Source organism: Budorcas taxicolor, chromosome 5, assembly GCF_023091745.1.
Source record: "Budorcas taxicolor isolate Tak-1 chromosome 5, Takin1.1, whole genome shotgun sequence".
NCBI classification, from domain to species: domain Eukaryota; kingdom Metazoa; phylum Chordata; class Mammalia; order Artiodactyla; family Bovidae; genus Budorcas; species Budorcas taxicolor.
The window spans coordinates 26526218-26598306 of NC_068914.1; the positions used below are offsets into that span (position 1 = coordinate 26526218).

Below are 72089 nucleotides of genomic sequence, written 5' to 3' on the forward strand. Positions count from 1 at the left end.
TGATGAAACCCTGAACATACCATCTTCATTCTCTGGATCATGGTTTCTTTAGCTGAACCAGAATCAGAGATTCATCCAGGAATTAGGAGGTGGTGGGCATATCAAAATCATCTAGAAGGTTTTATTCAAAACAAGGAAATGTCTCTCCCACCTTGTCTTTACAAAAGTACTATATCCTTTCCATGAGCTGGGATTGAGAGAACAACAGAGAAAGGGAAAGGAGGGTGTGGGGAAGAGAGAAAGAAAAGACAGCTGGACTTGAAGTCTGTTAACTGACTTTGGCCAGGACCAGGTATGGTCTAGGAAAGCAAATTGGGTGGAGAATTGTGAATGAAGGGTTTTAAAGGTTAGGTGGAATGATCTGGGGAATGGGGCCATTTGTAGACTGAAAATTAGCCCTATAGACTCATTGCTGGAGAAGTAGCCTCCCAGGGACCACGTGCTTTTGGCTGGATGGTTAATAGAAACAAGCTCTAAATAAACACAGTACTTTTCTTCCAAGGATCTGATCTCCATTGTCTCTTTCGTTCTCTTGGCTTCTCCGTGAGATAGGCGTGGGTGGGTGCTATTTCCCCATCTCATCGTAGAACAGGAACACCAGGAAAGCCACTGCCTTTGATTGGAGCAAGCACCATCAGTAAACAAATATTTATTAAATATCTGACATTGTTTTTTTAAAGGCATGTGTAGGGATGGTCCCTTCATTTAGTCCAAGGAAAACTCAACAAGTTAAAGGAAAATTAAGATTCTACTGCTTGTCTCATATCACTGGGAGGGGTAGTAGGGATATGGGCTCAGTACTTTTTTTTTCTGCTAAACACAATTCTCATCATGACACATTCCTGCCCTTCCAGGCAGTTCTTGCAGCCTGTCTGTGACCAGCTATGAGGACAGGTTGTGGTAATGGGAGACCTCAATTAACCAGGAAAATTGGTTAGATTAAGTTTTGTTATTAAACAAAGTCCAATCAGAAAAAAAAGGTTTTGACTCTGCTGTTTAAATTAAAAAAAAAAAAAAACCCTGAAATAAGAATAATGTAGTGTGTGCGCTCAGTTGTGTCTGACTCTTTGTGACCCCATGAACTGTAGCCCACCAAGCTCCTCTGTCCATGGAATTTCCAGGCAAGAATACTGGAGTGAGTTGCCATTTCCTTCTCCAGGGGATCTTCCCACCCAGGGATGGAACCTGGATCTCTTGTGTCTCCTGCATTGGCAGGTAAATTCTTTACTGCTGAACCACCCAAGAAGCCTGAAACAAGAATAATAAAGGAGTGCAAGCATTTTATTTATTTTTTAATTAGAAGGAAATTGCTTTACAATGTTGTGTTGGTTTCTACCATACAACAACTCAAATCTGCCATAATTATACATATTCCCTCCCCTTGCAAAGAGTTTTAAAACTGTGGATAGGAGATCATTGTTCTAGCCTTGCCTCTGCCATCCAGTGAATGCTATGATGTTTGACAAACAAGTTAGGCTCTTTCTGACTCAACTATCTCCCCTGTAAAATGAAGGGGTAGTTCCAAATAATTTTTATGATTCCTTTGAGTGCTCTTTTATAGTTCTATGCTTTCTTTCTGATGGCCAGGGACATCATCATTCCAATATGAGCTCATATCCAGGACTGCAGCATCAGACAGAGGAAGTGAAAGAGAATGGGTCCAAGTATGCCCCAGGAATAAGAAAGAAGCTTAGTGTTAACTTTTGGGGGAAAACACTTTGGTATCTGCTTGTTTTAATATATTTTCAATGTTTAATATATTCCACTATATTTGGTATAGGTTTATTACGATATATTTGCAAATCCAGTTATCTCAGAGTAGTAAGGTAGCAGATGATTTTAATTGGTTCCCCAGGTGGTGACAGTGGTAAAGAACCTACCCGCCAGTGCAGGAGACTCAAGATATAAAGGTTCGATCCCCAGGTCGGGAAGATCCCCTAGAAGAGGGCATGGCAATCCACTCCAGTATTCTTGCCAGGAGAATCCCATGGACAAAGGAGCCTGGTAGGCTAGTTCATAGGGTTGCAAAGATTTGGGCATGACTGAGTCGGACACGACTGCACAACTGAACTGAACTGAACTGAAGCAACTTAGCATACTTATTTGTTATAACTACACAGTGGACATAGACTGCTTGAGTAATAAGAAAAATAGTTACTAAAAAATGAACATTGGTAAAACAGAATCATTGAGGTTAAAAGCTGAAAAAGTTTATATGTCTAGTTCAATCCACTCACTTTCAGATTGGAAAACTGAGGCCCACAGAGATAAGTGACATGCTCAACTCTGAACTTACAGAAGCGGCCTTGGGACTATTGACCAAGTTTCTAGTCTCTTAGCCCCAAAGTACTTGTTTTACTATAGTACACTTTCATCATGTTTTTCTATTTTCTCCTTGAAAAACAAAAAAGGTGACAAACAGCAATAATCATTGGTCATTTTTGTAATTTAGATTCTGCTTAACCAAGCTCACATAACCCCCTGGCCAATCCAGCAGTGATGTCCTGTTGTCCGGGGGGCAGGGGTAGAGGGGCAATTTTTTAGAATCCAGGCTTCACCAATAGGCTGTGGCCAAAATTCATCTGCAGCAGTAAGGTGGGGTGGCCACCGTTTTGGTGTTTGTGTGTCTCTGCTTGCCAGCGAACATTATGTCATAATAGAGATCATTACTAACTTGTTTAAGAGACTAAACAGGACAGAGGAGCAAGGCAGAAAGGATACATGTGAGCCAAGGAGAAGAAGAGTAACACCCTCGGCTTGTTTATCCAGAGACAGAAGCACACAGGATGCTAGTTAGCAGGGCCTGTGTGTGAAAACTCAACAGTCTCTTTATATCAGTTTCACTAATTATCCCACCCTTAATTCGGGCGATTTCAGAAAAAAGAGAGTCATTTCTGTCAACTTGGAGTTAACTGATTTTTATAAATAATCTAATTGCATTGGTGCTCTGAACAAGAGTTTCTTCTAGATAAAGAATGACAAGCAAATGCCCTACAGAATGGCAAATGTTTGCAGGTGGATCTGATAGGGACCATGTTTACAAGGAGACCAAGTTAGCTGAATACTTTTGGCTTATGCTGTGAACAAGGTTCCTCAGAAACAAGTCCATTTTTCTGATCCTCATATGTAATTTTTATAAATAAATATTTCTTATGCTTTACATCTGCATGGAAAATCTGCCTCCTACACAAGCCCCACCTTCCATCCAGGTCCAAATCTCTCACTACCAATGTTATCATTATCCTTGGGAGTCCAGCTGCTTTGGGTTATGAGGATTTTTCGCAAATATGAACCGAAGGGAGGAAAACATAAAGCCCTTCCATTTTTTTCCTTCCCATTTCCCCAAGTTAAATAACAGTTTATTCTGCAGGCTTTCAAGTCACTCCCACAAAATTGGCAATCCAAGACAATCGACACATTCATGCTAATCCACCCAGAAGTAAATACACTGTGGTAAAACTGTGACATTTGCAAAGACCATAGCTCCCCAATTACTGAAGAATTAACTAGGGATATAATGAGGGAGGGCCAAGTGTGATTCAGCCCAGAGGGAAGTAGTCTTGCCATCCTGTTTCTATCCTCAAGTGAAAACTTTCTATACATTTGAGAATTTAGAAGTGTGGCTCACTTTGACATCTGCTTTAAATAAAATTGTTACACCATATTTTTCTTGGTTTCAACCTAACAGCTGCCATAACACTCCTAAGAGGTTGCTGGCATCAAAATATTTCTCAATTTAGCCACTATTGGAACCTGCTCCAACCCTTGCAGGGACATTTGTGTCATGAAACCATAGTCCATTGGGTCTAATATTTGTTGGATGTTCACTGAAAGAAAAGGAGGTTTAGTCCGTGTAGATTATGCTGGATCCTGGAATAAGACTGAGCAACCTGGGTTTGAGTCTGAGACTTGCCCTGTTGCTAAATAATGGCACTAGGAAGAACCAATTCGTTCAGCACTGTACAAATTACTTTAATTTTTAATTATGTTTTTGCCTTACACTGACTCTGTGAGGTAAGGAAGTCACTAGCTAGTCATTCCTGTCTTATAAATGAAGCAGCCCAGGCTCAGAAAGGCTGTAGTTGCATGTTATCTCATAGCAGCCATTCCCATCATGATTCAAACAAATTCAGATAGAGGTCCAGAGAAGGCAGGTGTTTCACCTGGCACCACACAGCAAGTCTGATGCAGGACGAGGCGTAATTAGTCTGGAATTTCCAGCCCGTTGCTCGGGTCACTGGACCATGCTGTCTCGGTGTGTCCAGCCTTGCCTGGGAGATGACCGACCTCACATTTCATCCCCTAGGCCAGGAAACTGTTTCTGGGCCCTGACTGGGTCAAAGCGAGCATAACAACCATACCCAGGTAGCTGGGAGAGGAAATAAAACACTAATGATGTTCTTTGCAGTTATAGGAGCATCTCCCGTCCCTATAAATGGACGGCTTGGGTAGACTACTCTGTGGTAATAATAAATAAAGACTTGAACCACTTTAATCTCTGATCCCAGTCCACCCACAGGCTTCAGGAAAATGCCTGACCAAGCAGACAAGTTCATAGATATCAGCCTGTGTCCGATCAGGAAGGGAAGAACATTCCGGAGGCGTGGGCCCTCAGGGAGAAGGCCTAGTCCACTCCCAGACTGCTCCTAGATTGCATGCAGGCAGCCTGGAGTTATGGCTCTGCTTTGTCTGGAGCGTTGGACAGTAAAATGCAGTAGTAAGAAGTCAAGAGGAATATTCTTCTCTCTTCCACTGGACACTCGAGAATAATGAAATACATTTTACTGATATACTATGTGCAGGGCCAAATTCAAATATCTAACAGGTGGTGCAAAACTTTACATGACAAACCTTCTACTCCCAAGATATGAACTTAAAATGATAAATAATAGTGAGGGGGGGGAATCTATTTTCTTGAAGATAAGGCAAGAAGAGAAAGAGTTGAGAAGTGTAGAATATAGATACTGATGCTACAGTCGCTAAAAGCACCATTTATAAATCTGAACTTACTTAGTTTAGGAACAAGAGATGCATTTTGTGCAATTTGGTTTTGTTTATAGAGTGGTCATGTTTTGCGTGTTCCTGGAGATTAAATCCAAAGCGAAAAATCTAGAAAGATATGGGACAAAGAAATTCTCCCAGGAAAGTCTTTAGAAAGAAGGATCATTTTCTGACTTATTTTGCAATTTTACTCTAAGAACTTATATTTAATTCCTTTTTATAGTTATTCATTAACTTTAACAGATTGCTCTGGATAAAAAATATGATTGTTGGGGGAAAAAATAACAAAAACATACATACACACAAAAAACAAACCAAAAAATTCCTGAGAATTTCTAAAATCTATCAAATTAAACCTACCTTGTCTTATTCTTTTATTTTCCTTCATTTCATATTTAGTTTTTTTCTACTTATTACTTGTCTAATGACTTAGTAATTTCTGTGGCATTTTTCCCTAATATTTGACCTAAGTACCTATTCCCTTTAGTTGCCTTCAGGGGGACCTCTGTGTCCTTTTTGATTTTAAGCCTCTCATCTCCCCAGCAGAGAGGAAATAGTGGGGAGAGTCTTGTGCTTCCTGGCCTTCAGCAAATTCATAGTTGTCATGTATATAGGAGCTCCCTGGCTCCCTGCTCCCTGGTGTCCCTTTGGAGCTGTGGGAGGAGAAGAAAAGAAAATCTGGAACTCCACTCTAGGATAAAAATTTAAACATTTGGTTTCTGGTGCTCATTAATGAATGGTATCTAATATTTAACTTGTCTATTGAGTAGATATGAGAAATAGGGGATTAAAAGAATAAAGATAAAATGATTTAAATATAAAAGATAAGATGAGGAAAACAAAGCTGTCACATTTTATTAAATTAAAAACTTTGAATCTTGTGTGTATGTATTTTATTCCTCTTTGTGTCTGCTCACTTTTCATTCAACATTGAATAAAACTTACTATAATATGTCAGGATCAAGGCTTTATACTGAGGATTCAGAAATGAATGACATAGTCTTTGCAGTATTTAGGCCAGGCATTTCCGAACACTGTTTCATTTAATTTTTTTTCAATAATACACTAAGATATGTGTCTTTATCCCTATTTCAGAGATGTAAGAATGGTCTTTGAAAATTTAAGCAACTTGCCTGAGGTCAAGTAGTGAGTAAATGGAGAACTTGGAATGGCTCGATGACCCCAAATTCCATACTCTCTCATGCTAGCGGTACCGGCTATAGCCTCCTAAAGAATCTAAGGCAAGACTGTAATATTTTAGAAGTGGTCCAGGGAAGGGTAGGGAAGTGAAGAAGAATGAGAAAGTGGAAAGTGTGAATAGTAGAGGAAAGGGAGAGCACGCCTGTTGAAATGGGGAGGCAAAGGCAGGCCTGAACTTGGTGAGTCAGGTGTGAGTGTGTGCGTGTGTGTGGTGTGACAGGTAAGTATGGAGGTGGTGGGGGAACTTAGCTAAGCAGGCACTGCTGTGAGCTTCGGGAAAGACTTGAAAACCAGACCAGAGTTTGAATCTGAAGTCAGATTTTGAATATGAGATTAACCTCTCCAGCCATTGGAGGATGGTAAGATTGGATTTTGACGGGAAAAATAAATTCTCAATGCAGCCATATTATAAGTAGTGAGAAATGGGGTTGTTCACTGACTATTTCAAAGTCCATCTATAATCATCTATTCCTAGATTCCTCTGCTGTTTAAATGAGACTGGTTTACTAAGGTCTGAATGAAACCTACATGCTTGAGAACTCCCCTTGGAAAGGATTTCAAAGATCTCACATAAAGGGTATCATATTGGTTGAATCTGGAAAAAAGAATCAGAAGATAGTTACTTAACAGAGATTTGCTGAGCGTCTATAACATATGAAGTTTTGTTCTAGACATGGTTGAGAACAAGATATATGCAGAAAAAAGTGTAACTAGACAAACAGGGAAATCTTGATACATGATATCACAGCCACACAACAAGATACTTTCCGTTGCTATGAATTGATATGGAAAGTGGTCCATGAGATAGGACAGAATTGATAAGTGTCAAAGAGTGTCATGTAGGTGGAATAGGGTACTGACCAGGGGTATTTGTTTGTTAGAACCAATGGAAAGATGTAAATGACTCTCTTTTGTGAACTTAAATTCTCTGTATTTTACAGAAAGAAAAATTGATAAAGATGAAGATTATCCTGATGAAATGGATGATGATATTGAGGATAACTGGGAAATAATGAGTCTGGCCAGTAACTGTTCGTTTTTTTTTGAGCACAGAGAGCCTAAAAACTGACAGTATCTGAAGGACATTAAGCTGGTTGCAAACCAATATTTCATTTACTACACATATTTTTCATGTTAATAAACTTTGGCTAGTAGGATTCCTTGGGGCAGGGAGTATATATCCTGAAAAGAATATTGAAAAATTAGAGAAACATTCTTATTGCTAATGATTTGGTCAACTGAGAGTGGGTAATAGACTTCATTTCTGTTTATTGCTAGGCATAACATGTTTTATTCCTTAGAGTAGAAAATATGAGCTTTTGATATCACTGCTTAGTATAACTTAGTATAATTGACTCTTCTGAGCCCTGTTTGAACTTAGTGATTCATCATTTTTCAAATTAGTAGGGACATGGTTAGGGTAATCTGAGTCTGTAATCAGTAAAACCTTCTAAATGCCTTCCACAATAATGGATTAGGCTGTCATTTGTAGTATCTATTATTTCTGTTATCATCTGAGCTTAGGATGTCAATTTAAGCTCATTAGTTTAATTTTTAAGGTGTTCCTCCTTGCTTCCGACAGTCATAGGAAGCATGTCCACTTGATGCCTGCTGCCTTATTTGTTGAATTTGGCAGAAGTGACCCCCTTGTAAAAGACAAGATACTCAAGTGTCAAGCGCTTACAGGGTCATCCATCTTCTTCGGCCCTTCCACCCACTGGGGCTGGACCACATGCACCCACCATTCAGGCCCCGTCTCTGCTTTCTCTTTGTCATTATGCTGTTGTCAATTCCGCCGTTTATTCAGTGATTAATCATCATTTGGAAGGTTCTGCTGGGAGTCAACAGAAAGGGGAGTATTCCTGCAGGTGGTTTCTCTCTGATTAGTCAGAAGTGATAATGACTTGCTGCTGGGGTTTTGTCATAAGGAAGGGAAGCCAGTGAATTCTTTTTCCTTTGCAGAAATGCAATTGAATTTTATAAACCTGGGAAATAAACTTAATTGCACAAAGAACATTTGGGTGGGTCTTTTAAAAGTGTCCCCTTGAGACACTGTTTTCAGCTAAAGCACCTTTAGAATCACAACTTGCTTACAGTCTTACCATTATTATTATTTTACATTTAAGGCATTAAGATGCACGTTCGTGCCAACTTAAATGCCTAAAAATAACTCTGTGGAAGATGAGCTATCTAATGGTGCATCAGCAATCACTTCTCACTGAAGTAATATATTTAATATTTTTGACAGCCACAAGATGGATAATGTTGGTATTTAACTTGGTGCAGTATTACACTTTTATGTTATTTATTTAGGAAAAAATATCTCTGCCAACAAAGATTTCAGTTGTATGGTTCAAAGATGACTGCTTCCATTAAAAAAAAAAGTGTTGAAAAGGATGGACATGCTAGAAAATTTTCCAAAGAGACTTGGGCTCTGTAGAAAGCAGGGGTGTCTTTTTTGCGGTGGCAAAATGCAAGCAGTGAGGAAGTCAGCACACTTTTGACTGGTGGAGGGAAGTAAGAGACCCAGGGAGGTGGGGAGGAAGGTGGAGTGTCCTTCAGCCTGCTTCCAGCCTGACCAACCTCCCCACCAATTATTATGTGATTTCTAATTATTATGCAATCACATAATTATTATTATGTGATTTCTCAGTGAGCAGGCAAGGTTTCCAGAACCAGAGGAATAAGTCCTTCAGTGGAGAGTGAAAGAGTCTGAGTGTGTGTGAACCTTTTTTTTTTCACTTCTCAGCTGATCAGTGTGAGTAGAAGGATAAGTGGACTCAGAGAGAATTACTCATTTCATTCTTACTCCTGTGGGCAAATTATTCAGAGATTCCAGATTCTGCTCTATGGATTTATTCCTTGTTTTCATCTTCTCCTAAAGTGGAGTTTCTCTCAACTGACATGTCTGGATAGAGGAGACCAAACATATTGAGATTCTAGAACCAAATACTTACCTACTTTGGGTAACAAATGATCTTTTTTGCACCCTCCCTCCCCTTTGCCACATTTTGCTGGTGACTGAAATTTCCCTTCAATCTATGCTCTCTTGGTCTGAGGCTGAGCTTGGTTTTTGGAGCCCAGGAGCAATAGCTGAAGGATTTCTGTGTAGGTGGAGTAAACAGTGGCCTGCTGGTGCGCGTGGTGTATGTGTGTGTGTGCGTCTGTGTGTGCGTGTGTGTGTGTGTGTGTGAAGTGGGGAAGGGGTTTCTTTGTATGTGTGTATAAAATGGGGAGGGCACCTCCTCCAGGATACAGCTGCCTCTTGGGCATGGAACTTGGGCCGGTACTGGGATGATTTGCAATTCACAGCCTCAGCCATTCACTTCTTGACAGGCTGGTTCTGAGAACTGGGAGCAGATGTTGCCTGACAGGGAACTCGACAAGAGTGACAGCCATGCTGAGCTGCCAGTCTGGGAGGTGGTAGCTGAGAGTCCTGTGCTGGAGGATGGGTTCTTGAAGAAAATGGGTCAAGAGTAGCCAGGTGTGTGAGGGGCAGGGGTAAGTTCAAGGAGCAGCCCAGATTCCTCTTCTGGGAAAACAGCAAAGTACTGAACACAAGCCTCTGTGTTCCCTCCTGACCTTCTAATCCCTCTTCCCCCAGCTACCCCCTCTTGGAGACTTTCTCCACCCTTGTATGTATGAGGCTGATGACAGCTTGAGTGTGATCTGTCTCAGGTGGAGATTGCTTTTGACTGAACATCATGAACTGGAGTGGTGATTCCCAAAGTGTGGTCCCTTGACCAGCGGTGCTGGCATCACCTGGGAGTCATTAGAAATGCAGTTTTAGAGCCCTAACACAAACCTACTGAAGCAGAAACCGAGAGATGGGAGCTGGCAATCTATCATAACAAGCTCTCCAGGTATTTCTGATGTATGATACAGTTCAAGAATCACTGACCTTAAGAGACCAAGCCATGATCCACTAGTACTTGGGTGCATTTGTCAACGAGTTGAGGCAAAAGGGTACTAAGGAGCCCAGAACTTTAATTAGCCAGAGTATTTCAACTTCAGAAAAGCAAAACTGTTGAAAATTTGAGCGGATGTGGTTTCCCTTTGTTTTTTCTAGTGCTCAGACTAGAATTTCTAATTGTTCTTCTGGAGTTGAACCATTGTCCTTTGTGAGCAATTATCCAAGGTGTGAATTAGGGAGAAAGGGGACTTGTATTGATTAAGACCTGGTAAGCAAATGATGCTAATAGAGTACTAGGATATAGGAAATTTCCCATGGTTACCAAGCTGTTTTCACTCCAGACCCCTGCTTCAGGACTGACACCAAGGATCATCTGATGAAAGAGAGTGGGACCTTCAGAAAATCAGGTGTGTGTCCAAAGTAGTGGATAGTACATAGAAGTAGATCCTTAGTAGATTCTTTGGAACTGAAACCTCTTGCACTTCAAGTTTCTTTGTAACTCTTCATTTATGCATTTATCTCAACCTTCTTGAACCTAATTTTATGGTTTATATAGACTCTTGCAGTAACAAGTTGCAGATGAGGCAACACATTTACTACCCACAGTATAAAGGAATGTGTCCCTTTATTTATCCTACAGTGACCTCTTCCAAGTTTCAAGGGTGCTTATCTGAAATCTTAACTCTTGGGTTTGGGTGTTGATGCTTCCGACTTTGAAATAATCTCTCTGTGATTGTGCAAAGATGAGTCAGTAGCATTGATCAGCGCTGCCACGCCTCACCAGGCAGGAAAACCTCCAAGGAGAGGAATGCCACCTGACTTCACACTGGGGCTGGGCTTACGTCTGCTAGGCTTAGTGGACTTTTCCATCATGTGGTCACAAAGACCCCACTACATTCCCCCTGAATCAGTGCCTCAAAGTTCACTGTGGACGCTCATTATTTTTTGGCTAAAACATGTCCTGTACAAGTATTTTCTCCTGCTGGATCTAACTTTCCTGAAAGCAAGGAGCATACATCCGTCATTTTTTGTTAGCCCCTACTCCCTGTTGTAAAGCCTGAACCAGTAGATTTGCTATGACTCTTTATGCATACTTGTGTACATGTTTTCAGAGAAGGACAGCAGATTATTCATTTGTACCAGAGTATGAATAGGATGTGAGGGGCATGTGGCTCTATATTTGGAGGCAAATGACTAAAGCATGCTCCTTTCCATCATGAACGTTAAATCTAGCAGGAGAACAAACTTGTAAAGGAATTGCTTGACAGAGAGACATCCGCCTTCAGTGGCAGAAGTCTAAGCATTTCTGATCTGCCCAATTGATCTGGCCAAACAGGGGCGACTTTCCTCCTCCACTCCGCTATGTAATGTCTGAGAGGAATCTCATCTTAGAAAAAACTTTTGTTCAGTCACTGAAAACCAGGAAGAGCAGGACAGCATGGGTACTCTGGTGATTGGGAATAAAAGATGAGGATATGTTGAAATTAAGCTAACATTTATTGAGCATTTACTATGTACCAGGAACTCTTTAGTGTGCTTAATATTTACTAGTTCCTTTGATTCTCATTGTAACCTTATGAAGTTTTTCTTTCTATCCCCATTTTATAGGTGAGAAAACCAAAGTGTAGAACCATTAAATAACTTGCCAAAGGAGACCTAGTTAGCGAGTGGAAAGGCTGGAATTCAAGCTCAGACAATTTGGGACTTCCCCGGTGGTCGGGAGTCTGTCTGCTGACGCAGGGGACGTGGGTTTGGTTTGATCCCTGGTCCAGGGAGATCCTGCATGCCAAAGGGCAACTAAGCCTGTGCACTGCGACTGCTGAACGAATGCACGTGCTGCCGCTACTGAAGCGCATGCGCCCTGGAGCCTGTACTCTGCCACAAAAGAAGCCACGGCAATGCCCACACACCACAACTAGGGAGCTGCCCCTGCTCACCCCAGCTAGGGAAAGCCCGAGTGCAGCAACGGAAAGCCTTTACACCAAGGAAGACTCGGCGCAGACAAAAATAAATGAATAGGTTAGAAAAGTCCAAACCAAACAGACAATTCAATTTCGAAGCCTGGCTCTGAAACACTATGCTTTACTGCATCCCTGTAAGGGGAAAAGGGCCACAGAGAGGCAGGATAGGGTTGAAAATGAACTACTTCTGTTTTGTCGTTTTTCCCAGAGATGAGCCCAATACATCAGGTAGCAGTTTTGCAGGGGATCAAGACTGGACATTTCTGGGATTCTGAGAGGGAATGCATGGAACCCATTCTCTATGAGAACTCACTTTGTCAGGTAGGTCACAGAAAAAGGGTTCTTTAGAGGGAGATCAGAAGCTTCTTTTCAACTCTTGCAGTGGTCCTCGCCTCTCCTGTTCACCTCTTCTTAATAATTTGATCAGTCCTCTGTGGAAAGCACTTAGTTGCTATGGCAATGAGTACTCTATAAATATTAATAGAATAAAGCCAAACACAATATCACCCTGTTAATGTAGAGGCTCACAGAATTAGCCTTGAACACTGTGGTCTAACGATGTGCCACTCCATCATTTTGTTTTAAATCCTGAGAACACGTGTGCTAGCCCTGGACCTTGTAGTGATAAGGAACAAAGCTCTGGAGTAAAGGCTGTCACGCTATTCCGGAAGCCCTGACCCCCCTCTTTCCAAGTGTTGTGTACATCGTATACGTTCACTGTCCCAAAGGTTTTAGGGAAACTTGGGAGAAACAATTGTCATTCTGGTTCTTTGATATTATCTTTGGAAACTTAACTCATGGGATTTTATCACTGAAGGCATACAGATTCATCTAATTTAGAGGAAAAAGGTATCTTAGTGATGGGTTTAACTAGGAGTCTTAAATGTCTACAGAGTTGAGGTCAATAAAGTAAATGAGAAAGACAGGCTTGCATAAAACAGTTGTGAGTGGTAGGCACTGTGGCATGTCCAGGGCTTGGAATCTTATTCTAGATGCAGTGTATATAGACATATTCCAGTTCTGGAAATACACACCACATATATGTATGTATATATACGGGGTTTCCCAGGTGCCACAGTGGTAAAGAGTCCACCTGCCAATGAAGGAGATGAGAGAGACACAAGTTCAATCCCAGGGTTGGGAAGGTCCCCGGAGTGGGAAGTGGCAAACCACTCCAGTATTCTTGCCTGGAAAGTTCCATGGACAGAGGAGCCTGGCGGGCTACAGTCCATGTGGTCACAAAGACTAGAACACGGACCAAGTGAATGAGCACTCAGGCTCATATGTACCTATACACACGTACATATAAGCTAAAAACCTGTAATATCTCTACATAAAGATTATATTGTGGGGAACTTGCTAGATAGATTCAAGTTTATATTCTATTATCTGTCAAAAAGAAACAAGAAAATATAGTTATTGAGACTCAACATTCAGGTCTTCTGGTTTATCAAAATCTTGACTCTGAGAAGAAATACTATACCTTGATTTTCTAAGTGCATATGACTCACTTATTTTCTTCATTACCTACCAGGATTTTCCCTAGTCAGTATTAATTTTTAAAATCAATTAGCCTTCTCAAGATGGTACAAGGTCTTTTCAAAGCTGCTATTCTTCCCACAGACAAATCAAAATATTGTGACTAAATCTTTAAATAGTAGCTGTCTAATTCCATGGTTTAAGTTCAGTCTTTAGCACAATTTAAGCATCCAGTGCAGGCTCAGTAGTGAGAGCATATCTCTCGAATTTTCCAAGACTATCTTGGTTTCACTAGTTCCTTGTTTTCATAAAAACCAACTATATTTTCTACTTTGGGGTTCAGAAAACCTGGTGACTATATTGTTATCTTTTTTCCTCCAGCATCTTTTGAGGAAGATTTTTCTGTATGAGTAATCCACCCTGTTCATCTCTTAGCAGCTAAGTACCTAAAAAGGTAGTATTATTAAGTATTTGACATGTTAAGAATTACAGTTGTTACAATATGCAAGTTGTTTTCGGTTTTGCCTGCAGGCTCCAAGTGGAACTGAGTCACCATACATTAGAGTGATTTTATCTATAGGAACTGTTTCATCAAGGAAACAAATAAATTTGTCACCCCTTCTTTAATTTTTATAGTTCAAATAAATGTGGAGTGTGCGTTTCTCCCAGGAGAGAATCAATTATTGTTTTAGTTATCTTTTGCTCTGTATTAAATTATCCCAAAACTTAGTGGCTAAAAATAACAACAAACATTTATTATCTCACTGTTTCTGTGGGTCAGAAATTTTGGAAGTGGCTTGTTGAGGTGGTTCTGGCTCGGGATTTCTCATGAAGTTAGAGTTAGATGTTGTCTAGGGTACCAGTCATGTGAAACCTTGACTGGGGTTGGAGGATTCAATTCCGAGATGGTTCAAAATGGCAAGTAAGTGCTAGCTGTAGGCAAGAGACTTAACTTCTTACCATAGGGGCCTCTCTACAAGGATACTAAAGTGTTCACATGCCGCTGTTACTGGCTTCTCCCAGATACAGTGATCTAAGAGACAATGAGACAGGAACTCAAACATCTTTTATGGATCTAGTCTCAGAAGTTATAAACCTTCAGTTACCCAGAAAACTAAAAATAGAACTACCATATGATCCAGCAACCCCACTCCTGGGCATAGACTCAGACAAAATTATAATTCAAAAGGATACATGCACCCTCACGTTCATAGCAGCACTATTCACAATAGCCAAGGCATGGAAAAAACCTAAATGTCCATTGACTGATGAACAGATAAAGAAGATGTGGTATATATATACAATGGAATACTACTCAGCCATTAAAAAGGATAAAATAATGTATTTGCAGAAAAATGAATGCAACTAGAGATAATCATATTTTTTTTGAGATAATCATATTATGTGAAGTAGTCAGAATGAGGAAGACAAATACCATACGGTATCACTTATATGTAGAATCTAAAATACGGCACAAAAGAACCTGTTTACAAAATAGAGACAGACTCACAGCATAGAGATCAGACAAGTGTTAGCCAAGGGGGAGGGGTGGAGGGAGAGAGATGGACTAGAAATTTAGGGTTGGTGCAAACTATTACATTTAGAAGGAATAAACAAGGTACAGAGAAGTATATCTCATCTTCTGGAATAAACCATAATGGAAAGAATATAAAAAAAGAATATCTATGTGTGTAGCTGAGTCACTTTGCTATACAGCAGACACTGGCACAACATTATAAATAAACTGCACTTCAATTAAAACCAGTCATAATGTTTCATTTACACAATATCCTATTTTACATACAAGTTAGCCCTGTTCAGTGTGGGAGAGGACTATACAAGGACATGAACACCAAGAAGTGAGAATTGGTGGTATCTTAGAGACTGACTTCCAAAGATATTCATTTAACAATTCCTAATTGAATATTGTCAGTGTGACAGATAGGAAGAAATACCAAGTGTGGTTCTGCCTTCATAGGGCCATAGAGACTAGGAAAAGACACTAGCCATCAAAGACAATGCATGTTAAATAAATGTTGGTCATTTCAGGCAACAGTATCTACTGAGAGTGAGCCTGCATGGAAATGGTCAGTGAAGGCTTCAAGGGCAAGTGTGATGCTGCTGAAGTTGGAAGGATGGATGAGTGATTAGAAAAAAGAAGGCTCTCGTTCTTACTTCCCTCTCTGAGCCACTAACCATTCCTAAAACAAAATACCAAATTATATCACCTGGGGTTTGTTGGTTCAAGCAAAGATGACATTTACTCTCTTTCAGGGACCGTTTTAAGAGTTCTACCTATACTGTTTCATTTACTCTCCACAACTTTGAGAGATGGATTATTTTTTTATCCGTGTTTCTCAAGTGAGAAAACTAAGGCACAGAGATGTTAAGTGATTTTGTAAGGTTACTCATGATGTAAGTGATGAAGCCAGGGTTTTGACTCAAGAAGTCTGAAGAAAAAGAAAGTGTGTTATCTGGAGAATGCTGGAGTTCCTCCAAGGAGCCAAAGACAGATGAATAACAAGGGCTGTGGAAAACAAGTGTCACAGTAGCCCTGGGAATCACGTTTGCAGGAATGCATAGACAAGTTCTTCAGGGTGAGACATCAAATGAACTTACTTCATTGTCCTTGCTCCGAGTTCCCAAAAGAATCTGACTGGTCCAGCTTGTGTCATGTGACCACTCCAGTGGAGGAGACAAGAGAGTCCTTAATTGTCAGTCTCCCAGAATGTGAAGAAATGGAGAAGGGCTGACTCCAAGAAAGGTAGCCCAGAAAGATACCTCGTTTTAAACCCAAATAATTCTCTATTTTTAAAAATTTGTATTTTAAAGAACATGAGAATCTGAGTCTTAAACACTATCCTATTTATTTTTAATTTCTTTACGCTGACAGTGTTGTCGGAGATGATGATACCACATTTCAGAGGGAAAATAGCACAACAATTGCCTTAGGCACTGAAATTGTTTTCTCAGAAAGGTACCCAATTTATCTTTGGGTTTCTGATGTGTTTGGGTTTCTAATTAGCTTGCCTGAGATTTTCCAGAATGCTATCCTCTGGAAATGGCCATTATCTCTTCCTGCTCAGAAGCAATAGGTATCTAGAATTTCCCAATAATTTTTTTCATGATATTTCCCAATTTTTTTCCATAGTATATACCCATTTATAATTATTATTATTATCTATAATAAGTCTGTTTTGAAATTGAAACATCTCCAGCACTAAACCAAAATCCTTACTAGCACTTATAAAATAAAATTTCTCAACCTCAGCACTACTGAAATGTTAGAAGGGATGCTGCTGCTGCTGCTAAGTCGCTTCAGTCGTGTCTGACTCTGTGCGACCCCATAGACGGCAGCCCACCAGGCTCCTCCGTCCATGGGATTCTCCAGGCAAGAACACTGGAGTGGGTTGCCATTTCCTTCTCCAATGCATGAAAGTGAAAAGTGAAAATAAAGCTCAGTCATGTCTGACTCTGTGCGACCCCATAGACGGCAGCCCACCAGGCTCCTCCGTCCATGGGATTTTCCAGGCAAAAACACTGGAGTGGGGTGCCATCGCCTTGTCCATTTAGAAGGGATAATTCTGTCTTATTGCGGTTTCTTTTTCAAATGAATTCCTGTGCATTTCCATATGTTTAGCAGTACCCCTGGTCTCATCTCACTAGATGCTAGCTATTGTTGTTCAGTCGCTCAGTTGTTTCTGACTCTTTGCAACCCCATGGACTGCAGCATGCCAGGCTTCCCTGTCCTTCACTATCTCCTGGAATTTGCTCAAACTCATGTCCATTGAGTCAATGACGCCATCCAACCATCTCATCCTCTGTCGTCCCCCTCTCCTGCCTTCAGTCCTTCCCAGCATCAGGGTCTTTCCAAGTCAGTTCTTCGCATCAGGTAGCCAAAGTATTGGAGCTTCAGCTTCAACATCAGTCTTTCCAATAAATATTTAGGGTTGATTGACTGGCTTGATCTCCGTGCAGTCCAAGAGACGCTCAAGAGTCTTCTCCAACACCACAGTTCAAAAGCATCAATTCTTCGGCGCTCAGCCTTCTTCTTGGTCCAACTCTCACATCCATACATGACCACTGGGAAAACCACAGATTTGACTATATGGACCTTTGTCAGCAAAGTGATATCTCTGCTTTTAAATATGCTGTCTAGGTTGGTCATAGCTTTTCTTCGAAGAAGTATGCATCTTTTAGTTTCATGGCTGCAATCACCATCTGCAGTGATTTTGGAGCCCAAGAAAATAAAGTCTGTCACTGAATTCAATTTTTCCCCATCTATTTGCCATGAATCACACTGCCCAGGTGTTTTATAAATCTTATAAATATGTCTGGGCTTCCTAAATAAATGTTTTGAAAAAGTTAATTAAGTGGAAAAGTCCTTAGATGTAAATGTGGTTCTAATCTTACTTTTGCCATCAGTCTAGCTTTGTGACCTTGGGCAGGTTGCCTAATTACTGAGGCTCACTTAATTTATGAAATGGAAATGATTTTACCTGCTCCACAACTACCTTACAAGGATATTGAGGGTGTTAAGTGAAATAATGGATATAACTATATTTGACAATTTTATAAGCACTATACAAATATAATATGCTGGCATTATCAACATTAAGAATAATACAATAATATATAATAAATATATACTTCTTGGGGCTGTATTTTTACATTTCTTTATATCTGTAGAAACTACCACATGGATAAATATCTGTAAGGAGCTTCACAAGTGGTAGTTGGTAATGCTGATATGAAGTATGAATCTCATTCATTATATAAACTTAACTCTGATTATACACCAGTTAATGAATAGTTGTAGAATCAAATTGAATTTCAGATAATCACCCAAGAAGTCTGTATTATGACTTATGCACATGAATGCTGACACCTTGTGAAGCTATGAGATGTAAATATTCTATATGAAACATATTGGGGTTTCATACAGAATATTTATGGTATCATGGATTTTTATTGACAACATTAAAGAATATTTTATTTTATACAGCAACACATTAAATAAGATGGAAATTCTAGTAAGATTTCACTCTGAAGTATATTAATATAAAAAATAATGTGCACTTGGGCAGATTCATTTTCTTTTTTGTTTTTATTACAAAAGAAAGAGACAAATTCTCCAGAATACAGGAAGAGATTAATCTGAAAGACTCGTCTTTCCCAGGTATTCCTTGAGTTTTAAAAACTGTTTTAACCAAGGTATAAACTCAGCTGACTAAAATTTGTTATTGCAAAACTCACAGTTGGTTTTGCCCTCCTGATATTGGCCTGTTTCACCGTAATGCTAAAATTCAACACCATGGTAACAAATTTGTTTTACTAAAAATACTGAGATAACACAAATAAGACATTAAGCAAACTCATGCATTAGGTGAGTTGACCTTTCTTGAAAAATAAATATTAAGGAAATATTTAAGGGAGTCCCTTTCCCTCCCTCACCTTAGGGTTCACTTCCAGTCAAATATTGCTTTTGCTTGAAAAGAATTAGGTTAATACCTGTTAAATGTGGCAGTAAATTTTTACTACATATAATTAAGTTGTAAAACTAAATGGACTTTATGGGTATAATTTCCAATACAAGCTTTTATATTTTTTAATGAAAAATAATTGACTAGCTCATTGTACTAAATACTATACTAGTAACAGAGCTTTGAAACTATTCAGTTTGTTTTTCAAAAATGAGAAATTTAGAATGAGATTCAAGTCCACTTTAAAAAAGTGCACAATATTTAATTAACAGCACTGAAATTTTTCTCTACTTAAATTCAGATTCAGAGTACCTTTACTGACCATCTTCTGTGTTAGCTTCTTCAGGTGTACTCACTTAATCTTCTAACAACTGACTGCTTGTATCTTCATTAGAAATAATAATCTGAGGCTCTTCAAGGTAAAGAAACTTGCCTAGAGTTACTAAGTTTTAACAGTGCTAAAATTAGGTCACCAGATTTCCTTATTGTGAAGTCGATACTCTTGTAAGTACACATAGTCAGGGTGCTGGGAATTTGGGTACCATTATGGTAGTCCAGGTTGGACTTCCCTGGTGGCTTAAATGGTAAAAGCGTCTGCCTGCAATGCGGGAGACCTGGGTTTGATCCCTGGGTGGGAAAGATGCCCCTGGAGAAGGCAATGGCAACCCACTCCAGTACTCGTGCCTGGAAAATCCCATGGATAGAGGAGCCTGGTGGGCTACAGTCCATGGGGTCACTAAGAGTTGGCACGACTGAGCGACTTCACTTTCACTTTCACTTTCATGGTAGTACCAGCTTTCCTGAGTCTAATGTGCTAAGATCTGTGGACCTCATGCTAGACCAGCTAGACATGCCTATAAACTCTACACTTCTATAAAGTTTCCCTGAACTTGACAAAAATAACTTACTCTTGGCATGCCTATTTGAAAATGGCTAAATTTTATTTCAAGATGGTGGGCTGAACTCATAATTTTATTGGTTAAAACTGGTTAGTTTCTACCTGTATTATCTTGCAGAGGACAAGTATGAAACGCTCAGTGGTCGAGTCGAAGCTAAAGCCTCACTTCAGTCATTCATTCATCTGCATGCCTCTAGTTACAAATACAAATCCATCTGGTTCTGTCAAAAGGTCCATTTGCAAAGAGGTACCTGACCTACACTATGATCAGACATGGGTAGAAAATAGTTTTTTAAAGGAACCAAGAGTTCTTGTTTTTTTTTTTGGTTAAAACTGGCTTAACCTACAGCATAAACATACTAAGAGCTCTTAGACAGTGTTAAGGAGGAGGGTAAGGGCAGATAGGATGTAATGATTTGGCAAGCATTACTTTGCCGACTAAGGTCCGTCTAGTCAAGGCTACGGTTTTTCCAGTGGTCATGTGTGGATGTGAGAGTTGGACTGTGAAGAAGGCTGAGTGCCGAAGAATTGATGCTTTTGAACTGAGGTGTTGGAGAAGACTCTTGAGAGTCCCTTGGACTGCAAGGAGATCCAACCAGTCCATTCTGAAGGAGATCAACCCTGGGCTTTCTTTGGAAGGAATGATGCTAAAGCTGAAACTCCAGTACTTTGGCCACCTCATGCGAAGAGTTGACTCATTGGAAAAGACTCTGATGCTGGGAGGGACTGGGGCAGGAGGAGAAGGGGACGGCCGAGGGTGAGATGGCTGGATGGCATCACGGACTCGATGGACGTGAGTCTAAGTGAACTCCGGGAGTTGGTGATGGACAGGGAAGCCTGGCGTGCTGCGATTCATGGGGTCGCAAAGAGTCGGACACGACTGAACGACTGAACTGAACTGAACTGAAGGTGACACCGTCACTTCAAATTCAAGAGAAATCTGGTCTAGGCAAGATCTAGTCCAATACAGCAAGAATTAGACACAGGGTCAGGGCTGTGACAGAGCTTCTCAGCCAGTCCACGTCTCAGCATCTAGAAGGCATCCCAGTGGAGTTAGGGAAGTCATATAGGTATTATTATTTGCTTATCCAATATTCTTTATGTCTTTCTTACTTGTAGATGGTGATATAAATGGATAATTATCTCTAATATGCATTTCCTCATCTTCAAGAATTAGAATTGCACCCAAATTAGCTGGTAATGGCCACCTAGAGTGTATTTCTCAGCCTCCTTTTCAGCAAAGTGTGCCCATGTGACTAAGATCTAGTTAATGGTATGTAAGCAGAGAGATACATGGAACTGTCAGAAAGTGTCTTTAAGGTCTCCAGCTTCTCTTTCTTCTAGCTAGTTGCACTATAGATATGAATGCTGAAAAGGGGGCATCCGTAGTGTGTTATGGACTGGATGTTTGTATCCCCTAAAATTCATATGTTGAAGCCCTAACTCGGATTAGAAGAGCTGACTTTGGGAAGTTTTAGATAAGGTCATGAGGGTGGAGCCCCCATCCTGGGATTAGTGTTCTTATAATAAGAGGAAAAGAGATCAGAGCTCTCTCTTTCTGTATAAACACAGAAGATCATGTGAGTGCATTGCAAGATGGTGACCACCTGCAAGTCAGGAAGAGGGCAGTCACCAAGAACCAAATCTGCTAGCAGCCTCCAGAACTCCTCTTGCTTCCCAGCCTCCAGAACTTTGAGAAATAAATGTCAGTTGGTTAAGCACCAAGTCCATGGTATTCTGTTATAGCAGCCCAAACTGATTAAGACAACATAGAAATCCCATGTTAAAGATGGTAGAACCAAAAGGTAAAAGGAACCTGAGATCCTGGTAATTGTGCAACCATGAAACCAACCTTGGACCGCTTACATTAATGTAAACCTAATACACTAATATATTAACAAACCCCCTTTATTACTGGGTGTGGCAATGCATTCAGTAATAAAGCTGTGTTTTCTAGCCTCCCTTGAAGCTGTATATGGCAATATGTCTAACTTCTGGCCACTGAAATACAGTCAAGATTATGAAAGAATTCTGAAGTTTCACTGAAAGAAACGTAGACAGCTGGAGAAAGGCCCTTGAGTATCCCTTCCTTTTCACTTCCTGCTGTTTGAAATGTAAAAGCGATGGATGGAGCTGCAAGGGCTCTTCCAGATCATGAGAGTCTCTGAGGAGCAGAAAGATGAGTGTTCCTCTGTCTTTTCCAAGGTTCCCTGATGACTTTGTGAGGCCAATTAACCAGTACTGGACCACTTAAGTTTGGACTTCTTTTACCCAAAGAAACAAATTTTCTGGGTTTAAGTCACTTTATTCTGGTTCCCATTTGGCACTAATGGTAAAGCACCTGCCTGTCAACATAGGATACGTAAAAGACTCAAGTCTGATCTCTGGGTTGGTATGATTCCCTGGAGGGGGAGATGGTAACCCAGTCCAGTATTCTTGCCTGGGAAACCCCATGGACAGAGGAGCCTGGTGGCCTACAATGTGTAGAGTTGTAAAGAGTTGGATGCAACTTAGAGATTTAGCATGCACGCATTCTGGGTCTTCTGTTAGGTGCAGCCAAATCTAATCCTATCTGATAGAGCAGTTCATTAGAGTTATTGAGAAGGTACAGGAAAAATGGGTCAAACCCAGAGACCTGGGACATGGGGCTTGTGTCTCATCTGGCTGAGAAACGGTAGCGGAAGTATCAGCTTCCTGGCCACCACCTGGCTGGCCAGTCAGGGTCACTAATGGAGTTAGTTCCAGGTCAGTGTATGAACCCTGATCACGGGTGGGGAGGAGCAGCTAGCACGCTTCCAGAGCAGGTACTCACAGCCTTGGCACACTGGGTCTGCGAGGGTCAGGCTTTCAGTGTCCGACATAGGCTGGACACAGGCAGAAACAGGCAGAGTTGACCTAACCCGCGTCTCTTTAAGACACAATTAAGGCAGAACAATATGCAGGACATCTCTTCTCTAGGGTTGAAAGCAGCTGGATGACTCTCTAACATCCACACTTGTGAGACCCAGCTTTGCTCCTCTCTCTGTCATGTGTGGGCCAGCTGCGTCCTTACTGGTCCTCATTTTCCCTGCATTGAGCTCATTTACTCCCATGGGATCAATCTGATTGTGAATACTCTGGACTCCAAAGTGTGGGAAAACTGAAGACACAAACAAGTGAAGCCTCAGTGCTCAGGGGCAGAGAGGAGTATCTTGCCCTCACTTAGTATCATATAAGACCTGGAATGTGGTCTTGTTGCAGTGACTTCATAGTCAGAGACACTTCCAGACAGTGACTCTGGGAGGGAGCCTGCTGCTGAGTAAGGAGGAGGAAGGTCTATGTGCTGGAGTTCAGAGGATCCTGGGCTCATATGAGAACTATCAGCTTTGAGCTTTTATTATCAATGAGGTAAGGTGGGTGGAAGCATGCTGTGAAATACAAAGTGCCCTACAGATTATTGTATTAATGGGGAGGAAAACAACAAAATCACTGTATTCACCACTGTTACTGAGATGATGAGGTACTGACCCCCTTCAACCTACCCAGAGACTGCAAGTTGCCCTTTTGTTACTTTCTTTCCATCTAGGCTGCTTTTGGGGTTTATTTTAACCAAAGTTCATGTAGGTTAACAAAAATGGGGGGGACTGAAACATTTAGAATGACTTGCCTCAGAACCTATTCCTTTGCAGGGGTGACCTGTTCAGAGTCCTATTGCAAACATAAATGACAGATCAGTGTATCTTCAAAATTAACTATGCTAATGATGTGTGCTCAGTTGCTCTTGAAGTATGCTCAGTCGTGTCCTACTCTTTGTGATCCCAAAGACTGTAACCCATCTGGCTCCTCTGTCCATGGGATTTTCCAGGCAAGAATACTGTTGTGGGTACCATTTCCCACTACAGGGGATCTCTCTGTCCCAGGGATTGAACCCACATCTCTTGTGCCCCCTGCATTGGCAGGCATGTTCTTTACCATTAGCGCCAGCTGGGAAGCCCCTAGGTGAGACTAATGATGAGATACCCTAATTATGTATGATACATATTAATCACATACCCCAAATAACATGCTATTTACTACTATTTACCTCCATTTCCAAAAGTGTGTTCTATTATTAACAGGTGCTATGTGAAGAAATGGTATAGAATAATTTGGGAAAATGCTGGGTTAAGCAAAGTTGAGCTAGACAAGTATTACTAGATATATGTCAGTCTGGAAGAGGGTACTGTCTATATGTAAATCCTGAAGTGAGGGCCTTTATTATGCTCTACAAGGAATCTGACAGGATCGATAATAGTTTTCTCTGCCTCAGGCTTGTCTGTCTAGATGCTTCCTCTTAAAATGGTTCGTCTGGGGAATGACACAAAGTCAAAGGAATAAATGAGATGATTCATGGCAGCCATAGCAGTGCCTGAGACAGATTTTTCCAGTGTTTTTCTACACTTAACATCCTTAGTTTTCCAGCCTTACATATATTCTGGAGGCTTCTTCATATTTTCTCTCTGACTCCCTTTTCTACTTGTGACAGGCAGAGTCCACCCTACTTCCTGCAGCCTAGGTCATTGAGTAATGCAAAACTTATGTGAGTTTCTTTACTGCTGGACTCTCAGAACCTTAAAGTTCTAGTTTGCATTGTGATTCTTCAAAAGGCACTCAAGAGTGTGCCATTTTCCAAAAGTGTTTGATCCAGAAGATCCATCTCCACACCCCTTTCCATCTGCCTGCCAACATCTCTTAGGGTTGGTGTTCCATGGAACACACTGGTGGAAATGCTGATTTAGCTAAATGAGAAGACATCTTGGTGGTCTTGGTACAAAAGAGTTCATTTCACTGAAAAAAGGAAACAGTTTCCTTCCTGCTCCATGATAAATCCAGGTTATCATAACAGATTATGTCTTTTCATGAATTCATAGTGAATTTTCTCTAGAGGACCATCACTGACCTCACATACACAGTCTCCTGTAACTATCCTCCAAGCTGGCAACAAGATCTGGGGACTCTGGTAGATGCTTGTGGAGCACTTTAAAGTGCTTATGAAACCAAATATGCTTACCTTTATGCTATCCATTACATTTGCTAATGATTTAGGTCAACTGGGTAAGCAATGTGGTCATTGATAATTAATTTTGCTTTTCCTTATAGCCAATGACTTTAACCACTGGATCATTTGTATTTTTATACAATATGCAGTCTTCCAGGAACACACAAAAGATTAATGGGTTTTATTATGTGCAATCCCTGATCCATGATTAACATGCGGTTTAATGAGTATAATTTCAAGAAAGCTCGAAACTTGAGGCCCCCTGCTGCTTCTACAAAGCCAGGCACTGGAATGAAAAGTTTGCCACACTAATGGGTTTTGAATGTTTTAAATGGAAGGTTATTCTCACATAAATGAGACTTTCCTTGAAAGCTTGTTAACAAAGCTGATTTCTTTTCCAGTCCTAAATATTCTGATTCAGTAGGTCCATGGTGGGTGAGGCAGGAGCTTTTCCAACAAATGTACCAAGAAAATTTTTTAAATTTATTTATTTTAATTGGAGGATAATTACTTTACAATATTGTGATGGTTTACACTGGGGCACACTTCTCAAAATAGTAGACTAGAATTCTTTTTTCATTTTTAGGTTTATTGAGGGTGCAGGGAACTGGCTGCCCCAGCTGGGGAAGCTGGAAGCCAAGAGATTGTTCAGGGCACTTAAGCATGGTGTTTGTTTCTGGTTTCTTTAACTGTTTTCTCTTTCTGGAGAAACGTGGCCTCGCTGAAGCTGAATTTGAGAGGGAGGGTGGGATGAATTGGGAGATTAGGATTGACATATATAACTACCATGTGTAAAATTGATAGCTAGTGAGAACCTGCTGTATAGCGCAGGGAGCTCAACTTGATGCTCTGTGATGACCTAGTGTGGTGGGGCTGGGGGAAGTCAGAGGGAGGCACAAGAGGGAGGGGATATGTGTACACATATAGCTGATTCACTGCATTATACAGCAGAAACTAACACAACATTGTAAAGCAACTATACTCCAACTAAAAAAAAAAGAACCAGAGGTATTCAATATTTATAAACATTCCCTGAATGCACGTGCACAGCTTGCAGGCACACAGTTTGTCTGGAATTCTAAGTATGGAAGGCTATAGTGTAGCAAAAACTGGGCTTTCCAGGTTATTAGATCTTACTTTCTGTAGATGCTCTTTCACCAACACCTGGCTGGGATCCTGTTGGCTGTTCTAAGAACCATAAGAAGATACACTGGAGCTCTGCTTGACCTGCCCCTGTCTCTGTGGCCTCCATTCTTCCAACAATTGTCTGCATCCTTGCCTAAGTACACCATAGACTTCATTCAATCTGATAGGTGGGTGGACATGTCTGTTCCTGAAATGCTATGGAGTGAAATGATGGGTTGCTTTTATCTTACTCCAGTTTTCAACTGCTCCCATTGAAGTGTCGGGGGAAGGTGATGCTCAGTGATAAGATCATTTACTCAGGCCTCTAACAATTTCTGAGTACTTGGCTTTGCTTCTTTACTGGTGACTCTGGGTAGTTGTTTAACCTTTTTAATTTTCTAGGCTGAAAAATAGCATAATAATAATATTCCCCTTTCAGGGCTGTTCGGATTAAATGAGACAAGGTGAAGTATTTCACATCGTTCCAGGCAGATGGGGCTCAAAAACTGTTAACTGTCTCTCTTCTTCCTTCTCCTCTCTCTCTTCATCTCCTGATCTTCCTCCCTCTTTCCTATTCCTTTCTCCTAAGTGACAGGCAGCTCAGATTCTATTTAGGAAGGATGCTTAGGTTATGCAATCAGGGTGGAGGAGGAAGAGGAGTGGGCTAGAGAAATTGTCTTAATAGATTTGTTCAGTGCAACTTTCCTTGAATAATGTGTTTATTTGAGATGGCTGAGAATGGGACAATGAATGTCCACAAGGTGTCCCTTGGTTCCACCAAGTACTATACCAAGGACCCTGGGAGATATGATGATGATGGAGACACTTTTTTTCCCTCAAGAAATACAATTAAGGGAGACATTTGTGGTTTGATGAACTACTCATATATAATGCAACTTACATTGCTCAGGCTTCCCTGGTGGGTCAGACAGTAAAGAATCTGCCTACAAGGCAGGAGCCCTGGGTTTCATCCCTGGGTTGGGAAGATCCCCTGGAGGAGGACGTGGCAACCCGGTACTCCAGTACTCTTGCCTGGAAAATGCCATGAACAGAGGAGCCTGGTGGGCTACAGTCCATGGGGTCGCAAAGAGTCAGACACGACTGGGTGACTATCATACGCAGGTTACATTACTTATGTTAGAATAGAACTAACCTTGGCTGTGGCAGCACAGAGGAGGGAGCAATTAATTCTTAGATAATGTGTGATCTCTAATTCAGAATCAGAAAAAAAGGATCTGCCTGTCTGCTAAAAATAACAATACTGTCATTGCATCAAGTAGATTATCAGGGAGAATATCAACAAAGACAATATTGTATCCAGCAAAGCATAGCTACAGGCTCAGGAAGAAAGTGGTAGTGGGAAGGCTCTGAGGAGCTTCTTCCCTATAGCAGAGTTCTGATTTCACCCACAAACCTTGTTAAAGGAGTTCTGCTCTTATGCAGAAATAGTGATGGTGAAGTTGAGAGATACCAGGAGAAACCAGTGTTTGCCTTTAGTTATAGGCAATAAATTGTGTGGGAAATGCCAATTTCAAAATTCCTTCTTCCTACATGATTCAATGTGAGTAAGACAGAATCATTGTTGTTGACTATAAAATCCATCTCAAAGACTCAAAAATCATTAATGTCCAATAATACTGATTTGTTTTCTGTTAAGTCTGAGTCTTGCAGGTTCTATAAGTCTTTCCTTTGGCAGAAAATTCAATAATTTGTTATCACTGAAGGTAAAAGTAGTCTCAAAAATGTTTAGTTTTGTTTTGGTGTTATACACCTTTAGTCCATATAATGCTAGCTGTGTCTCCATAATTCTCTCCTGGAGAATTAATTAAGTTTCTTGTTTCTGAAGTTTACTACTTGACTATGTTTTTGTTGGAGGTCTGCTGGGAATTCTCGTTTATTTTTGGTCTTATGGGAAAATTTTCTATGTTAAAAATTGCAGAGTGGAGAACCATAGACTGATAATAATATTATATGGCAACAAGTTTTCTGTCTTATTTTTAAAATGAAAACAATATTGGTAACCTCAAAACGACAGAAGTTTTTAAAAAATGCTCCCTTGAAGTCTTAATCTGAAAAAAAAAAAGTGCTGATTTTCAGACACTAAGCTCATGTTAAAGTATTCTTTGTTGAACAACAAACATTATGCTGTTTAGCAGTCAAAAATCCCATGATATAATGATATTCACTGGGGAAATCTCATGGAACACATATACATAAAAATATATGTACATAAAATATGTTTACATAAAATATATTTTTATGTATACATATAAATTTCATTTTTAATGAAAGTATGTGTTAGTCACGCAGTTTTGTCTCACGCTTTGCAATCCCATGGACTGTAGCTCACCAGGCTCCTCTGTCCATGGAATTCTCAAGGCAAGATTACTGGAGTGGATAACCATTCCCTTCGCCAGGGGATCTTACTGACACAAGGGTAGAACCCAGGTCTCCTGAATTGCAGGTGGCTTCTTTACCGTCTGAGCCACCAGGGAAGACCATTTTTAATGGACTCAAATACAAAAATAGAATGCAATCTTTTAGCACAAGAGAGTGTTCCAATTTGGATACAAAATTGAGTCTATTTAAATTTAGGGGATTTTTAAAGAGGGTTGACACAGAGGCTTCTTTGAGACAAACCCTGCTGGTTTTCATTTTGACTGATCAGACACATTCAGGCTAACCCAGGTGGGTTCCAGGTTGCTGATTTCCTTCTATTTGTGCACTTTGAAATTAAGGACACTTTTCAAGACACAAGCATATTTGAAAAACAGAAGAGGTAAAATCAGAGGGAGCCAATGGCACATTTTAATGTGTTACAAGTAATAATAAACGTCCCTAAAGGCCAGTCCTTGTCTCTCAGTCATTCCTCTTCAATATTATTTCTTTCCCCCAGATTCCCTAGGTTGTTCATTTTTGTACAACATGCCTCCCTCTTCCCTACTGGACACCTAACAGATGAGGAATCCCAGCCCACAACTGGGCTGAGTCAATCAGATTTTCTCTCTTAAGATGAGAACAGAGGGACCTGGGAAAGAGAGTTGCAGATGCTTAACTGAAAGGTTTCTCAGCATTTGGGACTGTGGGAAGAGATACGTGTCTATATAACGTTGTCGAGTCATAAGGGAGCTGAGAAGCCTTGAAACAAAGAAGCTGCCCTGGCTTGAAAAGTCAACTCTTGTATCTCTGCGAGGATGCGAGGAGTGGGTAGGGGGGTCAGTTTCTACTTCACAGTTCTGGTTCTGCGGTGGTGGGGGGGCGGGGGCGGGTCCAGATGTCACTTCACTTGCTGTTTGTGGATTCTGTGTACTTCCCTGAATCCTTACAAACACCTTGCTACATGTTTGCCTGGTGTGACTACACTTCTGTTATTTGTAACTACAAAAGGCTGATCAGGATGGAAATCAGGTTAAAAGTGATTTTCTTCTTTTAGAAAATTTTATACATGGTCATGACTTTTATAGCAGTGATTGCAGCATTAAATATGAAAGCGGGATTAGCCTTTTAAAACAGACAGAGAAAATTCCTTTCTATTGAAATTAAGGAGAAGTTGACTCATCTGACCTTTGAGTGTCGTTTGCCAAAAGCAAAACGAGATATTTGCCGATATCAAGAAGTGTTAAGGGCCAACCCATTGCCTCATTGAGCCTGCAGCTAGGTTGAGGGAGACAAATATAACACCTGAAACAACCAGAGAATAATTCAAGGCAGGTAATGAGTGCTAGCTAAATCACAGGGTGCTGACTAGATGGGCATTTGATCTGAGAAGAAGAGGTCGGAACAGACTGGAACCTCACAAATGAGAGAGGCAAGAGGTGAGCTTCAAGAAAGGAGGGCTCAGTCTCTGGAATGGGCAGCTAAACTGGGGTGGAGGAGGGTTTCAGCAAGGGCAGGGAGGTAGGGAGGAGCCAAGGATGAGGATGCTTGTGTGAGTGCTCAATGTCTCTGTAGATGGGGCCCCACCTGACCCCAAGCCTCTGGTCCACTGGGCAGATGAGACACACAGAGATGGAAATGCTTCCGAGATAGATGCAAGGCAAGACATGGCCAGAAGTCAAAGATATGTCTTAAGAGTTATTTATGACTTGGAGGGAGTTTGGAAGAGAATGAATGTACTGAGAAATGATGGGCAGGAGAATGGTTTCAAAACGAGGCTGGTATAGCCAGTGGGTCAGATGATGAAAAGTGTGAACCCAGGCTTGCAGTGATATACAACCATTGTTCTTAAAGTTATTATGGTAATGAAAACATTTTCCTTCCTTCTTTCTTTTAAGCATTAGAACATTCGGTCCAGTTCAGTTGCTCAGTCATGTCCGACTCTTTGCGACCCCATGGACTGCAGCACGCCCAGCCTCCCTGTCCATCATCAACTCCCAGAGCTTACCCAAACTCATGTCCATTGAGTTGGTGATGCCGTCTAACCATCTCATCCTCTGTCATCCCCTTCTCCTCCCGCCTTCAGGGCCTTTTCAAATAAGTTAGTTCTTCACATCAGGTGGCCAAAGTATTGGAGTTTCAGCTTTAACATCAGTCCTTCCAATGAACACTCAGGACTGATCTCCTTTAGGATAGACTGGTTGGATCTCCTTGCAGTCCAAGGGACTCTCAAGGCTCTTCTCCAGCACCACAGTTCAAAAGCATCAATTCTTCAGTGCTCAGCTTTCTTTATAGTCCAACTCTCACATCCATACATCTAGACAGACCTTTGTTGGCAAAGTAATGTCTCTGCTTTTTAATATTCTGTCTAAGTTGGTCATAACTTTCCTTCCAAGGAGTAAGCATCTTTTAATTTCATGGCTGCAGTCACCATCTGCAGTGATTTTGGAGCCCATTAGAATACTAGGTTTTCCTTTTTTTTTTAAGTATTTAAAAATTTGTTTTAATTAATTAATTAATTAGGCTGCACCAGGTCTTAGTTGTGGCTTATGGGATCTAGTTCCCTAACCAAGGATTGAACCGGGGCCCCCTGCATTGGGAGCACAGAGTCTTAACTGCTGGATCACCAGGAAAATTCCAAATTTTATTTTTTTTACTTATTTACTTTTGACTGCACCACATGGCTTGCAGGATCTTACTTTCCTGACCAGGGGATCAAACCAGTGCCCTTGGCAGTGAAAGCACAGAGTGAAACCATTTTCTTATTAAGAAATCTTAAGTGGAAGCTCAGTGAACAAAATAGATGAAAATTATTAGTTCTGGCTGAAGTGGAGGAGTGGGTCTGGGCCTGGTAAATGCCATACCCCTTTCCCTCCCCTTGAGGCTTGTCCACAGTTCTTAGGTTTTCCTTTAGTTAGCTGCTTGAAAATCCGGAGCATTGGAAAGTAGAGGGCTGTCACAGTCAGGGATGGTGAGAAAGCAGCGATTGTGAAAGAATTCAGGCGTGAGGTGGTGCATCTCAGCCTGGGATGGAGGGGGAAGTAGAGGGAAGAGAGAGGAAACAGTCACTGTCCTACTTCCCATGTGTTTACCAGAACTGATCATTATGCCTCCTTCTGCTCCTTGATTTTCCTTTCTACCAGCGGTGCTCACAATCTCCTTTGGAATACTGAGTGAGGACTTTTCAACAGATCCCTAAGCTGCAGTCCTTGTGCAGGGAATAAAGAAAAGTTAATAGATGAGCAGTGCCAACTGCCTAATTTTCAGGGTTCATCTCATAGGTGTTTCTTCTAGAAGTGTACCTGTCTTTCCTCTTCCAGATATAAGCTGCCTTTTATGTATTTCTGACATTTTACAGTTTCCTGCATAGGAAGAAAGTGGGCTTCCCAGGGGGTTATATTAAATTAAATAGATTGTCAGGTAGCACTCACTGAAGAGTTACAACAAAAAAGAGGACCGCATTCATCTCGAGCTTTTTATTCATCTCTAGAATTCTTTTTTTCTTGCTTCCAAATTAAGTCTCTATTGGTTTTGGCCAGTTAACTTGGCTTCCCATCCTAAAACGTGGATCTGCTTGAGCTGATTTCAGTGAGAGGTGAGGTTATAATGACACAGCCTCTAAAGGGGACACTGATGGGCTTACTTATCCATCAGCATTCATAGTCTTTATTAACCAAGCGGAGCTGATTGAAATATCTTGGCAACCAATCCACATTTGCTGTATTGAAGTAACTTGGTGAATGGGAAAATAACACTGGTCTATGATGGAAGACTAATATGTGAGGTTCAGACAGTGAGTTCTTAAATTTACACTGTTGTTAAGAACTTACCTAAGGAAATCTACATACTAAAAAGCAGAAAAGGACCAAAAAAAAAAAAAAGCCCAACCTTTCAAGATGGCCATTATTTGCTCTCCAACAATCAGAATTGCCTTATGAAATTAAAAAGGGGGAAAACATCAACTGGACCAAATACTTCTAAGTAAACATTCTGAAGTACAGTTCTGAGTATGCTGTTCCTCTGCTCAAAATCTGTCCAGAGGATAAATTCAGGCCTCTCTAAGGCTTGGCTCAGAACTGCCTTGCCAGCTGTGTCTCCACCTGTTGCCTCCACGTACCCACAGACACCATTTCTCAGGCAGAGCTCCTAGGTCCCATCTCTGTGCCTGTACTCTTGCTGTTATGAGCTGCTAAGACATTTCGATACCACCCTGCCAGAAGCTTAAGGAAACTCCACTGTCTGGTTTATAGGCTGCTGTTCCCTTTTGTGAAGATGTTCATTCATTCAGTATCCTTAAGGGGTGCTCTCTTTCCTTGGTCTTACTTTAGATGTTTGAAATGAGCTTATAGGACATTCCTGCCTCCTGCCTAACCACTTTTTTAAAGATATTTATGTGCATGATTTGTAAATCTCTAAAGTAGATGCTGATATATTGATAAATAGTGGGGAAAATGTGGGCTTTTGGGATCAGCTTGATCTGAGCTCAGATTTTAGCTTCACCAGCTAGAATCTGGCTTGGGCAAATTCTGTATCTGCTCTGTTCCTCTATGTCATCTGTTAAATGAGGATCAAATTAATGATCTCTAGAGGGGTGATTATCAGTGGGGTTTCCCTGATAGCTCAGCTGGTAAAGAATCCGCCTGCAATGCAGGAGACTTTGGTTCAATTCCTGGGTTGGGAAGATCTTCTGGAGAAGGGATAGGCTACCCACTCCAGTATTCTTGGGCTTCCCTGCAGCTCAGTTGGTCAAGAATCCGCCTGCGATGCTGGAGACCTGTGTTCGATCCCTGTGTCAGGGAGATCCCCTGGAGAAGGGAAAGGCTACCTGCTCCTGTATTCTGGCCTAGAGAATTCCAAGGACTGTATAGTCCACGGGATTGCAAAGAATTGGACACGACTGAGCAACTTGATGTTCACTTGACTTTCCCGACTTTCCCTTTTGGCATAATTGGGAATATACAAGAGATCAAGAATATGAAGTCCAAGTTTGGCCCCTAACTTCAAGGTAGGTGCTCACTGAATGGGATTTTGCTTTTTGTGTTCTCTACATCATTTAGTATGGGTCCCTGAACTGTTAAGGTGCTCAATAACATTTTCCAAACTGAATTAAAATGAACAAGAGATTAGATTTGGGGAACTTCCCTGGGGGGTCCAGTGGCTAAGACTGGACCCAATGCAGGGGGCCCTGGTTCAATCCCTGGGTGGGGAACTAGGGATTCCCCTAGTTCCCACATGCCACAACTTAGAGTTTGCATGCTGCAGCTAAGACCCAACACAGTCAAATAAATAAATAAAAATATATTTTTAAAAAGGGATTCGATTTGGGACTTTACTGGCAATGCTAACTCTTTTCAGATCTCTTAGTACTACCCTGTACATCAAAACACTAATTTACAAAATTGGCTAGAAAACAAAACATAATGTTTTACACATTTTTTTTTTTTTGTAAGGTGGAGGCCCACTTACTGGGATGCAGCAACCAAACAGGAATTGTGATGAGGCCATTTTCTCTTGCGTCCTCCTGCCTTAGTCCTATAGGCCAGGCTCTTTTTTGGAGAGAGGCTTCTAGCTATGAGCTTCTACAGTGGAGAAACCATATATGGTATGCTGGACCCCACAGTGATTAGGAGAGCAGCATCTGGTTGGTGTCCAGGCTCTGAGGTGATGGAAGCCTTCTGCCTCCATAACCCCAGCTTCCTAACATGGTTCAGATGATTAGGCAGTGCACTTCAGAAAGCCCTAATCGAGCTTCTATGAATGTGCCTAAGTCCAGACAGTGTAAAGTGCCTGACTGACAGCTAGAGAACAGCTTTCTTCAGAAGGGTGTGCCATTTTATGGTGTGCCGCTTCCAACTGAATTTTTTAAAATCATAAATGCATACTTGCCTCCACTAGGTTTTTCAATTTTAAACAAGTACTATTTGCTCATTGTAGACAATTTGAGAAATATATAAAAGCAAAATGGCATATCTAAATGTTAACATAGCTTTTATTTTAAAAATGATTGCATCCTATAAATGCTGTTTTGAAAACTACATTTGTATCTCAATTTACTGTGTTCATTTTCCTATGTCAATAAATTTCCTTTGACAACAGCAAGTTGAAAGATGCCTAGTCTTCTGTCACAGAGGTCCCATGCTTTACTTATCCAATTCCATAGAGCTGAAGATTTTTAATAATGCTGAAATAAATATCCCTTCATATATGTCATTTCACATATTATTTTGGGGTAAATTCATAGAAAAATGATTTCTAGATAGAAAGTATCTATAAATGTTGCCAAATTATAACATTTGTACCAATTTTCACTTTTGTATTGACTGACAGTTATTTTAGTTTTGTTTCTATCATAACTTATACTATAAAAAGATCCTCGAACATGATTTTTTCATACCTACTGTTTATATAGGGTAAATACAATTGCAGTATCAAAAATATAAGCATGTTTGAAGATTTCACCCATATTGCCAAATTTCTTTCTAGAAAGGTTATTCACTCTCACTTCTAGTGATTAGAATTCCACTTATTTCTCAGGATGCTTGCCAGTAACTTGTCATTAAATATTTTTTTGCTAATAAAATTGTCCAAGAACAGTGGTTCAGTATTTTGATTTGTATTTCTTTGATTGTTAATGAGGTTGAACATAATTTCATGTGTTTGTTTTCAGTCTTAAGATTTATTACTATAGTAACTCAGCTTTACAAGTAGTCTTTTTAGTATTAGAATTAGATCACAACACTCTTGTTTTGGCTGAATTAATTAGCTTGGATACTGTTAATCAACAACTATTTATTGAGCCCGGACTGGCTGCAGAACTGTGACAGCCACAGAGAGGACGGAGCAGAGGAGAAAAAGTGAGTTCCTATCTCTAAGAAAATGACCAGCTGGACAGAAGATTCAGATACACACAAACAGACCATTTAAAATTGGAAAGCTTGTATGTTTTGTTTAATATTTATAATATGTAAAAGAATACTAATAATACAAAAGGATCTGAGACTACTAACAACAAATAGCACAGGTCCCAAAACCACGAAGATAGAGATTGAAGAATGGAATTTACTTTGAGCTTAAACTAGAAATATCGAGGTTGCTAATTATGATACATATGACTTAATTCTGAGCTTTCTGGCAGCCAGAATGAAATGTGAAGTGCCATGTAGCTGTCATTAACTAATGAAAGGATGTGTGTAAGTATGTTACAAAGGATCAAACCTTTCCAGTATTATCCTAGCAGAATTCTCACACGTATGTTTCTCTAACAAGTCTTGAACCACAGAACAAAGTCTTCAATAGAATTTTCTTGAAAATCCTGTCTTTGCATTACGATTTCTTTTTCTTTCTTTTTTTTTTCATTTGAAGCACAGTTGATATACAATGTTGCATTAGTTTCTGGTATACAGCAAACTGATTCAGTTATACATATTCTTTTCCATATTATTTTAAATTATGGTTTATTATAGGTTATTAAATATAGTTCCCTGTGCTATTCAGCAGGACTTTGCTGTTTATTTTATATATAGTAGTTTTTACCTGAACAAAAAAGGTCTTAATGGCCCAGATAATCATGATGGTGTGATCACTCACCTAGAGCCAGAAATTCTGGAGTCTGAAGTCAAGTGGAAACATTACTAGGAACAAAACTAGTGGAAGTGATGGAATTCCAGCTGAGCTATTTCAAATCCTAAAAGATGATGCTGTTAAAGCACTGCCCTCAGTATGACAGCAAATTTGGAAAACTCAACAGTGGCCACAGGACTGGAAAAGGTCAGTTTTTATTCAAATCCCAAAGAAAGGTAATGTCAAAGAATGTTCAAGCTGCCATACAACTGCACTCATTTCACATGCGAGCAAGATTATGCTTAAAATCCTTCAAGCTAGGCTTCAGTGGTATGTGCACCAAGAACTTCCAGATATTCAAGCTGGGTTTAGAAAAGGCAGGGGAACAAGAGATCAAATCATCAATATCCACTGGATCATGGAGAAAGCAATGAAATTCCAGAAAAACATCTACTTCTGCTTCACTGACTATGCTAAAGTCTTTGACTGTGTGGATCACAACAAACTGAAAAGTTGTTAAAGAGATGGGTATACCAGACCACCTTACTTGCCTCCTGAGAAACCTGTATCCAGGGCAAGAAGCAACAGTTAGAACTGGACATGGAACAACCAACTGGTTCAAAATTGGGAAAGGAGTATGTCAAGGCTATATATTGTCATCCTGCTTATTTAACTTATAAACAGAGTACATCATGAGAAGGGCTGGATGAAGCACAAGCTGGAATCAAGATTGCTGGGAGAAATAACAACAACCTCAGATAGGCAGATGGCACCACTTTAATGGCAGAAAGTGAAGAGGAACTAAAGAGCCTCTTGATGAAGCTAAAAAAGGAGAGTGAAAAAGTTGGCTTAAAACTCAACATTAAAAAAGCAAAGATCATGGCATTCAGTCCCATCACTTCATGGCAAATAGATGGGGAAAAAATGGAAACAGTGACAGACTTTATATTCTTGGTCTCCAAAATCACTGCAGATAGTGGCTGAAACCATGAAATTAAAAGATGCTTGCTCCTTGGAAGAAAAGCTATGACAAACCTAGATAGCATATTAAAAAGCAGAGGCATCACTTTGCCAACAAAGGTCCATATAGTCAAAGCTATGGTTTTTCCAGTAGTCATGTATGAATGTGAGAGTTGGACTATAAAGAAGGCTGAATGCTGAATAATTGAGGCTTTTGAACTGTAGTGTTGGAGAAGACTCTTGAGAGTCCTTTGGACAGCAAGGAGATCAAACCAGTCAATCCTAAAGGAAATCAACCCTGAATATTCATTGGAAGGATTGATGCTGAAGCTCCAAGACTTTGGCCACCTGATGCAAAGAACTGACTCATTAGAAAAGACCCTGATGCTGGGGAAGATTGAAGTCAAGAGGAGAAGGGGGTGACAGAGGATGAGATGGTTGGATGGCATCACCGACTCAAGGGACATAAGTGTGAGCAAACTCCAGGAGATAGTGAGGGACAGAGAAGCCTGGCATGCTGCTGAGGTCACAAAGAGTTGGACACAACTTAGTAACTGAACAACAACAGTTTTTATCATCCTGATCATTTCTTACTGTAACAACAACAAAGATGAAGGCATAGTATTACATTGTAGTCCTTAGTATTAATGTTTCTGAAAAAGTTAGACACATGCCTTTCTGATGATCTGATTTAGTAAAGAAGTAGAGCCTTCAGAATCTAGAGTCAGAATTACTCATAAATCTTTCACCAATTCATTTAACATTTTTTATTGAAATATAATTGATTTTCAATGTTGTGTTAGTTTCAGTTGTATGGCAAAATGATTCAGTTAAACTCCCCCACACACATACATACATACATACATATACACAAGATATTGAGTATAGTTTCCTGTGCTATGCAGCAGGTCCTTGCTACCTATTTTATACATAGTAGTGTATACATTTTAATCCCAATCTTCCAATTTATCATTCTCTCCTTACTTTCCCCACCCTGTGGCAACGATAAACTTATTTTCTATATCTGTAAGTCTATTTCTGCTTTATAGATAAGTTCATTTGTATCATATTTTTAGATTCCACACTTAAGTGGTATCATATGATATTTGTCTTTCTCTGTCTAACTTACTTCACTTAGTATTATAATCTCTAAATCTATCCATGTTGCTGTAAATGGTATTATTTCATTATTTTTCTTGGCTGAGTAAATATTCCATTGTGTATATATACCATATCTTCCTTTATCTGTTGACAGACACTTAGGTTTCTTCCATGTCTTGGCTTTTGTAAATAGTGCTGTTGTGAACACTGGAGTGCTGGCCAACCCATTTCAAAATCAGTTGTTTCGACTGGTATTTTGACAGGCACTGTACCAATGACTGAAGGAGATTAAAGATGAGAAAAATACAAGACTGCTAATGCCCAGGAACCCAAAGTTTAGGTATAGTTTTCAATATTTCATTTATTTATGCATTCAACACATGTGTAATAGGGCTTCCCAGATGGCTCAGCGGTAAAAGAATCCACCTGCCAAGCAGGAGACATGGGTTCAATCCCTGTGTTGGGACAATCCCCTGGAGAAGGAAATGGCAACCCGTTGCAGTATTCTTGCCTGGGAAATCCCATGGACAGAGGAGCCTCGCGGGCTGCAGTCCATGCAGTGGCAAAGAGTCAGACACAACTTAGCGATTAAACAGCAGCACATTTGCATGTTTAATAAGTCTGAGATACTGAATTAGGAACTGTTTTACAAGGATCAACAATCTTTTCAGGAGAAGAGAAATAGCTAAAACATAACGTGGTACAACTACTACAACAGTGATAAACACAAAGTGCAAGGGAGCACAGAAGAAAAAGTAAATCTGTGCGCCTCTGCATTGGATGTCAGAAAAGGCTTCTGAGAGAAACTGACATCTCATCTACATTGCAAAGCTGAATAAGAGTTCATCAGATCACGTGCTACTAAGAACTTAAAGTGAGTGGAAGTGGATACACACAAAAGTCTTCAGAAGGAGTGGCTAGAGACTGCTAAGGAGCTCAGACTCCATCAAGAAAAACTGGAGGCTAGTAGCTATGATCCCCAGTAAGGTTCATCTATGCTAGAAAGACCTGAATGGAAGAGGAAGTGAGCTTAACAAAGTCAAGATTTTAGTCAGAAGAAATCCCTGGGGCCAAAAACAAAAGGTGTTCCAAAGGTAATGTTGCTGTGTGGGGCAGATACATCAGAGTCCTTTGGTATTCTCAATCTATGGAAGAATGAGGATTTCACCCAAATTGTGGGAAACTATGAGCTCATATGTATTACTAGGGCTAGAAATGATGCTCAGAAATTCAACTATGAACCTGATGTGCTGTGGAAACACTGGAACAATATTCAGCTGGTGAATGAGCGGATCACTAGTGACATCTTGTCCACAAAGACCCAACAAGCCCTCAGAAGGAGTCAGAGCATTCATTACTTGGTACCAGATCTTGTCCATCAGTTCAGTTCAGTTGCTCAGTTGTGTCCGACTCCTTGCAACCCCATGAATTGCAGCACGCCAGGCCTCTGTCCATCACCAACTCCAAGAGTTCACTCAGACTCGCATCCATTGAGTCAGTGATGCCATCCAACCATCTCATCCTTGGTCGTCCCCTTCTCCTCCTGCCCCCAATCCCTCCCAGCATCAAAGTCTTTTCCAATGAGTCAACTCTTCGCATGAGGTGGCCAAAGTACTGGAGCTTCAGCTTTAGCATCATTCCTTCCAAAGAAATCCCAGGGTTGATCTCCTTCAGAATGGATTGGTTGGATCTCCTTGCAGTCCAAGGGACTCTCAAGAGTCTTCTCCAACACCACAGTTCAAAAGCATCAATTCTTCAGCACTCAGCCTTCTTCACAGTCCAACTCACATCCATACACAACCACTGGAAAAACCATAGCCTTGACTAGACAGACCTTAGTCGGCAAAGTAATGTCTCTGCTTTTGATTATGCTAATTAGGTTGGTCATAACTTTTCTTCCAAGGAGTAAACGATTTTTAATTTCATGGCTGCAGTCACCATCTGCAGTGATTTTGGAGCCCCTCAAAATAAAGTCTGACACTGTTTCCACTGTTTCCCCATCTATTTCCCATGAAGTGATGGGACAAGATGCCATGATCTTTGTTTTCTGAATGTTGAGCTTTACGCCAACTTTTTCACTCTCCTCTTTCACTTTCATCAAGAGGCTTTTTAGCTCCTCTTCACTTTCTGCCATAAGGGTGGTGTCATCTGCATATCTGAGGTGATTGATATTCCTCCCAGCAATCTTGATTCCAGCTTGTGCTTCTTCCAGTCCAGCGTTTCTCATGATTTACTCTGCATATAAGTTAAATAAGCAGGGTGACAATATACAGCCTTGACGTACTCCTTTTCCTATTTGGAACCAGTCTGCTGTTCCATGTCCAGTTCTAACTGTTGCTTCCTGGCCTGCATACAGATTTCTCAAGAGGCAGGTTAGGTGGTCTGGTATTCCCATCTCTTTCAGAATTTTCCACAGTTTATTGTGATCCACATAGTCAAAGGCTTTGGCATAGTCAATAAAGCAGAAATAGATGTTTTTCTGGAACTCTCATGCTTTCTCCATGATCCAGCAGATGTTGGCAATTTGATCTCTGGTTCCTCTGCCTTTTCTAAAACCAGCTTGAACATCTGGAAGTTCACGGTTCACATATTGCTGAAGCCTGGCTTGGAGACTTTTGAGCATTACTTTACTAGTGTGTGAGATGAGTGCAATTGTGTGGAGGTTTGAGCATTCTTTGGCATTGCATTTCTTTGGGATTGGAATGAAAACTGACTTTTCCAGTCCTGTGGTCACTACTGAGTTTTCCAAATTTGCTGGCATATTGAGTGCAGCACTTTCACAGCATCATCTTTCAGGATTTGAAATAGTTCTACTGGAATTCCATCACCTCCACTAGCTTTGTTTAGTGAAATATATAATTTGTATGGCTCTATGAATGAAGAGCAGAAAAGGCAATGGCACTCCACTCCAGTACTCTTGCCTGGAAAATCCCATGGACAGAGGAGCCTAGAAGGCTGCAGTCCATGGGGTTGCTGAGGGTCGAACAGGACTAAGTGACTTCACTTTCACTTTTCACTTTCATGCATTGGAGAAGGAAATGGCATATCACTCTAGTGTTCTTGCCTAGAGAATCCCAGGGATGGCAGAGCCTGGTGGGCTGCCGGCTATGGGGTTGCCCAGAGCTGGACATGACTGAAGCGACTTAGCAGCAGCAGCAGCAGCATGAAGAGAGGCATTTGGGGGTTATCCTGGCTCCTTTGCAGAAAAACACTACAGAAGCTAACTCCTAAGAAACTATACAGCATGATATTTTGGACTTCCATTTTTGGAATTTGAAATAATCAGGGTATTAGTAATGGAGGAAAGTAATTATGATCCTGTCTCATAAACTAAAACTTAAAAGTTTGGTAAAAATCATTAGCAAATTAACATCAGGTTTGTCAAAAAACAAAAAAGTTCATCAGATTGAGAAGGTAAGAAAGACCTGGTAGGCAAAGAGCACAACATACACAAAAACACGGATGTATAAAAGCACAAAATAAGCAGACTATTGGGGTAGGGTATAGGGGATGGGGAATATAGGTTTTCCAAGCCAGGTTGGGTGAACTCTATCCTCTAGAGCTCTCCTGTCCAATTTGGTAGCCACAAGTTTTGGAGGTTACTTATGTTTAAACTAATCAAAATTAAACACAATTAAAAATTCATCTCCTCCGTTCTGTGAGCCACATTTCAAGTACTCAGTAGCCACATGTGTCTAGTGGCAATCGTACTGGAGAGCACAGATTAACATCACTGCAGAAAATTATATTGCATAGCCCTGTTACAGACAGCGAAGTGCCTTGAAAGACTGTTAACAGTGGAGTAATGTGACCTTGGACTGCAAAGAGATCCAACCAGTCAATCTTAAAGGAAATCAACTCTGAATATTCATTGGAAGGACTAATGCTACAGCTGATGCTCCAATACTTGGGCCACCTGATGTAAAGATCTGACTCACTGGAAAAGACCCTGAGACTGAGAAAGATTGAAGGCAGGAGGAAAAGGGGGTGGCAGAGAATGAGGTGGTTGGATGGCATCACCAACTCAATGGACAGGAGTTTGAGCAAACTTCAGGAGATAGTGAAGGATAGGGAAGCCTGGAGTGCTGCAGTTTGTGGAGTTGCAGAGTTAGACATGACTTAGCGACTGAAACAACAACAACAACAATGTGGGCAGCCTACTGACCTGAAGTATGTTGAATTAGAAAAGGAAGGGAGATGACGGGTGACAGCGGAGAAATGGGTCCAGTCTCTGCAATTTGGAAGGCAGAAGCAACATGACCAATTAGATGGAGAAAGCAAGCAGTCAAGAGTAAAACTGATATTTCATGACTGGGTGGAGAGTGATAACTGATACCATTCATGCAAACAAGGAAAAGAAGAGGGGGCCAATTGGGGAAAAAGGACAAATTTAGTGTTGATTTGACATGTTTCAATTGAGGTATCTAGGGGATCTCCATGTGAACAGGTCATTTAATGCTCATGAAAGATGATAGATCTCACACAAAATCATAGGAGTCTTCACTATATAGGTAAGGTGACCACATAAAATAACAACAGCTAGCAGGACTTCAAATGCTAGGCATGTTCCAAATACTTTGCATACAATTTAGCTCTTGTAATCTTCCCTATAACTACACGAGGTAGGATTTCCTATTATTAACCCCATTTTATGGGACAAGGAAGCCGGAGAGGCACAGAGAGGTTACATAATTCATTGTCCAAGTTCATACTAGTAAGTGGTAGAGTTGAGATTTGAACTCAGATAAACTACCTAACCAAAAATTCATACACAAAGGATAATGTGACAGGTTATGCAGACAGGGGGATCTGATATTTATGGGAGAAATTCCATGAAATTCTAAAAATTAAATCCCATTTAACTGTATAATGAGAGCAATTTTTACAATAGAAGTAAAGTGGATTAATTTTGTGCTGTTTAGAAAATCTACAACGCATCATCACTGTTTTTTTAGTAGTGGTTGAAGCTGTAGGAATCACTGTGTTTGCCAAGGAAGAATGTGAGGGTGGGGAGAAAGGATAGCCCCAAACAGAACCTGGAGAACACTGATACTCAAGAGGTGACTGAAGATAGAAGGTCAGTTGCTAAGTCACTTCAGTCATGTTCGACTCTGTGCGACCCCAGAGACAGCAGCCCACCAGGCTCCCCCTTCTCTGGGATTCTCCAGGCAAGAACACTGGAGTGGGTTGCCATTTCCTTCTCCAATGTATGAAAGTGAAAACTGAAAGTGAAGTTGCTTAGTCATGTACAACTCTTAGCGACCCCATGGACTGCAGCCTACCAGGCTCCTCCATCCATGGGATTTTCAGGCAAGAGTACTGGAGTGGGGTGCCATTGCCTTCTCTGAGAAGGTCAGTAGATAAGACCAAAAACCAGAAGAAAGAGACATGCCAGAAGCCAAAGGAAGAAAACATCAAAGAAAAATTGGTCAGTGGGAAGAGTTCATATCAAATAAAACCTGAAAAAGTTTCCAGTGACTTTCCCAAGCACTGCTGGCCCTTGTCAGAACAGTTTTCGGGGTACAGAGGGTGAGGGAGCCGGAAGGTTGTGGAGTGAGAAATGTACAGCAAGCACAAGTCTTCCAGAAATTTGGTGGTGAGGAGAAAGCTGGAGTCCTGGGCATAAATAGTCTTAAATATTAACACATAGATAGAAAAAAGCCACTCTATCTCTTTGAGGAAATCGGTCACTGGGATTCCTGCGGACTAGTCTACAGCTTTTTTCTAAGAACTAGCAGGATAGCAGCTCAAATGCTTGAACAAGGACTTCACTGACACCATGACATTTTGAATCTCAAAGAATCCAGGCACTATATAATTACTATACATTCAACATTCATGATTTACCTTGTGAGAAATGACAAGGAGGATCATGACATCAATTTGGTACTTTGCTGAGGTAGGAATTTTAACTGTGTGCCTGGTGCTGCTAAGAGGGGGTCCGCCTCTTAGCTGGTTTGTGACCCCAGCAGATAGACCAGAATCCTCTCCCACCCCTTGTCACATGAAGTCTGTAAAGGTGTTTTGTTTTGTTTTTTGGTGAAGATATGGCCATCAAATGAGAGACAAAACTCAAAAAGGAAGTTTTCTTAATGTACAGGTGATGTCCAGACAGATATGTGTCTAAATGCAAATAGGATTTAGGAGACAACTCTTGTGGCTCAGTGGGTGAAGAAACCACCTACAATGCAGGACACCTGGGTTCGGTCTCTGGATTGTGAAGATCTCCTGGGGACGGAAATGGCAATCCATTCCAGTATTCTTGCCTGGGAAATCCCATGGATAGAGGGGCCTGGTAGGCTACAGTCCATGGGTCACAAAGAGTCAGACATAACTGAGAAGGAACTTTCCAGAAGAAATATGAACCCACTTTTATGATTTTGACCTCTTGACAGTTACAGGAATATAACTGGTTTCTGGACCAAATAAGTCGGGTGACCACACACCTAGGTTGTCTTGGTTACTCCTGGTTGACTTTTGTTGAGCTAGCATAATATTTAATAGTCCTAGTTTGTATGATAAATTAAAAGGTCATGATACAGACGACACCATAATGAACTCAACTAGATATAGGGAAGTGAAGAGGGGTAGACAGAGGGTATCAGGGAAGATTCTGAAGGTGCAGGCTTGAAGAAAACAGATTTTCAACAGTGGAGAGAAGGGAGAGAATGTATCCTGATTGGGACATGATAAAAGCACAGAACTGCTGGCCTCACAGAAACCAAATACCTTGAATTCTCCCTCAAACCATGCTCCTGTAAAAACCAATCACACCCAAGGAGATAAAATGAAAAGCAGAATGCAATTAACATCTTCTAAAAGACCCAATGCCTTCATTTCAGCTATCTAGTTCTGATCATTTGAAAGTTATTTGTTAATATTTATATACTTTAAGTTATTTTTCTGTAGAGAATACTACTGAGCACTTATATTGCATCACGATGTCATTCAAAAAACTTCTTCAACCCATTCTTAGATTCCAATCTTTTACAATTTGGATGGGGGAGCCTGGTGGGCTGCCGTCTCTGGGGTCGCACAGAGTCGGACACGACTGAAGTGACTTAGCAGCAGTAGCAGCAGCAGCAGCAGCAGCAGCAGTAGTATCTAGCTAAAGAGGGATTTGGATGAAGGAGATAAACTTAATTTAAACCATAGAGTGTTTGAAGTTTTCTTCCCCATTGTCATTATAAGAATTATATTTAATATTTATATAACAAGATATCACATCTTGTTGGGAAAACAACTCCCTCCACATAAATGGAAAAAAAAAATGCTGCAGATATTTCATTATGTCTGTTGTTTATTCTTTCTAATGCCCTAACAGTATCATCTTCCTCAAAATTAATCCTGATTATCACTAAATGCTCTTCACTCACTTGAGTCCTGACTGCTTAACACTACTTTTTTTTTTTGTCTTTGTGTATGTGTGAAGATTTAAATACACTGATGAATTTTAAGCCTTTATGGATGAGGATATCTGCAAGGCACATCAGAAATTCTCTTAGTACAGAATATCTGGTGATATCTCAATGCACAGAGACATTATAACATATATGATCGTATGTAAGGCATTGGTTATACACCTTTAGCACAGTGAAAACCAAAATTTTTTCTTATGCTTAAGTAACACTAGAATAAAAGTAGACTCAACTCTATTATTTCTATACAGTCTGACCTTCTTTTAATTTCCATGATATATTACTATTGCTTACTCATATTTGAGAACATTAGAGATACCGTTGATAGAGGGGGAGAGGGGAGAGGGGAGAGAGGAGTTCTCCAGAGATTCATGTTAGGAGGTTGAAAATGGGGAGGGAAGGGAAGGGAAGGGAGAGAGGCGGGAGGAGAGGGGCGAGGGAGAGGGGAGACATAGGACTTTGATTCTGCTTGGGATAGCAATATGCCTTGCCTAGAAACACATTTCCCATATGTGCTCAGTCACTCAGTCTTGTCTGCCAGGCTCCTCTGTCCAGAGGGTTCTCAAGGCAAGAATACTGAGTGGGTTGCCATTTCCTATTCCAGGTGATCTTCCCAATCCAGGGATCAAACCCATGTCTCCAACACTGGCAGCCAATTCTTTACCTCTGTGTCAAACCACATTTCCCAACTTCTCTTATAAGCAAAAGGAACAGTGATGTGACCTCATTCTGGCCAATGAGATAAGTGAAAGCCATCTGGTGAGGCATCTAGGAAAAGCTGTTGTTCTTGTGTTAAAGGAAACACGCTCAGCTAGCAAACACTTTTTGCCTCTTGCCTTTCCCTTGCTTCCTACCAGACTGCAGATGTAAGAACAGAGATAGTGCTGCCATCTTGGACCATGAAGCAAAGGGCATGATGATGTACAAAAGATGCTTAATGGAAAGATAAGAGTCTGAGTCTGATAGCACTGTAGATTTTCTTTGCCAACTTTGAAATACCTTCCAGTTGATTTTTTTTTTTTTTTTTGCCAAAGAAAAATAAGCCTTTACTTATCCAATCTGCTATTGTAATGGACTTTTGTTATACTGTGTTATGGACTGATAAATTCCTTATTGATGAATCAGATAATCATCCACTTTTAGTAACACTGTCTTTCCTTCTTTGAGACACATTCTTAGTGCCTGAGAGGAGTTGTGAAGATTAAATGAGTTAGTACAAGTGAGATGTCTGGCATAGAGACTAATATTTAGTAACTGTTGGCTACCATTAGAGTAAGTGGGTATAAGTTCCAAGGAAAATCTCAAGTCCTTCTCAGTATTTTAATCTAGGAAAAATTAGGTGACAGTAATTATAATTAGTCTTTTTAGAATTAGGCAATTCTTATCAGACTTACTGAATGTTTCTGTTGGTAGTAGCAAATAACTCATTCTTAATAATAAAAATTATTTTATGCTCTGTTCAACACTTGATTTAAGGTGGATGTAGGTGAAAAACATGCAATAAAATAATCAAAGATAAAAACATATGTCAGGGGGAATTAATATCAAAATAGGAAGTAAGGACAATGAGAAAAATAGAGAACTGAACAGTATTCAACCTAGTAACACAGTAGTGGTAAGTTATACATTTAGCCCAGAGTTTCCTGGCGATGACATGAAAAAGAAATATCATCCAATAGCATTAATTTAGTAGCAGCTTATTAAGTGTCTATTAGATATCAAGCACTGTACTAAGTTCTAAGGATATAATGAGCAGATACATTCTCTACACCATGAAACTGATAGTCAAGAGGGACGAGAAACATAATCACACATGTGTTTTTCAGTTTGGACAAGAAAATGTATACTCCTTAGGGAAAGCAAAGTTTTTTCTGAGCTTCACTCCAGATAGATTTTTTAATGTGGAGTATTTCCAACCCAGTTTTGGTGGACAAGTGTGACCATGAGACTGTGACTCTCCATTTCTAGCCCGGTTCCAGTGTAGCCACTTCCTCCTCTACTGACGGGTTCTGATTTTTTGGTTTGAAAGAGGGATATAATATATAGCCATCAGCTTTCTGTAACTGAAGGTCTGTTCTGATTACTTCACTTTGTTCTGTTGACAAAGAGTAAAACAAATCCCTTTGATTTTACTCAAATTTATTTCTTATAACCCTGTAGGTAAAGTTTCTGAGAACTATACTCAGCCACTAAAAAGAATACATTTGGATCAGTTCTAATGAGGTGGATGAAACTGGAGCCGATTATACAGAGTGAAGTAAGCCAGAAAGAAAAACACCAATACAGTATACTAACACATATGTGTGGAATTTAGAAAGATAGTAAGATAACCCTGTATGCGAGACAGCAAAAGAGACACAGATGTATAGAACAGTCTTTTGGACTCTGAGGGAGAGGGTGGGATGATTTGGGAGAATGGCATTGAAACATGTATATTATCATATGTGAAATGAATTGCCAGTCCAGGTTTGATGCATGATACAGGATGCTTGGGGCTGGTGCACTGGGATGACCCAGAGGGAAGGTATGGGGAGGGAGGTAGGAGGGGGATTCAGGATGGGGAACACGTGTACACCCATGGCGGATTCATGTCAATGTATGGCAAAACCAACACAATATTGTAAAGTAATTAGCCTCCAATTAAAATTAATAAATTTATATTAAAAAAAGAAGGTCTTTTCCAGGCCATAGAAGTTTGCCATTGGCATTGCCACTAAATTAAGGTCAAATGGAACTTAACCTACCTGTTTATCTGACATCACAAAGGGTGAAATATTACATGTATTTCTAGATAAAACATGTGCACTCTAGCAAGTACCAGGACTTCATATTTGAGAAGTATGTCTAGAATGCCTTTTGTATTACGGGAGTCATAATTACAAACATCTGCTTTGATACTAACTAAACGCAATTCTGATTTTCACTTTTTGGTTTTTCTTTGTTTTGTTTTCTTTGTTATTTTTTCTTTCAGTTCAGTTCAGTTCAATTCAGTCACTCAGTCGTGTCTGACTCTTTGCGACCCCATGAATCACAGCACACCAGGCCTCCCTGTCCATCACCAACTCCTGGAGTTCACTCAAACTCATGTCCATCGAGTCGGTGATGCCATCCAGCCATCTCATCCTCTATCATCCCCTTCTCCTCCTGCCCCCAATCCCTCCCAGCATCAAAGTCTTTTCCAATGAGTCAACTCTTCGCATGAGGTGGCCAAAGTACTGGAGTTTCAGCTTTAGCATCATTTCTTCCAAAGAACATCCAGGGCTGATCTCCATAATTTCATGGGTGCAGTCACCACCTTTCTTTAAGGTCAAGCAACTTTCTTTCTCCTGCTGCTCTTGTGTCTACCTCTATTAACACCTCTTTTTAGTTTGTCACTACTTTTAACTTACTTAAGACTATGAAATAACCATGTCTCCTATAGAACTATGTGCCAAATGAGATCCAATAAGCTCTGAGTGAGGGCCCACACTTTGGGACAAGCTGTTTTCCTCTGCAGGTTCTAAGATGCTACCTGTTTGTTCCTAACTTTAAGATTATCTTCCAGAAGGATGAGGTTTCCACAAGTCTTATCTCCAGTTGTTAGAATTATACTGCATCTTGAGGGCCATGAGAGTCAGTGTAAAGGGCTGGTCTCACTTCACAGGAGGTGTGTGACTTTTGCCTCATTGTGTGCAACACTGATAAGTATAACTTGGTTTGTTACAATATGCAAAGGTGTTAGCAGGAGCTGAATATAGACAAAATCACGGACAACAAACGAAATGGGAATATTTACGTATTTATGTAGCATCAGTTGTGTGTACAGCTTGGTTTTGGTCCTGTGGTCTGGGGTAACTTTTGTCATCAAGGACAAGGTTTTATGGGGTTTTGAATAAAAGAGAAACAGCCATCAAGACTCAGACCAGCATGAAAGCATTTACTTTGGAAGCATGTGTATCACAACTGAAAAGCCAAGAAGCAGCTCAACATAGTGCTTGCCCAAAGGGACATGCAAATTCATGAAACAGGTCATATTTTTAAACTAAGCAAATTTTAAAAATGAAGTAATTATTAACTCCAGGAGAGATAAAAATTACATCAGGAATGTAATCATAGTATATACTGTGTGGCTTATCAGTAAGCAGTATTTGCTTAATCAGTAGCTAAAATACTCAAAATACATTAATACCCAAACATTATCACATAACTAATGGAGAGGATGAGGGAGGAGATGGATATGAAAGAGAGCTAAGCCTTCCTGTACACTAATAAGAAGCCAATAGACAATGTCCATAATTGAAGAATTAAGTAATAGTATATTTATGTTATGTAACAATTTGGGGGTCAGTTAGAGGGAAAAAAATCACTAAAAGATATAATTGCATGTGGGTGAAGTGGGAAAGGCAAGGAACTGCTCTTTTTAATGACAAACGTTTTAGAGTCATTGACTTTTGATAAGTGTTTACGCTAAAAGATTAATTGAAAACTACATTTTGAACCAAACAATAAAAGGGACTGTAGAGTGAAAGATCAAGAGGGAATAATTCCTTGGGAGAGGCAGTTGACAAAGCAAATTACAGAATATACCCAATGAGAATCAGATGAAACACGGGAGATAAAAGGCTTGGGACCAAGAGGTCCCAGAGAGGCCTTCAGAGGAGAAAGGCTGCAACCAGGAAGTCCACACACTCACAGCAGCTTCCAGGCCCTGGTGCTCACCCAGCAACAAAGCCGCTTTTGTTTGGGAAAACCACAGCAAGGCCAGGCAGAGAGCAGAGCATCTTTAATTGGGGTGGCGAATGAGTGGCCCTGTGAACTCCGAAGGCCTCTAGCAGGCTGGGACATGCTTTCCCGTTCTTCCCTTCCTTGCCCACCAGTTGGTGGCCTTGCCTTGTAGCACTGTAGGTCTTTCGGCTTCTCCCTCAGCTCTGAGTCCTGAGCTATCTTTCCATCCTGAGCACCCTGCAGACCAGGGTTCCATTGTCTCACCTCACTCTCCTGTCAAAATGCTTCCCTTTGGGTCCCATTCCCTCAGAACCAGCTGACTGATCAACTAATCTAATAATCCAATTATATCGTTGGTGGTAACAAAACAACTTAACACGTTAATCTTGTCTATTAACGTTTCTAATTAAATAGCACCCTTCAGCACTTCAGCTCAGAGGAATTATTTATCTAGGAAAGTTGGGCAGGTAGTATGCTCACTAAGTGAAATAAGTCAGAAATTAACAAATACTGTATTCTATATGTAGAATCTAAAAAATACAGCAAGGACTTCCTGGTGGTCCAGTGGCTAAGACTGTGCTCCCAACGCAGGTGGCCTGGGTTTGATCATTGCTCAGGTAACTAGATCCTATATGCAGTAACTAGAGTTAGCATGCAGCAACTAAAGAGTTCGAATGCCCCAACTAAAAGATTCCACATGCTGAAGAAAAAAAAAAAAAAAAAGGATCTGCATGTCCCAATGAAGAGCAAAGATCCTATGTACTGCAGCTAAGACCCAGTGCAGTAAATAAATAAATACATGTTTAAAAATAAAGTTAAAAATACAACAAACTAGTGAATATAACAAACAAGGAAGCAGACTCACAGAAATAGAGAGCAAAGTAGTGGTTACTAGTGCAGGGGAATGGCAGTAGAGGAGTGGGGAAGTAAGGGGGTATAAACTATTGGGTGTAAGACTACAAGGATGGATTGTACAACACAGGAAATATTGCCAACATTTTGTAATAACTATAAATGGAGCATAATCTTTAAAAATTGTATTTAAAAAAAAAAAGTATCCAGAGGAGAGGGACATGGAGTAAACATCTGTTTCCCTGAAATTGTTCTATGGAAAAAACATCTGTGCATAAGGCCAGCTTCAGTGTCCCCAGTTAAAGTTTTTTGGTATTGAGCCTTTACACCTTTATCTTGTCTCCCTCAGCGTTTTGAAAATTTAGTCCATTCTACACCCTACTTTGTGCTTGCTGATACGTAAGTTTTCTTAAGACAAGTCACAAGGGTGTCCTTTGTCTTTCTTAATTGGTCTGTGACCTCCTTGAGGGCTGGCATCCTGTTGTCAAATGACATAATATCTTTATTGTCCTTTATTATCTACTCATGTCCTCATTAACTAATTTCTGAGGCCTTGATTAAAGTGGTATAGCAGGGTCCTTTGGCTGAGAAGCTTCTTTCAGTCATGAGATGAATCTCGTAAAGGAGAAGAAGATACCAGTCTATTCTGTATGGAGAGACCTGAAAGAAAAGTAGAGAACCTCTCCTGGAACAGAGAGAAGGAGGCAGAGGCCAAGAACTGAGGTCCTCGATAAGAGCTGATCCACAGCAGAGAGGATTTTCTTCAATGTGGATATCACATTGGGCTTCTGGGAGGTTAGGAAGCCACATGGAACTCTGGGGACTTGGTCATTTTAAAAGATTCTTCTTTGCTTTGACTGTCCAGTCTAGTCTCATAAGAAGCATCAAATATTGGGAAATGACATATACTTGTAATTCTCAATATCTCATTATGTACACGGAACAGAGATGTTAAGATACTATGGAAAAATCCACCTAAATGTTTTTTGACCTGTGTCTATCTGATGATTTCAAAATGCCAGAAATGGTGAAGACTTTACTCCTTAAAGGGACCTAGGTATAAAAATGTTTAAATTATTTACTTGCAAGGAAGGACTATGAATGAATTAGAAATAGGTAGGAATGGAAATTATAGAAAAATAAAAAGGTTTTTACTAATTTAACAAAAAATGTATCCTTATATTAAAAAAATGTTTTTCAATTTTTATCCCCACAGGTTGTAAAGAAAACATAATAAATTCTGAATGTTCTTAAAAATTGAAAGTACAGGTGAGAATGTAAATGTTTTCTCATTCCTTTCCATTGCTGCTGTGAAAGCCTGAATGCCATGTCTATTGTTTCATTACTTCTTAATCCTCAACAAGCAACAGTTTCTAGAGAAGCGAGCAAGGTCAGTAGGAAAGAGTTTAGGACCTCTAAAATGTAACCTGAAATTTGAAATAACAAAGACAAACAAAAACAACAAACATGGGTAAATTCACAAACTGGATACAGTCCACAAAGTTCCACAATTATGCTGTCCATTATGGTAACCACTAGACGTATGTGGCTAGGATGACTTAGGAAGTGAATGTTTAAGTGATTGTTTGGTTTTAATTAGCTTTAATTTTAAAAATGAAGCAGTGCAAAATACTTTTGTTTTGGTAGGACTTTATTCTACTTTCTTGTATCATGTATTAACTGTATTATAGTGGATGTGTTGAGCACATGTGTCCTCCCCAGTGTTATACATAAACGCATAATCAAAGGATTGATTAAAATTATTTTTTCTATGCATCAATGTAATACAATAACACATTTCTTTGATTATTGTATTCAGATTGTACATTACAGGGATACAAACTGAAATGCTTACTATTTTAATTGTAATATAACTAAATTAATTTTCTAGGTGAAAATATCAACTTCAGATATTCAGATGACACCACACTTCTGGCAGAAAGTGAAGAGGAATTAAAGAGCCTCATGATGAAGGTGAAAGAGGAGACTGAAAAAATTGGCTTACAACTCAACACTGGAAAAATGAAGATCATGGCATCTGGTCCCATCACTTCATGGCAAATAGATCAAACAAATGGGAAAACAATAACAGTGACGGACTTTATTCTCCTGGCCTCCAAAGTCACTGTGGATGATGACTGCAGCCATGAAATCAAAAGATGTTTGCTCCTTGGAAGAAAAGCTATAATAAACCTAGACAGCATGTTAAAAAGCAGAGACATTACTTTGTTGACAAAGGTCCATCTAGTCAAAGGTATGGTTTTTCCAGTAGTCATGCATGGATGTGAGAGTTGGACTGTGAAGAAGGCTGAGCGCCAAAGAACTGATGCTTTTGAACTGCGGTGCTGGAGAAGAGTCTTGAGAATCCCTTGGACAGCAAGGAGATCCAACCAGTCAATCTTAAAGGAAATCAACCTCAAGTATTCACTGGAAGGCCTGATGCTGAAGCTGAAGCTCCAATACTTTGGCCACTTGATGAGACCAGCTGACTGACTAGAAAAGACCCTGATGCTGGGAAAGATTGAGGGCTGGAGGAGAAGGGGCGACTGAGGATGAGATGGTTGGATAGGATCACTGACTCAATGGACATGAGTTTGAGCAAACTCTGGGAGATGGTGAAGGGCAGGTAAACCTGGCGTGCTGCAGTCCACAGGGTTGCAAAGAGTCCCATACGACTGAGCAACTGCACAACGACAATTAATAAATGTGGACGGACTTTAAAATTAAGGCGTAGTACTGGGGAACTGAGTGGAGATGCAGAGGCAGCACACAGGGAAGGGAAGAAAAGACTGGAAGAAGGTTGTTACATATTTTCACAGTGAAAGGCATTTGCTATTTGCTGTGGCAAAGCAAAGAGAAAAAGCTGTTGTTTGTGTAAAAAACTGCTTTTTAAGATTATAAAATGGACAGTATTCAGAGATTTTTTAGCAAACTGTAGTGAAATTGATATGAAGTTTCCTCTTAACAAACAGCTTGATGAAATAAGTTGCCTGATAAAGCTTTTTAAACCTGAGTTTTAACTTTGGCCAGCTGTAAAACTGCTTAGATTCTTGAACACATTCAAACGCACGTGCATACACACACATACAATAGATCAATAGTAAAATAAATTATTATTTCAGTTATGGGGACTTTGATAGAAAACTATAAGGAAAAGACTAAACACAATATTTTACAAAAGGTGAGAGATCTTTAATTATGATGCCAAATAGATGCCCAAATGTGAACATTCTAAAAATAAGGTCATTTGATTCAAACTTTGAAAAACTGCAAATGTTTTTCGTTAACTTAAAATACCATGCTACATGAGAGAGACTGCCCAGTTAATTCTGAATTTACATTTTTCTTAAGGAAATGTTGTCAGTTTGTGACCTAAAATCAAACTCATGATGTACATCTTTGAGTGTTCTATATCTGTCAAAGAGGAGTTTCAGCTAGATTTAGAAAAAAAAAATTATATTTTAATCATAGTGGATGGTGCTCCAATTGCATTAGGTAAAAAATTCAAATTTATTGGAATTTTAAAACAAGTGACTAAAATTTTCCTTACACGACATGTAAGATATCTATTGAAAATTCATGTACTCGGTTTACTGAGGCAGACTCTATGACTGTTACTGATATAATTGTTAAAATCTTTTAATATATGTGCAAATGCTATGAATCATCAGAGGTTTATGGAACTGTTGAAAGAAATAGAAGACAATGAGTTTAATGATCTTATGTTCTTTGCCAATGCTCACTGGTTGAGTTGTGGATGAGCTTTACACATTTACTGTATTAACTCTGATTGTCTTGGAAAAAAGGAATGCTTTCCAAGTATTCAATAATCAAAGGAAAAAATGGCCAGTGGGATTTACATTTTCACCCTGTTATTACAAGGCATATGAATGAGTTAAATTTGAAACTCCAAGAAAAAGGAAAATTCAAGCTAGACAGAACAATTTATGTTGAAATGAAAACTTTCATAATACAAAGTAATGATGATTTTTAATAACATGAATCAATATGTAGAGTAATTTCATGAAAATTGGCTGCCAAAAGTAAAAAAAAATTTTAACACATGATAAATTTAAAGTTGTATTTCAATTTATTAAAGACTTTTTTGAATGGGATGTTAATAATCCTGAAAGGATATAGGAGGGAGTCAATTTATCTTGGACAGATGTAGCTTTGAAACTGATATGCTTTTGCTTCAAAGTCAAATTAAGTTGTCTTAAAAAACAGTTTTGTCAATGTAGATGTAAAATATTAAAGGAAATGATTTTTAGATAATTGATTAAGTTGTTGGAAAGCTTTTAAGTACATTTGGAACAGCTTGGGTATAGGAATCTTTTTAAATTGTAAATATTATGCATACATTGACATGATATTCTATAAATATAAAATCTATACTAGATTTTGAAGACAGTATGAATATAAGAATATCTCAATAACTTTTACATTGATTGCATGTTGAAATTATAACATTTTGGACATAATGGGTTAAATAAAATTTATTATTAATATCAATTCATCTATTTCCTGTAAAAATAGTAGAAACTATTTTTTTTATGTGGCAACTAACACATTTTAAATTATCTGTTGCCTGTACTATATTTCTGTTGCCCATCACTTGTCCCAAAGTCCTGGCAATATGCATTTTGCCAAAATGCCACAGGGTATCAGTATCTAGTTATATATGGCAGCACTCGAATCAGTGCCAATTGTCATGTAACGAACATCAAGTTGTTTGTAAGTCACTGATCCCCTCACACCCTCCCCACATTGTAGAGTAGGCCGTCTCTTTGTGAGATGCCTGGTGAGAGTTCAAAGTCCAGTCTGTGGCCACGAAACAAAATACAGCCTGTCGTAGAGGAATGGCACCAGTGACCCCAGACTGGTTATAATTTGCTTGAACCAACCGAGGGAAATCATGACTGGAAGGACAACCAGAAATCAAATCCTGCAGATTATGTCAGTCAGTATCTATATGCTCACCTGTACCTGAAAACAAATAGATTTATAGTGCCAAGATCTTAATGAGATAAGATAACAGCTGAAGTCATTGTCTAAGTTCCTGAAAAAGAACAGACGAGCCAGAATCAATACATTCCTGAGCTGATTAAGGAGAGATTGCTAAGGAGGGAAAAACAATGTGGACATCTCTCCCTGTGTCCCCTAGCCAACTTTTCCATACTATCTTCATGTCTGGGTTCGTGCCAGATTCAAGGTGTTCATGGCAATGACGTCTTAGAAGATCTGGGTAAGGGGTTCCATCTTGCTATCTACTGAATAAATGACTTTGTGTAAATCAGTCTCTCAGTTTTTCATTCTGGATTAGATGAGGTGATTGTTAAGACACTTGTAGAACCAAGTTTCGGTGAAGGCAACGGCAATCCACTCCAGTACTCTTGCCTGGAAAGTCCCAGGGACGGAGGAGCCTGGTGGGCTTTAGTCCATGGGGTCGCGAAGAGTCAGACACGACTGAGCGACTTCAGTTTCAATTTTCACTTTCATGCATTGGAGAAGGAAATGGCAACCCACTCCAGTGTTCTTGCCTGGAGAATCCCAGGGACGGAGGAGCCTGGTGGGCTGCCATCTATGGGGTCGCACAGAGTTGGACACGACTGAAGTGACTTAGCAGCAGCAGCAGCAGCACCAAGTTTGCATTTCTAAGTTATTTGGCAGTAGCTGAGACAGGAAGGCTAAACTACAATAAACTCACTTAAGAATCTCAATTCCATTTTAAGAATTGGAATTGAAAAGCCACCATTTTCTTTCTTAATCAGTGGAAGAAGAGTGGAATGATATCTTTATTTGATTTTTTTTATTTACGCTACTGCTAAGTTGCTTCAGTCGCGTCTGACTCTGTGTAACCCCATAGACGGCAGCCCACCAGGCTCCCCCGTCCCTGGGATTCTCCAGGCAAGCACACTGGAGTGGGTTGCCATTTCCTTCTCCAATGCATGAAAGTGAAAAGTGAAAGTGAAGTCGCTCAGTCGTGTCTGACTCTTAGCGACCCCATGGACTGTAGCCCACCAGGCTCCTCTATCCATGGGATTTATTGAGAGTCCTTATTATATTGTTTTATAAGACCTCTAGATATTTTCCCCTTATCAAAAACAAAGTAGCAAGAAAGAAGATTTAGGTGTTCTGTTACATTTCTAATCTTGCTCTTAATTAGTGTGGAACCCTAAAAATGAAAGGTTGTACTAATAACAGCATTATGAGAAAAACGGCCAAGGAATCATCTCTTTATTTCACTCATTTGATAAAGCTTTCAAATGTTAGTCTGAACCAAATTTTAGTGGTATTAGAAGTGGAAACTAGCTCTCCAGGGTAGATAATTTTATGCTAATTTCCTGCACCTCAATGTATACAATTATTATAGGGCACGTGAATGATCCATTCACTCACTGAATGAAGAAAAATTATTCCAAATGATTATTGATGAGTTAATCAAGATCACCATGTCAACTTTCTTTACCCATTAGTGGTAACATCTACAGCATTTCACAATCATAATAATAAAAGAGCCAAATGCTAATGGGCGAGGTAATCAGACCTTAATGAAGAACAGTGAAAAATCTGCTTTTTAAAATAGTTTACAGTCTTCATAATCACTGAAGCGGTCAGTTAGTCCCAGGATTCTTCATATTTCATAATGTATGCTTATAAATTTTTTGCTTCATTTCAAAAATAGTTGGATTTATGAATGTCAGAAAGAGTAGAAATAAATGGAGAGAGATTCCTTTTAAGTGAGTACATATTTTAAAAGCTATTCATGTTGCAATGATGACTTAAAGGGAGGAATCTCTATCCATTCAAAACTTACAATTAAACATCTATGCTTTTCCTCCCATTTTATCCTTTCACTCAAATTTGGTCATGTTATTAGTATAAATTCAGATAAGTTTATACAAGCAATTGTATTATAATTATTTTTATATATTCCACCTTAAATCTGTATTTATTGATTGATTCTGATATTCCAATGTACTATCACAATAACCTGAGGATCCGCCATGTACAATCCAGCTCTGAAAAAAGCAATGTAAAGTGATTCCCTATGAATATGTCGCTATACTTTATATCACATGACCTCATTACCCTGGCACAATTAACAAAATATTCTAGGGAGTGGCAAATGACTCAAAGATACTCACTTATCTATAATTTACACTTGACCTGTAACCCATAAGATAACTTGACACAAGAGCTTGCCCCCAAAGACACACCATACTGAATGCTGACTGGGCAACACAGTAAGATTCTTCGGGCATATGAATGTGAGAGATATCCAGAGATACAGGAGAAGGGATATAGAGATCAACTATAGTCTAATATAAAATGAAAGAATTTTTAAATAATTGGGAATTAAAAACACAACAACAACCATGTGAGTATAAAAAGAGAATTGTTTTTATTAAAATTTGTTTGAACATTTGAATTGCCTTAAAGTCAAATGGATAAGCGAAATGGAAAATTTTTAGTTTTTCATAAAATTATAGGTTCTAAAAATTCTGTACTCATTAGACAGCTTTGCAAATGTCTAAATTCCTTAAAGAACCTATTTGCTTTAAAGAAAATGCACTTTAACTTTTGTTGAGCACCATCTTAAAATGTGAGTTAAGAGGCTTATTTTTTCCTTCCAGGCTCTTTTTTCCCCTCTCCATGAAGTTTTGTTGTTTTTTTTTCTAAAGCACTAACATTTTATGATGAAATGTCAATCATATATATCTGCAGTTCTTCTGGCATTTTGTCCTACCAGGTAACTTTTAAAACTACTCTTTGTCATTTATTCTTTTTAAAAAATTTTTTATTTTATATCAGAATGTAGTTGATTAAGAATGTTGTGATAGTTTCAGAGATGCAGCAGAGAGACTGAGTTATACAAATACATGTACCTAATTCTTTTTCAAATTCTTTCCCCATTTAGGTTGTTACATAATATTGAGCAGAGTTCTCTGTGCTATTCAATAGGTCCTGGTTGGTTATTCATTTTAAATAAAGCAGTATGTGTATATCAGTCCCACATTCCCCAACTATCCTATCCCCCTACTTCCCTCCCTGGTAACCAAAAATTCATTCTCTAAGTCTGTAAATGTGTTTCTGTAAATAAGCTCTTTGTAAGTTCATTTGTATCAATTCTTTTTGGATTTTGTATATAAGTGGAATATCATATGACACTGTCTTTGATTTGCTTCGCTCAATTTGTTGTCACTTATTCTTCAGTGCAATTGGGCAGCATCCCCCAAACCTGGCTGGTATTGAGAATCATCTAGAAAGCTTTATAAATAGCAGATCTCTGGACCTTATCTTCCATCTAAAAGTGTACCTTTGGAGACTGGCTTCTGGAGAAGTCTTTATTTCTAAAGCTCCCCAGATAATTCTGATTCTCAATCTAGTTTTAACACCACTAAATTAGACCCCATAGTACTGATTGCCAATGGGAGCAGGGTTGGGGAGAGAAGCAGGCAGGTTAGATGAAGTGTGATTCTAAGAGGAAAGGAAAAATTCTCCTAATTTACAATTTGATTTAGAACTGGCCCAGGTAGAATCTGTTAAGTAGAAGTGTTCTTATTCTATGCTCTTAAAACTAGTGATCTGTGGGTGAAATTTAAAAGTGAGTAAGGAATAATAACAATACATGTGGAAACTTTCACTATTTTATTTAAACTTCAGATGTAAAAACATGAACTGTTAAGTCAATCTTTTATGCAGTCATGGCCTCCTCTTGGACTCTGCACCTTGGCTTATGTGAGTTTCCTGTCATCTTTCTTGCAAAAACCACACTTATAATACTTCATCTAACTTTTCAAGTTTCATTAACTTTAGTGGGTTCTTTAAGGAATTTAGATATTTGCAAAACCGTCTGATGAGTACAGAATTCTTTTAGAATCTATAATTTTATGAAAAACTAAAATTTTCCTCTTAGCTTATCCACTTGACTCAAAAGTAATTCATTGCACTAAGTTTTCATAAAAACAACTCTCTTCTTGTACTCATAAGGACTTCTAAACTACTTGATTAAATTACATAACAACGAACAAATAGAACCCGTGTAAATAGATTTGGGGAAAAATACAACTGAGTCTCAGTGCAGACAACTTAATTAGAAGTGCATACTGCGGAGTTGTCTATCAGTGTGCTTTGTAGAGATCATGTTAGTTCGGTGAGCTGGTTAAAGAAGAGGTTGGTTTACAAATCTTCTATTGCATATTACTCTATATATAGAGTAGGGTTTTAGAAATTTAAAGTTACTATTACTCTGTGAAATACGTTACCCTTCAATACCTCAAGTTCTGCTTCTGACATACTAAATTCTATATATTTTTAAACTAAGCACAAAGCTGTGATAATGTCCAATGAGTTGGACAGAAAGAGTTCTTCCCGATGACTTAGCCAGAATTATGTTTTATTACATTAAGACTGCATCTTATGCAATCTTGTACGTCAGAGCTTGAAAGTAATTGAAAGAATGGGAGAAAGCCAATTTGAGGTTATAAAATAAATGGATTTTTAAAAAACAAATAAATGCCATTTTATTACTCCAAAGTGCATGAAATAGCTTATGCCAAATATAAAAGTTTTATTTCTAAGTGAGGATCTCAATGATCTGATGGTCACATATCAATTGTTGGTATGTAAGCAGTTGCTAGTGCATAAAGAAGCATCGTCTTGTCCTTTATACTCAATAAATATTTCATGAATGAATGACTGAAATATGTAGGTGCTTCCAGAGTGTTGAAAGTTATTTTTAAATCTTCATCTCTATAATTTAAAAATATTAAATTACTTAGTAAATAATCAGATGTCTTAAAAATGGTTTTGTGGGCATATGGTGTTTTGTTTTCCTAGAGAGCACATTACGACATATGGTGGAGTGATTAAGAGCATGGACTATGGGGTCAAATAGAGTTCATATCCCAATTCCACCACTTACTTGTTTGAAATATTGGGCAAGTTAACTTGACCTCAGTTTCCTCATCTGAAAATGGGAATAATAATACCTCTGACCTCACAGACTTCTTAGGAGGATTAAATGTGATAGATAACACTATGTGTTGAAAAAAATACTGTTTGTTGAAAGCACTATCCCTTCTCCATTGAACTGTCTTTTCATCTTTGCTGAAAATTATGTATGGATGTGTTTCTACACTTTTAGTCCTATTCCACTGACCCCAGATGCCTATCATCATGTCGATACCACTGTTTTGATTAGTATACAAGTCTTGAAATCAGGTAGTGTCAGTGGTCCAACTTCGTCTTTTTTCAAAAATTGTTTTGACTATTCTAGATTTTTTAAATTCCATATGGACTTTAGAGTCAGCTTTTCCTTAGCAAAGGAAAACCGTCAACAAAATAGAAAACCAACAGCATGGGAGAAAATACTCTCAAACAAATCAATCAACAGGGGATTAAACTCCAAAATATGCAAACAGCACACACAGCTGTCAAAAAATAAAAAAAACAAACAAACCAATCAAAAAATAGGCAGAAGATCTAAATAGACATTTCTCCAAAGAAGACATACAGATGGCCAAAAAAGCACAGGAAAATATGGTCAGCATCACTAATTATTAGAGAAATGCAAATCAAAACTATGAGATATCACCTCACACCAGTTAGAATGGTTATCATAAAAAAAAAAGAAACTACAAAAAATCATAAAATGCTGGAGAGAGTGTGGAAAAAAGGAAACACTCCTACACTGTTGGTGAGAATGTGAATTGGTATAGTTACTATGGAGAATAGTATGGAGATTCCTGGAAAAACTAAAAGTAGAACTACCTTATTGTCCAGCAATCCCACCTCTGGGCATATATCCAGAGGAAACCATAATTCGAAAGGATATATGCACCCTACAATAGCCAAAACACGGAAGCAACCTAGATATCAATCAACAGAGGAACAGATAAAGAAGATGTGGTTATACACAGTGAAATACTGTGCGTGCAAGCATGCTAAATCATTTCAGTCATGTCCGGCTCTTCATGACCCTAGGACTGTAGCCTACCAGGCTTCTCTGCCCATGGGAATTTTCAGGCAAGAATACTGGGGTGATTTCCATGCCCTCCTCCAGGGGATACTCCCAGCCCAGGGATCAAACTCACATCTCTTATGTATCCTGCATTGGCAAGCAGATTCTTTACCCCTAGCACTACCTGGGAAGCCCAATGAAATATCACTAAGCCATAAAAAAGAACGAAATAATGCCATTTAGAGTGACATGGATGGCTTTAGAGATTACCATATTGAGTGAAGTCAGAGAAAGACAAACATATGATATCACTTATATGTGAAACCTAAAGAAATGGTCCAAATAAAACTGTTTACAAAATAGAAGTTGAGTCACAGATGTAGGAAACAAATTTGTGGTTACTAGAATGGAAAGGGGGGCAGGGATAAATTAGGATTGACGTATACGCACCACCATACATAGAATAGAACTGACAAAACCTATTAAATAGCACAGGGAACTCTTTTCAATACTCTGAAAGGACCTATGTGGGGATGGAATTTTAAAAAGAGTAGATATATGTGTGTGTGTAGCTAACACAGCAGTGTAAATTAACTATACTTCAACGAAAAAGTAACTTAGAGAAATAAGAATCAGCTGGTCAATTTCTAAAAAGAAAGATAAAAGAAGCCTGCTGGGTTTCTTTGATGTGTGTTTTTTTTCCTTACTGTGTTTGCATTTAATTTATAGATCAAGTATAGAAAAATTTATTTCAACAATATTAGGACTTGTGCCTATGAACAAAGTATATTCCTCCATTTATTTGTCTTCTTTAATTTCCCTCAGTGATATATTTTTAATTTAATTATTTTTAATTGGAGGATAATTGCGTTACTACATTGTGTTGGTTTCTGCCATATATCAACATGACTCAGCCATAGGTATAGGTATGTCCCTTCCCTCTTGAACCTTCTTCCCACCTCCCTATAGTTTTTGATGTTCAGGGCTTATACATCTTTTATTAGACTTCCATATTTTTAATGCTGTTGTAAATAATATTATTTTATTAAATATAATTTCTGATTGTTTGTTTCCAGTTTATAGAACTACGACTGATTTTGTGTATTCATCTTGCCTTCCATCACCTTGCAAAACTTACTGGTTTCAGGAGTTCTTTTATAGATTCTTTACAATTTTCTATACATGATTATGCTGTCTATGAATTAACACAGTTTTACTTCTTTTGCAATCTAGATGCTTTCTTTCTCTGGCCTTATTGATCTGGCTAGCACCTCCAATACAATGTCATAAAGAAGTAAAGTGGATATCTTTAACTTACTCCTGATTTCAGCATGATGTTCAGTATGATGTTAGCTGTGGATTGTCATAAGTTCCCTTTATAAGACTAGAGAATTTCCCTTCTAGTTTATTAAAAATTTTTCAATAGAAATTTATATCGAATCCTGTCAAATGCTTTTTCTGTATCTATTGAGATGATAATATCATTCTACTTTTTTAGTTCATTAATATGGTGAACCATGGATTAATTTTTGAATATTAAATCAATCTTACCTTTCTGGGATAAACTTCACTAGGTCAAATATATTGTTCTTTTTATATATCACTGTACTGAATTTGTTAACTTCTGTTTAGAATTTTTGTAATTACACTCATGAAGGATATTGGTCTGTAGATGTTGTTTTCCTTGTAATATTCTTGTCTGTTTTGGTGTCATGGTAAGACTAGTCTTGTAGAATGAATTAGGAAGTTAGTTCAGTTTTCTGGAAGAGCTCATATAGAATTGGTATTATCTCTTCCTTAAATATTTGATAGAATCCACTAGTGAAGTCAATTGAGTTTTCTTTGGGTAAAGTTTTCTTTGGGTAAAGTTTTATACTAAAATTAAATTTTCTAATAGATTTAGGGATAATTAGATTATTGATTTTTTAGATTATAGACTATTATTTAACTTCTTGAGTAAGTTGTGGATTTTGTATCTTTTAAGGGATTTTTGCACCTTAAGTTATTAAATTGAAAAGTATAAAGTTGTTTATAATACTCCCTTTATTATCTTCTTAATACATATAAAATCCAGAGTGATGTCACTCCTCTCATTCCTAAAACTAGTAATCGTTGTCTTTTTTTTTCTTATAAGTTGGGCTAGAAATATATCAACTTTATTGATTTCCTCAAAGAACATTTTCATTTTATAAAAATTATTTTTTGATTTTGCATTTTCTTTCTGACCCAATCTTTCTTTCCATTTGATTTAGAATCAATTTAATATTCCTTTTTTGTAGCTCTTTAATGTGAAAGCTGAGGTCATTGATTTAAGATCTTTAAAAATTTCTACTAAATTTTAATTTCTATTTTTATTAAGATAAGTATTTTGTGCAATATATGTTCTCCTAAGTATTGTGTTAGCAGTAGCCTACCATTGTTTGTATTTTTGCATGTATTTAATTTGCATATTTAACTCAAAATATGTTCTAATTTTCCTTTTGATTCCTTGACTCATGAAATATTTGAAGTGAGCTTGTTAGTTTTCAAATATTTGGGAATTTCCCAGAGATCTTTCTGTTACTGATTTGTAATTTACTTCCAATATACTTTGCATACTTGAATTCTTTAAAACTTATTGAGACTTGTTTTAGGGCTCAAATATGGTGTATCTTATTTGATGTCCCATGTGTACTTGAAAAGAATGTATTTTCTTCTATACCATGGAATGTTCAACAAAAAGTCAATTATGACAAGTTGGTTGATAATATTATCTTGTACATCAAAGATCTAGAGGTTTACAAAGTTTTTCTGTAAAGAGCCAGATAGTAAATATTTTCAGTTTTGTGGACCATACGTTCCTTCTCACAATTACTCAAATTTGAAGTTCTATTGAGTCAGAGCTTCAACAGATATGACTGTATTTGATGCACCATGAGCTTAATTTGGACCAAAGTTCAGAGTGTAGTGACCCCTGCTTTATATCCTTACTGATTTTCAGTCTACATGTTCTATCAGTTATTGAGAGATGAATGTTATAATACCCAACTATAATTGTAGATTTGTCTATCTCCTTTCAATTCTGTCAGTTTTCACTTCATGTAAATTTGAAACTCTAGAGGTCCGTCTAGTCAAGGCTATGGTTTTTCCTGTAGTTATGTATGGATGTGAGAGTTGGATTATGAAGAGGGCTGAGCGCCGAAGAGTTGATGCTTTTGAACTGTGGAGTTGGAGAAGACTTTTGAGAGTCCACTGGACTGCAAGGAGATCCAATAAGTCCATCCTAAGGGAGATCAGTCCTGAGTGTTCATTGGAATGACTGATGTTGAAGCTGAAACTCCAATACTTTGGCCACCTGATGTGAAGAACTGACTAATTTGAAAAGACCCTGATGCTGGGAAAGATTGAAGGTGGGAGGAGAAGGGGACGACAGAGGATGAGATGGTTGGATGGCATCACCGACTCAATGGACATGAGTCTGGGTAAGCTCTAGGGGTTAGTGATGGACAGGGAGGCCTGGCGTGCTGCAGTCCATGGGGTCACAAAGAGTCAGACACGACTGAGCGACTGGACTGAACTGAACTGATTAGGTACATAAATGTTTAGGATTGTTACATCCTCTGATGAATTGACCATTTTATGCTTATGAAAGACCTTTTTTATCCCTGGAAATATTCCTTAACTTGATACCAGTTTTGTGATACAAATATAGCCACTTCAGCTTTCTTTTGTGTACTGTTAGGATGGTGTGTTGGAGAAGGCAATGGCAACCCACTCCAGTACTCTTGCCTGGAAAATCCCATGGATGGAGGAGCCTAGTAGGCTGTAGTCCATGGAGTCACGAAGAGTCAGACACGACTGAGCAACTTCACTTTCACTTTTCACTTTCAAGCATTGGAGAAGGAAATGGCAACCCACTCCAGTGTTCTTGCCTGGAGAATCCCAGGGACGGTGGAGCCTGGTGAGCTGCCATCTGTGGGGTTGCACAGAGTTGGACACGACTGAAGTGACTTAGCAGCAGCAGTAGCAGCAGGATGGTGTGTCTTTTCCCTCACATTCTCAGAAAAGCCTGTCCTCAGGTCAAACTTGTTTTCCACTCTTCCTTGAGGTGAAGCACCTGAGTCTGTCTGGGGCTATAAGCTTCAGGTTGTCTGGCTCCACCAGTGACTGGGTGGGTAAGTCTGATTCACTCAGGCATAAATTAAAAAACCACTGTGGCTGTACAGTTAATTCACAGCCCCCAGACCAAGTTTCATCCATAACAAAATAGACTTTAGTGTCAATATGTTTCTATTCATTCACAATCTGGGGAGAGAAGAAGGGCTTTTGATTGCCTTGCTAACGCTCCTGCAGGCAGGTGGTGTGGGGAAGGGACTGCTGCCTGGACATAGGGTCTTGTTGTCACAAAGTGCTGATTCTGAACACTGCTTTTATTTAATCAGTGTTGTGTTCAAGTTGTGTGACATGAAGCAGAGCATCTTAATGGTGCCCTTTTGGCTGTAGCAAAAAATGAAAAAGCCTTGCTTTCTATTAGCAGGTTATTTTTGCAACAGATATCTCTATATTTTGTTACCAAATAAAAATAGCATCCCCTCCATAGCCTCATGTTACACATTATCACTGGTCCTATTTTGTCAGAATCTCACCACACTTAAGCCTTACCTAGGGACACAGGAAAGATGTGAGGGACAACGATGGGGTAAGGTTCGGGGAAGTGGTGAGCCTGAGGAATGGGATGAGCAGGTGTGTAGCACATCTTCCTTGGTAAGAAGACACACCAAAAAGTTTAATAGTTTGTTTTTGAGTCGTATTAGAATGAAGAATTCTTTAGTCAAAAAAAAAGCAAAACAAAAACAAAAACAAAAAAACAGCCCTATCAGATATGTTAGATGACTTTAAGCACAAGTTGGCTGAACAACCTTCCTTAGAACATGGTTAGGTCCTGGAACCTCACCTCACAGTCACATCTAGGAGCCTGGATGATCACACACACTTGACATTTCCTGGAGATGATTCTAAAAACTATTTGTGGGTAAAACAGACCAAATGTCCAAAGATGGTAACAAGACCTCCAGACCTCCTGGAGAATACCAGTAACCCCAACCCAGCTCTCTCCGCATGGCCCAGTAGTCTGAAAGATAATCATAACATTTGCCTTAGATATTCACTACAGGATCTATCAAGGTCCATTTATTGAATACTTCTGTGGAATTTCTAAGAATTTGTACAACCTTTAAAATTATAAAAATTCTCATCTGGGTGCTTTCATCTCAGCCCCATCACCCAAGTGGCCATTCTAGGTTTTATATTTCTACTTCTTGGAAATTATTTAAATTTCTAGCCATGTAGGAATTCAAATCTCTCTTAATGAGGCAATCTGTAAGGACTTCTAAGCAGAGACTTCAGTGTTAGCTTCTTTTCAATTGCAAGAGATGTGAAAGGTTTCCTGAAAGAATGGCTGGCTTGATGGAAGGTGTCAACTTAAAGTTCCCTGTAAAGGAAAAGTCCTCCAAGCTTGTCCAAGGCCAAATGCACCCCACACCTTTACAGCATGAGGAATATCAACCTGTTCAACATATTTAAAGGGAAAACAGTAAAATATAAGTTGACAAGAGGAGAAGAACACCCACAAAGGAGGATTGAGCACAGAGAGAAATCAGTCAGAATCTCAGAGGAAGGAGCTGTGCTGAGTAGTCACACTTTATAAATGTTAACTCGCTCTGCCTCTGACATTATGAATGTGATAAGATTTGGAGAGACAGTAGGGCAAAATGGACTGAAAACTTAGTCTAGCCTAACATTCTTCTTATTCCATATAGCAAATAAACTGATTATCAAAGTTTATTATGCCTCAAACATAATTTCTATGTGGCCAATTGTTTTATTTGGCCCTACAGCCCCTGACCTTGTTCTTAACGTTATTCTGTCCTCTGGCACTCAGGGACCAAAGGAGAGAGAATGGATGGTTCCAGGAAACAATAATGGATTAACTTCAGTGAAGAGCTCAAGGAAAGGGCTTGTGAAAATGGCTCTATAGAGGATTCATCTTTCTTTGAGAAAAGTATTATTCACAGGATAGGTGTTGGCTACCCGTGTTTCCCAAAGCCAAATGGCATAACAGGACTATTTAAGGACAATGCTGAGCTCAACGCCTTATCAAGGTCAGGGTCAGGCAGGTGAGACATTTGTAAGGAGAAGAAAGAGGATTGTACTGTCTTAGCATGTTGGCTGCTCCTTCTTTAATTTCAGAGGCTACAGGTCTTTGCCATTTGCCAGGGGTGTTGAGAGATTTATGGGACCAGAGGGCTTTCAAGGGAAGAAAGCAAGGAGAATTACAGAAAGGGATATGATGAGCTACTTTAACTCTGATTTTCATTCCAGTGTACCCTGTGTCAGAGACTTAGGACAGTAGCCCAACTCAGGAATGAAGCGTGTAGATTTCACTCAACATGTGCCTGTGCCAAACCTTTTAGGATTGGCACGTCTATCTACTGAGACCCCATCCTCTATAATTAGGAGATGGAACACTCACGAATGAGAGTCCCCTACATAGGGGAACTCTAAAAGCACTCCCAAGTGTGAATTCCCTCCTCTCCACCCCCAGCAAGACTCAGCCCCAGGAAACCAGCAAGGTGCTAAGGTGTTGACTCTGGGCAGTTAACAAATCTACTAGTGTTTCTACATTACTCACTCTTAGTCACCAGGCATTCACTGAGAATCCACTGTGAGCTACAGGCTGTTAGTTTGTGTCATTCCCTGATATCCCTGCCTTCTTCAAGTGTTCCTACTTCCAGCGTCTATGTCATGTTCTTGTAGCTTCTGACAATGCAGCCGGGTTGGGTACTAACAAAGAAGGCCAGAATGAGCTCAAGGGTATTGCATTATTGCTGGAAGAGTGTTCCCATTAATAAAAGAGGGCATTGTGTAAAGTCATTCACATATTACTGTACACGAGATGATGCAATGTAATACTGGCCCTCAGTTCACCCAGAGCTTAATGGGAAAAATGAGACTGGTCATTCCAAATCCTTGCATTTTTACCACTGAGAATCATAAAATATTAGAGCTGGAAGGGCCTGGAGAGAATATCTCACCCAACCTCCTTTGTTTTACCAGTGGGGAATCTGAGGCTTATGTTATTCTTCATTGAATCTACCAGCTGGAATCTATCCAAAGGGCCTGTTTCCACTTACAAATGCAACATCTGAAAACAGGCTGGGTCCTGTGCTATCTGCTACCACCCTTTGCAGACTGGAAGATGAAGAATCTAGAATAGTTCTAAGCCATCTAATGTACCTCATCAGCATTATTATCTTGATTCCAGAAATTCTTTCCCTGAGGGTAAAAGAGTGATGTGGGATAAAAGTAGGGAAAATAAAAATCATTCTTATTTTCTTATAATTTCATCTGGTTCATTGCTGCATCAAGGTGAGCTCCCTAATGTTTTACCTCACCTCTTTTGGGCATTGGCCCAGTACTCCATGCTCGACACAGAGCTATGAAGATTGTCCAGCTTTGCTAGCAACCTCAAAGGCATGTTTGTGTTGGAACATTTTAAAAATGACATAGTCCTCATTGGAGTTTGCACCTTTGTGTTTTTCTACCCTTAGCCTCTTCTCCTTCATACGGGAGGTGGGTAGGGATAGAACGAGTTCAGGCTACATATTCTATGCAGCATCAAGACATGGATACTGTAGTTCTCAAGTCACATTTTGCCTGAATTATTGGTGTAATTTTGGAATGGGTTACAAGCAGCTTCCTTAAGAATTATTCTTGGCTTTGGCAGACTCTGTTCAAAGGAACAAATGGAAGCATGTTTGGCTTTGTGTGAAACAGCCTAAGAGAAAAGTCATGGGCAGTATCATTTTTTCTCTAGGAAAGTTTTCATCCAAGAGATGAAATATCATGGGTACATGGAGTCAATTGAATCTCTTGATCCACAGTTGGCCATTACAAGTGACTTGTAGCCAAAGACATATTTTCTACAGATCAAGGTGCTTAGAAGGACTCCTGAGAATGCCAGAAGGGAAACTGGAAACGAGCAGAGCTTGCTTCTGGTTTTGAGAAGGGCCCTCCTATGTTTACATAATACAAAGCTTTGGAAATAGAAAACCCTGGCCAGAGAGTTAGAGGCCAAGACAAGAAATAGAAATTAAATGAAATGCTTCCTCTTGCCTCCCCCTCAATCCTGTAAAAATAGACAGAAACTTCCTTTTCCACTTACAGATGGAGAGAGCGCTGCTTTGTAGTTAGAGCTGAGTTGTGAGGTTGAGGCAAGTAGGGTGAGTGTTGACAGCTCTGAGTTATAGTCTCCCTGAATTTAAACCCTATCCCCAAGAGGTTCTTTGGGTTGGGAAATAGCATGACCTCTTGGGCCACATGTAAGAGTAGAAGGCACTTGACTTAACACTAGGACATTATTTTTTGGCAAGCACTGTATTTAGCTAGACCCTTCCACTCACTGGAAGTGGGGTACTGAAACATCTCTGCCACTTACCAGAGACAGAGTAAAGAGTACTAGAATGATCTTTTGAAGCACCTATAGGTTCAAGAGAGAAGAATGTGGTTTTACTTCACTTATTCACTTGCTTAAGAAACATTTATTCAATCCCAGTGTCTCCTAATCTGTGCAATTTGCCATGTTTGTGGAGAAACAAAACATTAAGTCATCAATTCAAGACCTTCCATGACCTTTCATACTAGTCATGGAAATCAGCAGACCCACAAATAATGATAATAAAAAATGGAATGTTACAACTAGGTATCATCATACTAAGTGAAATAGGTCAGAAACAGAAAGACAAATATATGATATCACCTGTAGGTGGAATCTAAAATATGACAGAAATGAACCTATCTATCGGAGAAGGCAATGGCTCCCACTCCAGTACTCTTGTCTGGAGAATCCCAGGGACAGGGGAGCCTGGTGGGCCGCAGTCCATGGGGTCGCTAAGAGTCGGACACGACTGAGGGACTTTACTTCCACTTTTCACTTTCATGCATTGGAGAAGGAAATGGCAACCCACTCCAGCGTTCTCGCCTGGAGAATCCCAGGGATGGGGGAGCCTGGTGGGCTGCCGTCTATGGGGTTGCACAGAGTTGGACACGACTGAAGTGACTTAGCAGCAGCAGCAGCAACCTATCTATGAAACAGAAACAGAATCAGGGACATAGAGAACAGATTAGTGGTTGCCAAGGAGGGGGTTAGGGGAGGGATGGAGTTTGAGTTTGGGGTTAGAAGATGTAAATAGAATAGAGACACAATAAGATCTTACTGTATAGCACAGAGAATTATATTCAATATTCCAAGATAAACCATAATGGAAAAGAATATTCTAAAAAAGAATGTGTGTATGTGTATATACATCTATATGTGTCTATATAACTGAATCACTTTGCTGTAGAACAGTAATTAACACAACACTGTTAATCAATTGTACTTGAATTTTTAAAAAGTGGAATGTAACAACCTCCTCTAGAAAGATAGGAATAAAAAGTTATAGGAATCTAGAGTAGAGCAGGATCTTGCTGAGCTGAGGGGAAAAGGGAAGGCTTCATGATGGAGGTGATAGCAGGAATGAAGATAGGTCATTCTGACGGTGAACAGCATATGCTAAGGCCAAAAAGCACGGAACTGTGTTTGCAAAACGGTGAATCCTCAGTTGGAAGCAATGTAGAGAATGCATGAGAGGAACAAGAGCTTAGGCTGAATGAAAGGTTATACATGCCAGGCAGGGAGGCTAGACCGTAGGACAGGACAGCAATGGGGAACCGCTGCAGAGATGATCCGTGCTGCAGAAGAATTGGTCTGGCAGCTGGGTTGAGAGGTGAAAGACAGGAAGGAGGAGGTGATTCAGGAAGCTAATACAACAGTGCAGACAACAGGAAACGAAAGCCCAAACTGGGGGGTGGAAGATGGGGGGTGGGACAAGAAAGAGGCGGTAGGGACAAAATGAGAAAGCACTACAGCACTAAAACCAGAGCTGATTAGATGTGGACTGAGTAAGGCAGGACGCACTGTCGGGCCACATCTGAGGATTTTTACCTTGGTCGTAATTCCCCCCGGGGCTGTGATCAATCCATTTCTATTTAGGGA

At 39.5% G+C, this 72089-nt stretch overlaps 1 pseudogene; it reads left to right on the forward strand.

The window, feature by feature from the left end:
• The first annotated feature begins 6177 nt into the window (after positions 1-6177).
• On the forward strand, positions 6178-51451 carry LOC128047532 (nicotinamide/nicotinic acid mononucleotide adenylyltransferase 1-like; annotated as a pseudogene).
• The last annotated feature ends 20638 nt before the right edge of the window (positions 51452-72089 follow it).